At 36.0% G+C, this 72,089-nt stretch overlaps 1 long non-coding RNA gene across 1 annotated transcript; it reads right to left on the reverse strand.

Moving 5' to 3' along the window:
• Positions 1-29,888: 29,888 nt before the first annotated feature.
• On the reverse strand, positions 29,889-32,082 carry LOC128647705 (uncharacterized). Its single transcript, XR_008400386.1, has 2 exons — positions 31,228-32,082; positions 29,889-30,171 (listed from the first exon to the last, which is right to left on the reverse strand). It is a non-coding gene; the product is annotated as an uncharacterized LOC128647705 (long non-coding RNA).
• Positions 32,083-72,089: the final 40,007 nt, after the last annotated feature.

The raw sequence follows: 72,089 nt of genomic DNA on the forward strand, positions 1-72,089 counted from the left end.
AGATTGCTTCTGTTTGTATAAAGGGCCTTTTTATATGCAGTGTGGGGGGGTCTGCTCTCAGCCCCTTTCAGTGGATGTCCCAGTCTAACCTCATCAACAATGCTAAATTGGGAGCTTCTAAGTAAGTTTTTTAAAGGTTTTATACTGGATTTTTATATCAATATCTATGCATATTACTCTTTAAAGTAGTGTCTATTGCATGCAGTTAAATGAAAATTGGTGCACACTGTCCCTTTAACGGGTAATATACTGAATCCTCAGCACACACACATGTTTCTGCAGCTCATGGAGCAAATGGCATTTCTCAAATATAACATTGCAAAGCTAGCTTACCTTGTCCTTAGCTTTGATATCAATTAATGTTGAAATGTTTTCCATTCCTGCTCCTGCCTACTCCATGGTGGTCATCATCTATTAATGTCAAATCCTCAGGGAACTGCTGGCTGCTGGTGTCCAAGGGGCTATAGGTAAAATGTTTGCCCTCCTACTCCACTGCTTGGAGGTGTATTTTTGAGGTTTATGTACTGTCAGACCTACCTACCTAGTTCAGTAACGGTCCTCAAATCTCAATGCCAAATTCTCAGGTAACTGTTGACCTCTGTGTCCATAGGGGCTCTAGAAATGTGTTTGCCATTCTCCCCTGCCTGGAGGTGTATTTTTGAGGTTTATGTACTGTCAGACCTACCTACCTAGTTCAGTAACGGTCCTCAAATCTCAATGCCAAATTCTCAGGTAACTGTTGACCTCTGTCTCCATAGGGGCTCTAGAAATGTGTTTGCCATTCTCCCCTGCCTGGAGGTGTATTTTTGAGGTTTATGTACTGTCAGACCTACCTACCTAGTTCAGTAACGGTCCTCAAATCTCAATGCCAAATTCTCAGGTAACTGTTGACCTCTGTGTCCATAGGGGCTCTAGAAATGTGTTTGCCATTCTCCCCTGCCTGGAGGTGTATTTTTGAGGTTTATGTACTGTCAGACCTACCTACCTAGTTCAGTAACGGTCCTCAAATCTCAATGCCAAATTCTCAGGTAACTGTTGACCTCTGTGTCCATAGGGGGTCTAGAAATGTGTTTGCCATTCTCCCCTGCCTGGAGGTGTATTTTTGAGGTGTATGTACTGTCAGGCCTACCTACCAAGTTCAGTAAGTCTGCTACCTGCTGCTACCGCCACTCCTGCTTCTGCCCTCCCTGCTCTTTGGTGGTCATAATCCATCAATGCCAAATCCTCAGGGAGCTTCTGGCCATTGTGCCCATGGGGCTTTAGGCATGTGTTTGTCCTCCTTCCTTAGAGGTGTCTTTTTGGGGTTTATGTACTGTCAGGCCTCCCTACCTAGTTGTGTAACTCTGCTGCTGCTGCTGATCAGTAACCATGGTTACTAACCTGCTCTACCTCATCAGATGTTTATTTTGCATGTGCTTTAGTTAAGATATCTTCAAAATTTGGCCTATTGCTGTGCCCTAAGGACTAAAGTTGAAAAACACTGCCATAGATAAAAAAGAAGGTCAGCAGTGAGATATCTTATACTCCCTGGCATCTTCTGAAGAAAGAGGTTCATTTTCATAATGTGTCACTCTGAACTTACACCCGTAGCATAACTAAGTTTGTGGCAAGAATCATGCTTGTCTTTGTTCAGTGTATCATGTATATTTAAAACTGGACTATACTGTTGCTTATTGATATGTAGTTGGGGCATGCTCAATTAAATATTTTTACAGCTATAGTTGGTCAGGCCCATCCTTTGGGCAGGGCGAGAGGGGCATTGGCCAAAGCAGGGGCCCCACACTAAGGCACCTTTATTCTTAAAGACGATTTAATAAACAATACCCAGCTAAGCACTTGACATTAAGGCTGTAATTAATTAAATTGCTCATTATACTGAGCTGTCCGGTGCAGGATTTGCTGCACATCACTCACAGGTGCTGTTCCCTATTTGCACCCACTGTTTCCTCCCACCTCTTCTAAAGCTAGAGGAGCTAGAGGAGTCAGTTGCATTATAACAGAGGAAGCTGTGGGATACCCGGGGAAAGCCTTTTAGAGGGCACAGTGCGGCTGTTGTCATAGTTACCAAGAGCGGGTCTAGGCCTGAGCCCCAAGGAGGCAGAAACTCTCACTAACTCAGCCAGGAGGGGTTTCACTAAGGGACACCTGCTCCCCCAGGAGGTGCCATAGACCCAGCGACCAGGGAAGGGAGACATCACATGAAGGATGGCTACTCCAGCTATAGCAACACAGTCTGTATGACACAATCCCCTACATCCAGCTCTGCAATGATAAAGACATTTTCTTCCAATTTTTTTCTAAATGGTGGGGGGGGGGTATTGTCTGCCACCCTGGCATCATAGAGGTGTACTGTCTGCCACCCTGGCATCATAGAGGTGTACTGTCTGCCACCCTGGCATCATAGAGGTGTACTGTCTGCCACCCTGGCATCATAGGGGTGTACTGTCTGCCACCCTGGCATCATAGAGGTGTACTGTCTGCCACCCTGGAACTACGAAACTATAGGTATTTGCTTAAAATCCAATAACTATATATTGGATACCTCAATGCAAAGGTGAGAGCTTTCTTCACATTCCATGCACACCATTTCAAAAGGACAAATTCAGTTGTTAGAAATGCTGATATATACTGTGTATATATATATATATATATATATATATATATATATATATATATATATATATATATATATATATATATATATATATATATATAAATGTTGAGTCTTTTCAATATTGTCCACATAAGTAATATAGTTGAGTGATTTGTAGATTATTGTATGCTGTTGCTGAGCACATTCAGTTTATCCACACCATGAGACTTGTCTAAAGTGTAGTAAAGTGTAAACACAGTGTAAAGTGTAAACACAATCTAAAAACAACTGGTATTATCTGGACATATATAGCAGATGCTTGTACTTGTTTAGTGTTCTGTTCTTCTGCCAGGAAAGGTATTGGGAATACTTGGCATAAATACCTTTATTAAAAATTAGGCAATAGACCTGTTGAAATATTGAATGTAGGTTATCTACTTGTTTGAGTCTGGTTTATACAACTAGTAAGTAAAAACATAGTTTTGCAATACAGTAGTTGTCTTACATTATTACTTAATAATGTGATGTGTGTATAAAATAAATACATATCCATCTGCTGACATTTATTTGTGCCTAATTTTGAACCAACCTTACACATGTGTGTTCTACTTTAAACTGTAATTGGGATTTTGGTTGGCTATACAGTGGGCGGGGTAAACAGGGATCGGGCTAATGGGGATGGGCAATAAGGGGGCTGGGGGGTCCCGCAAATTTTTCTTGCTAAGGATGGCCCTGCAGTTGGTTATCTTTCACATTTTAACACATATTGCACCACTGATTTAAGTGACTTTCCTCCATGTTGATGCAGTCTTGAAACAATATCATATTCCAAGAATCAACCTGAAGAAGCCTGCACCATCTTTCTGGCACCTTCTGGTCCCCTATTCCTTAAAAAATAAATTCTATAGAAACCAAAGCAACATCCAATTTCGTGGAATATATTTTGAGAAACTTAAGTGTTAGAAGTATTTTTCACCAGTAGATGGCACTATATCACTGGAAAAATTGACACTATACCTAGCTATAGGAGTTGAGATAGAGTTGAGATATATATATAAAAAAATGAAATATTAAAGTGAAATTACGTCAGATAATACATCTGAAGATGATAAATATGTTTGTAAACATGGTTTAAATAGGCTTTGAAAAGAGATGCCCAACCGTGCAAATTTATTAAAAAGAAAAAACTGATCAAGATAGTTTATAATATTATTGCTTTGGCAACAAGCTATTTCATCCTTTTGGTAACATGTCTATGAAAATATTTACATTTAAACAGGTATACAAGGTTACAAGCAGGCTGGGACTATACAGACCATATATACTATTCTGTAACAGCTACTGCTAAGCAACACTAAAAAAAAGACAAAGGATACTTTATCCTGTAGGCTCAATGCTATGATTGACAACAAGCTCATGTGCTGGCTGCTGATTTTGGAGTTTATCTGGTTACTGAATGGTTTGAACACTTTGTGCATGCAGCATTTGTGCCAGTCATCATACACACAGAGACACACCCAGCATGTGCACGTGGACGATCTCTGTTGAAAGTAACTTCCCCGGCATTACAAAAAGTATTTAAATAGTGTGCTGTGGCTGTATAGTCTAAGTACACTTTTGACTTAAATGTGACATGTCCCTTTAAATAGAATATGTATATTTAAAAAATAATAGATTTTAGAAATATGAAAGGGATTTGTTTAGAAAAAATGTAAACAAACTAGGAGAAATATTATAAAGTACTTTGATCAAGTTTTTTTAAAATAAAAAAAAAAATCATAACTTAAAGGGACAGTCTACACCAGAATTGTTATTGTTTAAAAAGATAGATAATCCCTTAATTACCCATTCCCTAGTTTTGCATAACCAACACAGTAGTATAAATACACGTTTTACCTCTGTGATTACCTTGTATCTAAGCCTCTGCAAACTGCCCCCTTATTTCAGTTTTTTGACAGACATCCATTTTAACCAATCAGAGCTGGCTCACCTGAACTCCACGTGCTTGAGCACAGTGTTATCTATATGACACACATGAACTAACACCCTCTAGTGGTGAAAAACTGTCAAAATGCCCTGAGAGAAGAGGCGACCTTCAAGGGCTTAGAAATTGGCATATGAGCCTCCTAGGTTTAGCTTTCAACTAAGGATACCAAGAGGACAAAGCAAAATTGGTGATAAAAGTAAATTAGAAAATTGTTTAAAATTACATTCTCTATCTGAATCATGAAAGTTTATTTTGGACTAGACTGTCCCTTTATGTCAATAAAAGCATGAATTGTGCATACAATATTCATTAACATATTGTTTTTCACATTATGAGGAAACCTTGGTTTCACTGTAGGTATCTTATATGTCAACACTAGAATGCAGTGAAAGTTAGATTTCAATATGGCAGCACTCATAACTATCTGGAAGTGGGTTATAACCTCAATGCTAGTCTTATAATTTAGTGTTTAATGTACAAATAAAGGGACAGTAAACACCTTGTAATTGCAAGATATTTTTGTTTTGGTGTTAAATAATAAAATATCATCCAAGTCTTAACATTTTTTTAAAACAAATTAAAATTGTGGTTGCTGCAATTGTTTTTCAATAACCAAACTCCACCTACCATTTGCCTTATTTAGAGGAGAAGCCTAGGCATAGATACAAGGTAATCACAGAGGTAAAAAGTATATTAATATAACCGTGTTGGGTTTGCAAAACTGGGGAATGGGTAATAAAGGGATCATCTATTTTTTTTAAACAACATTTTTCAAGTAGACTGTGTCTTTAACCTTATTTCCCATAATCACTAGTATTAAAGGGACATAATTGTCAAAACTGAGATGTGCATAAGTGCATTTCAATTTTGAATAAAAGTATTTTTTAAAATTACCTGTATTAGTAAAAAAAAAATAATTGAAAGCTATTGCTTGCTCAGGGGCATGCACCCTCATTTAAACACTGCCAGTTTAGAGAGCAAGCAGAGGTATGCATCATATAAGAGATGATTTAATTTGCTTCATGCAAGCGACCAATGACTATCTGAGCTGGTGTGGTGTTTGAATGCTGGCGCTCAGAGCATGCGCAGTATATGTCCTGCTAAAAAAGTAGTAGCTGTTATTACTAGAAGACAGGGTGTGTCATTGTAACAAAGGATACCAAGAGAATGAAGCAAATAAGATGATATAAGTAAATTGGAAAGTTGTTTAAAATTATATTTTTTATCTTAATCATGAAAGAAAATTTTTGGGTTTCGTGACTTTAAATTACAAAAATGAGGGGCAACATAAATGATGACAGTATACTGGAAAGCTGTTTTACTATGCACTATTAAGCATTTTATATAGAAGTCTTTACTGTCCCTTTAACTGAGATCAGAACATTAGTAGGATCTGAGTATTCCCATATAAACATTAAGGAATTACTTCTATTTGTAATATGTTTTAAATTTACTTTTTCTAAATCATAGTTTCAGAAAACAAATATTTCTTGCATAGCTCCTTCCCAATTGAATCAGTTCCTTAAAAACATGTTTTTTATTTTTTGTTTTTTTTCTTCAATGGTTACTTTACTAAACTTAGCTGCAAGATATTTTTCACTACTGACAGCTCAGTCTCTGTTACAAAGCTTCTCTTAACCATGACAAATTATATTTGGTAACCCTGTAATGGTGATCAACTATCTGCCACAAAGCCAACTGAAATTACCAGTGTAATTTTACTTGATTTAGACAGTGCATGTTAAAGCTGAAATATGGTCCCAGAGGTTCAAACTTCATCTTAGAGTTGGGATGGTATATTGATTTAATACATCTACCACATCATCTTTTTCTGTGCTTTTTTTCCACCATTAAAATCAGAGCTTTTGTTTTAAGAATGTATCTGGGCTAAGAATTGTAGGGTACTCTGAAATAAATTAAAACGAATATGACATCATTGATACTCATTGTAAGCAGATGTATGACACACACACAAAAAAGTCAGTCTTAATTTAAAGCAACACAACCTCCCCAATCATATTCAAATATTAAATTAAACAAAAAGCAAGTGTGAATAATCTCCTGTACCCCTGGCTTCCTTTCTAAGTCATTCTTATTAATGTTCCCTCTTATTGTCTTTTGAGCATTGTGCACAACAATTTTTACTTATAAAAATAAATGTGATAGTGAATGTAAAACAAGACAAGAATAATTAAGTTATCAATAAGAGATAAAAAAAAATCTATAATATATTTGAATAGAAAGGATATGTCCAGTGAGTGATATGATCAGATCCAATGGTCTTGAAAAAATCCTTAAAGTTAAAAAAGAGAACAATATATAGTGTGATGTACAAAATGGTAAAGAAAATGTGTTAGACGGTATCCTACTCACATGAGATGGAGCTATAATAAACTCATTCACTGCGCACACCTGCTTTTATATTGGCAGGCAAACAGTCTCCCAAGGGCTTCAGGAAGAACAATTTATTAAAATATACATATAAAATACAGTAAAACATCCAATGTTCCAGCATACATATGTGTAATCAGAGTCCTTCCTAGGAACAGTCAATATTAACTGCAAGCGATTTACCCCTAATGCAGATGGATGCGGATCCCGGGCAGCGTACACACCACTCTTGATCTCCGCTTCCAATACCTACAGGGTCTACACTCTTTTTCTGATGTAGTTGGGTATTAATGGATGAGTCCCTGAAGGGAGATAAAATCCAACGTACATTTCACCGTTAACCAACAGCTTTTTCAAGGAAGATAGTGCGCAGATGAAACCAGAAAAAATTTAAACCTGTGCAGTCACAGGAACCAGAAGTGATGATCATTGTAGACTCCATGATTGTTGTGGGCAATATCATTGTGGTTCCAAATGGAATAAACTAAAGAATCTCTGACTGACATTTTTGTTAAGGACATGAACTTCATATTAGACTTCATTCTAATAGTATATACAAAACATATAAATCAATATAACACACATGATTTCAAAAACAAATTAATTATGAATAATTATAATTAATTTCAGTTTAAATTTGATACAATATACAAAAATACCCTTGATATAAAATACACATGATAAGGAATACAAATTGACACAATAAAAGGTTTTTTTTTTTTTTTTTTTAAATGATGTATCTCAAAATCTTTATTGAGTCCATTGGGGATGAGGGAATTCATGTTATAAATCCATTTTATTTCCATACATCCCAAAATATTCTGGGTATCTCCTTCTCTCCAATGGGCATCAACCTTCCTGATGCCTAGAAATTCTAATTCAGATACCTTTTTGTTGTGTTTTATCAAAAAATGGGCAGATAGAGAGTGTTTTAAAAAACCCTTTTTGATATTATATATATATGTTCACTCAGACTGGTTTTTAAAAGTCTGGAAGTGCGACCTATATATATTAGGTCACATTAACAACGCAATAGATATATTACATTCTTACTATTACATGTAATGAATTGTTTAATATTGTATTTTTTTTTCCATCACTAGAGTAAAAAGTATCTACTAATCTATCGCTTTTTTTCATCTGTCCTGACATCTTCTGAACCCCATTTTATATTGAAATATTTTTTATTATAATTTTCCAATATTATATTATTACAAACAATTTTAATATAGTTATAATACATAATAAAATGTAAATAGTTCTGTGTTGTAACAAAAAAACAGACTATATTGCTGTACTATCTTCTACAATTTTTAGAGCATAAACATACAGTTACGAATCAGGGAAACTATACCTGCAAGGAAAAACTTAATTTCAAGAGGAATTCCTTTGGTATACAGAATCCAAAGGATGAAAGAAAAACAGTCAAAGTGAAGGGTAGAAAGATAAGAAAGTAAAAGAGGTAGAGGTATAGCTAAAGAAAAGAGGAAGAGGAGTGGTCACCGTGGCCTACTTGTTAATAAAAGAAACACCTAGTATATTTGACCTATCTAATACTTATTATTGCATTATTATTATTTTGCATTCTTTGTTTATCCTCCCATATTATCCAATCCTCCCAAACTTCTAAATAATCAGATCTCTTATCCAATATTGTGGATTCTGTGGAAGCAATAATTTCCATTTGGTGATAATATTTAATTTTATTCATAATTATATTAAAGTGGGGCACCAATTTTTTTTTAGTATTTTGCTATTGTAGTTTTAACTGCAGTATATATTAACCCTACTAACTTCATTGATCTCCTGGAAAGCCCTTCGATCGGAAAATGTAATAAAGCTTGTTCCATGCTTAACATTATGTGTTTGTCAAAAACCTCACCAAGAAGCTCATTAGTTTGTATCCAAAGCTTTTGTACTTCAGGACAGGTCCACCACATGTGGATATATGCCCCTGTTTCTTTACAACCACGGTAAAACACATTTGTTATGTTGGATTACTCCATTTAAGCCTACTAGGGTGTAAGTTCCATATATATAACACCTTAATGTAGTTCTCTTTTTAGTTTGCACTAATAGAGCAGGATAGCCCCTTCTTAATAGTGTCAGTCCATTCCTCTATGTCATTTGAGAATTGTCCCTCAGATTCCCATTTCTGAATAAAGTTAAGCTTAGTAGAAGTTTGTTTTGTGCATAAAATATTGCATATATTTGAGATTGTTCCTTTGGATCTATGAGAGGTAATGCATAATTTTTCAAAGTACGTGAGTTCAGTCTGTGTTTTTTTTATTTTTTTTATTAATTCTTGATAGGAGTTGTAGGTAATGATATCAAGAGTTTAGAAGACTAGGTGGTATGTTATTATATTGCTCAAATGTTAAAATGTCAGCTCCAGTACACACATCTGCGATGCGATAAAGGCCCTTATTTGCCCAAATATTTCTTGTAGTAGTCTCAATCTTAGCAACTGGTGATACTAATTATGTAATCAGTGATTTATGATTAATTAGTTTAAATTTTGGTTGTAAATCATCCCATAGTTTTATAGCATGTGTAATTGCAATATAATTTAACCATTCTATTGGTCTATCATTTTTTGGAGTACAGAATATCTGGTAAATAGGGTTTAAATTGATTAATTTGCTTTCAAGTTGTACCCATGCTACATCATTGTTAATATGGTTCCAAAGAGTAGTTTGTGCTAATCTTGCTGCGTTAAAATAGTTTTGTAGGTCTCGAACACCAATCCCACCTTCATTCTTATTTCTCAGCATTGTATTCTTGTTGATCCTTGCTTTCTTATATAACCAAATAAACTCCAGGAGATTTTTCTGCATATCTCGAATATCTTTTGAGTGTATTGAAATTGGTAGAGATCTAAATAAGTACAATAGTTTTGGTAGTATTACCATTTTGCTAACCACTATTTTCTCATAAAATTAAATTTTGTAAGAGGCCCATTTTTTCATTTCTTTTTTTAAATGCGTATATAAGGGAGAATAATTAAGTTTATATAATTTATCAAGTTTGTTTGGTATTAATACTCCCAAGTATTTGATCGCTTTGGACGCCCATTTGAAGTAAAAATTGATTTCTAAAAGTTTCTTTGTATGCTCTGGTAAATTTACCTCAATTGCCTCACATTTGTCATTGTTTATTTTGTAACCTGAAAGCTTGCTAAATTTCGAGAGTAAAGCATATAAATGAGGCAAGGACAACATCGGTTTAGAAATTGTTAGGATAATATCATCTGTGAATAAAGAAAGTTTGTGCGTAGTTTTCCCAGTATGAATACCCGCTATGTCGTTATGGTTTCTAATACTAGCTGCTAAGGGCTCTACGCAAATTGCAAATAATAAGGGTGAGAGTGGACACCCTTGCCTTGTCTCTTTGTGAATATTTATTGTTTTGGATTGGTATACTGCAACTTTAAGGAATGCTGATGGTGTTGTATTGTCTGTATTGCTTTCAAAAAATTGCCTAATATGCCAAAGTGATTCAAAGTCAAGAACTTATAGTCCCATAGTACTCTATCAAATGCCTTCTCTGCATCCAAAGATAGAAACAGAGAAGGCACTTTTTTTCTGGTTACAAAATTTATCTAGTGTATTACTCTTCTAATGTTGTCTGGGGCTTCTCTACTTTGGATGAAACCTACTAGAACATTTGAGATTATTTTTGGCAATAATGGGTTTAATCTTGTTGCTAATATTTTGTAAAGAGCTTGAGGTCTTGATTTTCAATGAAATTGGTCTATAATTTTTGCAGTTGAATTTATCTTTGCCTGGCTTTGGTACTATCCTAATTAGAGCAGAGAGTAGATCTGATGGTATTTTTCCCCCTGTAGCATAAAGTTAAAAGATTTGCGGAATCAGTTCTAGAGCAAGTTTTTTTTATAGAACCCACCTGAATAGCCATCAGGCCCAGGTGCCTTATTACTTTTTAGTTGTTTAATGGCAATTGCTATCTCTTGTGGTGTAATAGGAGTATTTAGATATAAGGAGTCTTCTTTACCTAATTCAGGGAGGCTGCAGTTGTCTAAAAAAGACTCAATCTGCTTGGGTCTATTCCCGTTACAATCTTGTTTCAGATTATAAAGATTTTGATAAAAATCCGTAAATGTGTTGGCTATTTTAGAGGGATTATTAACAATTTCACCGACTGGGGTTTGTAATTGTGGGATCAAATTAGTTCTAGTAATGTTTCTGATTTTTCTAGCCAACATACGATCTGGCTTATTCACGTAAACAAAATATTGTGCATCTAAAATTCTGAGGGATGCTAACACTTCATCATTTAGTAACTTATCTAGTTCTTCCTTTTTAGATTTTAGTGTGTTAGCTATATTCTATGATCTGGTCTTGATATGTTGTCTATGAAGGTTTTCTATTTAAATTTTTTTGAGTTATTAAGCTACTTTTAACTTTATTAATAGATGCTTTTTCCTTAATTAATATACCTCTGAGGTAAGCTTTAAGTGCTCCTCATACATATAATGGATTATCTGTTGAAGCCTTATTATCTTTCATAAAGTCTCTAATGTGTTTTGTGAGTTTTTGGCAAATTAAATCATTTCACAACAGCGATGGGTCAAGTGACCAAGATCTGGTTCGTGAGCGGTCAAAGAAACCTCTTAAAGAAACCTCAACCATGGAGTGATCAGACCATGTTGTTTGTGTTATCGCAGTATTTCTCATAAGAGGGCACAATATCTGACTAATAAAAATATAATCAATCCTGGAGAAGGATCTATGAGCTGCAGAATGATACATAAAATCTTTGGTTTTTCTATTACAAATCCACCAACTATATATTAGATTATGGTCTAAAATAGTCACTCAGTATTTTTCCCCCGGGTATAGTTGGAGAGGGTAGTCTTTCTAAGTTATCATTAACTGTTAAATTAAAGTCTCCTGCTAATATTATTTTGTATTTTTTCCAGGAGGTTAACAATTTGCTAATTTTAGATATGAATCTATCTTGGTTTTCATTTGGGGCATATACATTTCCTAAGACTACGGAATTGCCTTGTATTTTTCCTCTAAGTATAATAAATCTGCCTTCAGGATCTCTGATTACTTCTTATTCCTGGAAATTAAGAGCTGAATGTAGTATAATGCAGAACCCTCTTTTTTTTTTGACTAATAGCATGGTACTGGACTGTAAAAACATTATCCCAAAATTTTGGAGTATGGGCAGATGTGAAATGTGTTTCTTGTAGCACAATAATATGGACATTACTGGCTTTATATTCTACAATGGGGTTTTTTCTCTTAACATGTGAATGTAACCCTATAATATTGTGTGATATTTTAAAAAACATATTTGTGTTTAAGTGAAAGCTTATATTGTGAGCATAATGTAGTTATCCATAGCTGGAGTTCTCTTACAGACCGTAGAGCATTCAGCATCACTTTTGCAGAGCATCTTAAATAAGTAAAAACTCCCCACCTCAGAAGGACTAGTGAAGTAGAGACCACGAGTGACCAGAAGTAGAAAAAGAGAGTCTAGAAATAGAGAAAACATATTAAAAAACAAAACAACAATATGAAACAAGAGCATCTGTAAATTATACTCAAACATTCTATAATTTTTTATACTAATCAATTGGTGCGAACATAGTGTTTTTTGTTGTTTTTTTTAAACTTCTTTCCTTGATCCTGTAGCTAAAATCTGGTCTATTTTTAACTTAGACATCTGTAACATTTTTCTGATCTAGGAAAGTTCTGATTTCTTAACAATAACAGTTCAAACAAAAGCTCCTAAAGCTATTCTTCCCAAGCTCAATTTGCAGAATCGGTGTCCCTTTTAAGCTTATATTATTATCTACTACTAAATATGTTTCCCATTGTATAATAAAAGTATCATAACATCCAAGTGGCCAAAATGTTGTGAACTATACTAATATTTGCCATCAATCTAAAAGTTGGATCTCTATTATGTAATTCTTTTATTTTTTTTTTAATTTATTTATTATTATTTTTTTCTATTACCCCCTTTTCTTCCTTCTTTTGTCTAACATAATGAACCCTTAAATATCCTATGCTCTAACTAGCACAATAGTCCTATATGCTAAGGAATTAAGGACAAGAACTCTTTGGGGCATATTTATCAAAGTGCAAGCGGACATGATACGAAGTAGCGTATCATGTCCGCCGCACATCAATAAATGCTGACAGCATACACTGTCGGCATTTATCATTGCACCAGCAGTTCTTGTGAACTGCTGGTGGAATGCCACCCCCTGCAGATTCGCGGGCAATCAGCCGCTAGCAGGGGGTGTCAATCAGAGCAGGCGGACAAGTTATGGAGCAGCAGTCTTTAGAAACAAGGGGCATCAAGCTCCATACGGAGCTTGATAAATATGCTCCTTTGTCACATCTCGGATGGCTTATAACTATATATAACAATAAACTAAGCAATTTGTGCTAAACTCCCCAAATCATTTGAGTATATTATTTAACCACATTGTGGAACAAATCTAATCAAACTAATCCTAATGCTCCAAAAAATTGTATTATGTGAACATCAAAGAAAAAATCATTACCTGTTCAATGCAATCAGTCCTTAGGTAATTTAAACTAGAGTATAAATCATTCAACAATCTCTATAGATATTATATATAATCACCTAGATTACGAGTTTTGTCGGTAAAGACCCGCGGTGCTAACGAGCCTTTTTTTCCAGCGCACCTTTAAGCCAACGCTGGTATTACGAGTTGTCTGAATGGCTGCGTTAGCCTCAGAAAAGGGAGCGTGGAGCCAAATTTAGCTTCCCTTCAACTCTCAATACCAGCGTTGCCTACGGTAGCGGTAAGCTGGAAAAACGTGCTTGTGCATTAAATTTAATATTAAATTTATTAACCCTTATCCTGCCCCCCCTACACCACCGCCACTGTAATAAAATTATTAACCCCTAAACCTAAGTCTAACACTAACCCTAACACCCCCCTAACTTAAATATTAATTAAATAAATCTAAATAATATTTCTATTATTAACTTAGGCCTAGATTTAGAGTTCGGCGGTAGCCGTCAAAACCAGCGTTAGAGGCTCCTAACGCTGGTTTTGGCCGCCCGCTGGTATTTGGAGTCAGTGATTAAAGGGTCTAACGCTCACTTTTCAGCCGCGACTTTTCCATACCGCAGATCCCCCTACGCCATTTGCGTAGCCTATCTTTTCAATGGGATCTTTCTAACGCTGGTATTTAGAGTCGTTTCTGCAGTGAGCGTTAGAGCTCTAACGACAAGATTCCAGCCGCCTGAAAATAGCAGGAGTTAAGAGCTTTCTGGCTAACGCCGGTTTATAAAGCTCTTAACTACTGTACCCTAAAGTACACTAACACCCATAAACTACCTATGTACCCCTAAACCGAGGTCCCCCCACATCGCCGCAACTCGATTAAAAATTTTAACCCCTAATCTTCCGACCGCCACCTACGTTATACTTATGTACCCCTAATCTGCTGCCCCTAACCCCGCCGACCCCTATATTACATTTATTAACCCCTAATCTGCCCCCCACAACATCGCCGCCAGCTACTTAAAATAATTAACCCCTAATCTTCCGACCGCAAAGCGCCGCCACCTACGTTATCCCTATGTACCCCTAATCTGCTACCCCTAACCCGCCTCACTAACCCTATCATAAATAGTATTAACCCCTAATCTGCCCTCCCTAACATCGCCGACACCTAACTTCAATTATTAACCCCTAATCTTCCGATCGGAGCTCACCGCTATTCTAATAAATGTATTAACCCCTAAAGCTAAGTCTAACCCTAACACTAACACCCCCCTAACTTAAATATAATTTTAATCTAACGAAATAAATTAACTCTTATTAAATAAATTAATCCTATTTAAAGCTAAATACTTACCTGTAAAATAAATCCTAATATAGCTACAATATAAATTATAATTATATTATAGCTATTTTAGGATTAATATTTATTTTACAGGCAACTTGGTATTTATTTTAACCAGGTACAATAGCTATTAAATAGTTAAGAACTATTTAATAGCTACCTAGTTAAAATAATAACAAAATTACCTGTAAAATAAATCCTAACCTAAGATATAATTAAACCTAACACTACCCTATCAATAAAATAATTAAATAAACTACCTACAATTACCTACAATTAACCTAACACTACACTATCAATAAATTAAATAAACACAATTGCTACAAATACCTACAATTAAATAAACTAGCTAAAGTACAAAAAATAAAAAAGAACTAAGTTACAGAAAATAAAAAAATATTTACAAACATAAGAAAAATATTACAACAATTTTAAACTAATTACACCTACTCTAAGCCCCCTAATAAAATAACAAAGCCCCCCAAAATAATAAATTCCCTACCCTATTCTAAATTTAAAAAGTTACAAGCTCTTTTACCTTACCAGCCCTGAACAGGGCCCTTTGCGGGGCATGCCCCAAGAAGTTCAGCTCTTTTGCCTGTAAAAGAAAACATACAATACCCCCCCCCCAACATTACAACCCACCACCCACATACCCCTAATCTAACCCAAACCCCCCTTAAATAAACCTAACACTAAGCCCCTGATGATCTTCCTACCTTGTCTTCACCATGCCAGGTTCACCGATCCGTCCTGGCTCCAAGATCTTCATCCAACCCAAGCGGGGGCTAGACATCCACTGAAGAAGTCCAGAAGAGGGTCCAAAGTCTTCCTCCTATCCGGCAAGAAGAGGACATCCGGACCGGCAAACATCTTCTCCAAGCGGCATCTTCGATCTTCTTCCATCCGGTGCGGAGCGGGTCCATCTTGAAGCAGGCGACGCGGATCCATCCTCTTCTTCCGATGTCTCCCGACGAATGACGGTTCCTTTAAGGGACGTCATCCAAGATGGCGTCCCTCGAATTCCGATTGGCTGATAGGATTCTATCAGCCAATCGGAATTAAGGTAGGAATTTTCTGATTGGCTGATGGAATCAGCCAATCAGAATCTAGTTCAATCCGATTGGCCGATCCAATCAGCCAATCAGATTGAGCTCGCATTCTATTGGCTGATCGGAACAGCCAATAGAATGCGAGCTCAATCTGATTGGCTGATTGGATCAGCCAATCGGATTGAACTTGATTCTGATTGGCTGATTCCATCAGCCAATCAGAAAATTCCTACCTTAATTCCGATTGGCTGATAGAATCCTATCAGCCAATCGGAATTCGAGGGACGCCATCTTGGATGACGTCCCTTAAAGGAACCGTCATTCGTCGGGAGACATCGGAAGAAGAGGATGGATCCGCGTCGCCTGCTTCAAGATGGACCCGCTCCGCACCGGATGGAAGAAGATCGAAGATGCCGCTTGGAGAAGATGTTTGCCGGTCCGGATGTCCTCTTCTTGCCGGATAGGAGGAAGACTTTGGACCCTCTTCTGGACTTCTTCAGTGGATGTCTAGCCCCCGCTTGGGTTGGATGAAGATCTTGGAGCCAGGACGGATCGGTGAACCTGGCATGGTGAAGACAAGGTAGGAAGATCATCAGGGGCTTAGTGTTAGGTTTATTTAAGGGGGGTTTGGGTTAGATTAGGGGTATGTGGGTGGTGGGTTGTAATGTTGGGGGGGGGGGGTATTGTATGTTTTCTTTTACAGGCAAAAGAGCTGAACTTCTTGGGGCATGCCCCGCAAAGGGCCCTGTTCAGGGCTGGTAAGGTAAAAGAGCTTGTAACTTTTTAAATTTAGAATAGGGTAGGGAATTTATTATTTTGGGGGGCTTTGTTATTTTATTAGGGGGCTTAGAGTAGGTGTAATTAGTTTAAAATTGTTGTAATATTTTTCTTATGTTTGTAAATATTTTTTTATTTTCTGTAACTTAGTTCTTTTTTATTTTTTGTACTTTAGCTAGTTTATTTAATTGTATTTATTTGTAGCAATTGTGTTTATTTAATTTATTGATAGTGTAGTGTTAGGTTAATTGTAGGTAATTGTAGGTAGTTTATTTAATTATTTTATTGATAGGGTAGTGTTAGGTTTAATTATATCTTAGGTTAGGATTTATTTTACAGGTAATTTTGTTATTATTTTAACTAGGTAGCTATTAAATAGTTCTTAACTATTTAATAGCTATTGTACCTGGTTAAAATAAATACCAAGTTGCCTGTAAAATAAATATTAATCCTAAAATAGCTATAATATAATTATAATTTATATTGTAGCTATATTAGGGTTTATTTTATAGGTAAGTATTTAGCTTTAAATAGGAATCATTTATTTAATAAGAGTTAATTTATTTCGTTATATGTAAATTATATTTAAGTTAGGGGGGTGTTAGTGTTAGGGTTAGACTTAGCTTTAGGGGTTAATACATTTATTAGAATAGCGGTGAGCTCCGATCGGAAGATTAGGGGTTAATAATTGAAGGTAGGTGTCGGCGATGTTAGGGAGGGCAGATTAGGGGTTAATACTATTTATGATAGGGTTAGTGAGACGGATTAGGGGTTAATAACTTTATTATAGTAGCGCTCAGGTCCGCTCGGCAGATTAGGGGTTAATAAGTGTAGGCAGGTGTCGGCGACGTTGTGGGGGGCAGATTAGGGGTTAATAAATATAACATAGGGGTCGGCGATGTTAGGGCAGCAGATTAGGGGTACATAGGGATAACGTAGGTTGCGGCGGTTTACGGAGCGGAAGATTAGGGGTTAAAACTGTAATGCAGGGGTCAGCGATAGCGGGGGCGGAAGATTAGGGGTTAATAAGTGTAAGTTTAGGGGTGTTTAGACTCGGGGTACATGTTAGAGTGTTAGGTGCAGACGTAGGAGGTGTTTCCCCATAGGAAACAATGGGGCTGCGTTAGGAGCTGAACGCTGCTTTTTTGCAGGTGTTAGGTTTTTTTTAAGCTCAAACAGTCCCATTGTTTCCTATGGGAGAATCGTGCACGAGCACGTTTTTGAGGCTGGCCGCGTCCGTAAGCAACTCTGGTATCGAGAGTTGCATTTGCGGTAAAAATGCCCTACGCTCCTTTTTTGGAGGCTAACGCAGCATTTGTTTTAACTCTCAATACCAGAGTTAAATTTATGGTGCGGCCAGAAAAAAGCCCGCGGAGCGTTAACAGCCCTTTTACCGCCGAACTCTAAATCTAGGCCTAAATTAATCCTATTTAAAACTAAATACTTACCTTTAAAATAAACCCTAATATAGCTACAATATAAATAATAATTATATTGTAGCTATCTTAGGATTTATTTTTATTTTACAGGCAACTTTGTATTTATTTTAACTAGGTACAATAGCTATTAAATAGTTATTAACTATTTAATAGCTACCTAGCTAAAATAAAGAGAAATTAACCTGTAAAATAAAAACTAACCTAAGTTACAATTACACCTAACACTACACTATACTTAAATAAATTATTCCTATTTAAACTAAATACTTACCTGTAAAATAAACCCTAAGATAGCTACAATATAATTAATAATTACATTGTAGCTATTTTAGGATTTATATTTATTTTACAGGTAACTTTGTATTTATTTTAGCTAGTTAGAATAGTTATTAAATAGTTATTAACTATTTAATAACTACCTAGCTAAAAGAAATACAAAATTACCTGTAAAATAAATCCTAACCTAAGTTACAATTAAACCTAACACTACACTATCATTAAATTAATTAAATAAATTAACTACAAATAACTACAATTAAATACAATTACATAAACTAACTAAAGTACAAAAAATAAAAAAAGCTAAGTTACAAAAAATAAAAAAAATAAGTTACAAACATTTAAAAAATATTACAACAATTTTAAGCTACTTACACCTAATCTAAGCCCCCTAATAAAATAACAAAGCCCCCCAAAATAAAAAAATGCCCTACCCTATTCTAAATTAAAAAAGTTCAAAGCTCTTTTACCTTACCACTCCTTAAAAGGGCCTTTTGCGGGGCATGCCCCAAAGAAAACTGCTCTTTTGCCTGTAAAAGAAAAATACAACCCCCCAACATTAAAACCCACCACCCACATACCCCTAATCTAACCCAAACCCCCCTTAAAAAAACCTAACACTACCCCCCTGAAGATCATCCTACCTTGAGTTGTCTTCAGCCAGCTGACCCACCGATGGAACCGAAGAGGAGATCCGGAGCGGCAGAAGTGATCCTCCAAGGGGCGCTGGAGAAGTCTTCCATCCGATGAAGTCATCATCCAGGCGGCGCTGAAGAAGTCTTCCATCCGGGCGATGTCATCTTCCAAGCGGCGCTGAAGAAGTCTTCCATCCGGGCGATGTCATCTTCCAAGCGGGGTCTTCAATCTTCTTCTTCAGGATCCATCTTCATTCCGCCGATGCGGAACATCCTTGTTCCCTGACGGACTACCGAAGAATGAAGGCTCCTTTAAGGGACGTCATCCAGATGGCGTCCCTTCAATTCCGATTGGCTGATAGGATTCTATCAGCCAATCGGAATTAAGGTAGGAAAAATCTTATTGGCTGATTGAATCAGCCAATCAGATTGAAGTTCAATCCGATTGGCTGATCCAATCAGCCAATCAGATTGAGCTTGCATTCTATTGGCTGTTCCGATCAGCCAATAGAATGCGAGCTCAATCTGATTGGCTGATTCAATCAGCCAATCAGATTTTTCCTACCTTAATTCTGATTGGCTGATAGAATCCTATCAGCCAATCGGAAATTGAAGGGACGCCATCTTGGATGACGTCCCTTAAAGGAGCCTTCATTCATCGGTAGTCCATCGGGGAAGAAGGATGTTCCGCGTCGGCGGAATGAAGATGGATCCTGAAGAAGAAGATTGAAGACCCCGCTTGGAAGATGACATCGCCCGGAAGGAAGACTTCTTCAGCGCCGCTTGGAAGATGACATCGCCTGGATGGAAGACTTCTTCAGTGCCGCCTGGATGATGACTTCATCGGACGGAAGATTTCTTCAGCGCCCCTTGGAGGATCACTTCTGCCGCTCTGGATCTCCTCTTCGGTTCCATCGGTGGGTCGGCTGGCTGAAGACAACTCAAGGTAGGATGATCTTCAGGGGGGAAAGTGTTAGGTTTTTTTAAGGGGGGTTTGGGTTAGATTAGGGGTATGTGGGTGGTGGGTTTTAATGTTGGGGGGGTTGTATTTTTCTTTTTCAGGCAAAAGAGCAGAATTCTTTGGGGCATGCCCCGCAAAAGTCCCTTTTAAGGGCTGGTAAGGTAAAAGAGCTTTGAACTTTTTTTATTTAGAATAGAGTAGGACATTTTTTATTTTGGGGGGCTTTGTTATTTTATTAGGGGGCTTAGATTAGGTGTAAGTAGCTTAAAATTGTTGTAATATTTTTTAAATGTTTGTAACTTAGCTTTTTTTATTTTTTGTACTTTAGTTAGTTTATGTAATTGTATTTAATTGTAGTTATTTGTAGTTAATTTATTTAATTAATTTAATGATAGTGTAGTGTTAGGTTTAATTGTAACTTAGGTTAGGATTTATTTTACAGGTAATTTTGTATTTCTTTTAGCTAGGTAGTTATTAAATAATTAATAACTATTTAATAACTATTCTAACTAGCTAAAATAAATACAAAGTTACCAGTAAAATAAATATAAATACTAAAATAGCTACAATGTAATTATTAATTACATTATAGCTATCTTAGGGTTTATTTTAAGGTAAGTATTTAGTTTTAAATAGGAATAATTCATTTAATGATAGTGTAGTGTTAGGTGTAATTGTAACTTAGGTTAGTTTTTATTTTACAGGTAAATTTCTCTTTATTTTAGCTAGGTAGCTATTAAATAGTTAATAACTATTTAATAGCTATTGTACCTAGTTAAAATAAATTGAAATTTGCCTGTAAAATAAAAATAAATCCTAAGATAGCTACAATATAATTATTATTTATATTGTAGCTATATTAGGGTTTATTTTAAAGGTAAGTATTTAGTTTTAAATAGGATTAATTTAGTTAATAATAGAAATATTATTTAGATTTATTTAATTAATATTTAAGTTAGGGGGGTGTTAGGGTTAGTGTTAGACTTAGGTTTGTAGGGGTTAATAATTTTATTACAGTGGCGGCGGTGTAGGGGGGGCAGGATAGGGGTTAATAAATTTATTATAGGTGGCGACGGTGTAGGGGGGGCAGGATAGGGGTTAATAAGTTTAATATAGGTTGCAGTGGGGTCCGGAAGCGGCGGTTTAGGGGTTAAACTATTTATTTAGTTGCGGCGAGGTCCGGGATCGGCAGGATAGGGGTTGATAACTTTATTATAGAGGGCGCCGTTATAGGGGGGGCAGGATAGAGGTTACTAGGTATAATGTAGGTGGCGGCGGTGTCCGCGAGCGGCGGTTTAGGGGTTAATACATTTATAAGAGTTGCGGCGGGGTCTAGGAGCGGCGGTTTAGGGGTTAATAACTTTTTTTAGTTGCCGGGGGCGCCGGTATAGGGGGTAGAACAGTGTAGTTTAGTGTGGGTGCTTAGTGACAGGCTAGCAATAAAGCTGTAAAAAAGCCGAAGAGCAGCGAGATCGGATGAGTGATAACTCTCACAGTCCGCTGCTCATCGCCCGTACTTAGTGCGCGGCTTTTTGACAGCTTTTTTTATAACTTAGGCGAAATTTTGCAGGTCCGTGGCGGCGATGTGAGGCGAGCTTAGGCGGGCGTATTGGGCCGGCGAAGTCAGGTAAAGTAGACACGTTGATAACTACCCCTCTATGTGTTATTGGCAATAAAAAGGGTTAGATATATGTGCTGTGTGTTTGTAGCAATGGCTATATGGGTGTTTAATCATTGATCTGTGTGTTATATGATGATGTCTGCTTTGTTCATGTAACTGGAAATACTCAACTAACATGGCAATAATAGGGTTAAATCAACTACTATGTGTTATTGGCAATAAAAGGGGTTAAATATATGCACTGTGTGTTTGTAGCAATGGCAATATGGGTGTTCCTTGATCTGTGTGTTACATGATGATGTCTAGTCTGCTTTGTTCATTTTACTGGCAATTCTCAACTGGCATGGCAATAATAGGGTTAAATCAACTACTATGTGTTTTTAGCAATAAAAAGGGTTAAATATATGTGCTGTGTGTTTGTAGCAATGGGTGTATAATCCTTGATCTGTGTGTTACATGATGATGTCTGCTTTGTTTATGTTACTGGCAATATTGGTATTAAATCCCTCTTCAGTGTGTGTTACCGCCAATATTAAATCACTTAACTGCATAAAAGAGGGCCTGATCCCCAAGAGGCCCTGATATGTGTATGTGTATATATATATATATATATATATATATATATATATATATATATATATATATATATATATATATATATATATATATATATATATATATATATATATATATATATATATATATATATATATATATATATATATATTTTATCTATATGGAAGAAGTACAAAAGACCAAAAAATACCAGCAATAATGCTTATATTGACAATGGCAGAGGGGTTAAGGAGACAAAACATTTTTTTTGACAAACAGAATACCAATAAGACAGGGGTTTGAACCCCAGGTGTAAGAATTATCTACATATAAAAGTTAAAATATCATGATGGAAACCATTGAGGGTATAAGTTTATGTAAGGATAAATCAACAATGTGATCACATCTATGAAAGAGGCTAAACAAACATCACAATGAACTATAACACATTATCAAGCCAATTCAGGGTTAAAAAACGGACCATATATAAGAGGTAACCTAAGAGCCAATCAGGGACTCTTGACAAAGGCTCTCAGAGCTGAAACACATAGAGGTATACCCTGATTGGCATCCTTTCGCATTCCCCGGTTCAGCTAGACAGGCTGACTTGGTGGATACCGGCAACGGCTATAACATGAGGAAAAAAGAAGAAAATAGGATTGCTACTAATGGCTACTGAAACCCTAGACTGTAGCCTACATCCTCTTCTATTTCCACACAGAGATTTGTTCAACAATTAGGTGAACAAATGTCCGTGTGATCACGCAACTTTTCAGGCTGACACAAAGGACATTGAAGGATCTACACTTACAAATTCGGGCCACATCATTTGTTTACTTGAAGAACTTATTTCTATTTGGAGAACACTATAGATTTACTATACCCTCTTGGGACTTATGATATGTGACTGGTATTTGGATCTTGCAAACATTAGTGCTCCACATCACTGGCATTTTACATCATCCGGATTTAGAGTATTGTTTTATTAATATTCATCTAGATTACAAGTTTTGCGCTATAGAGGGTGCGAAATGAATGCAACAAGAGTTGCGTTATTTCAACCTCCATAGCGCTGCCATTACAAGTTTTTAAAAAGCCGCCTTGTGCGTGCTATATGGTTGCGATGAGCTCCATACCGCACAAAATCCAAGCGCTGCTTTGATGTGCTCGTGCACGCTTTCCCCATAGACATCAATGGGGAGAGAGTGTTAGGTTTTTGTTAGAGTTAGGTTTTTTATTTTGGGGGGTTGGTTGGGTGGTGGGTTTTACTGTTGGGGGGAATTTGTCTTTTTTGTCAGGTAAAAGAGCTGATTTCTTTAGGGCTATTGGTAGTTTTTTTGTAGGCTACGGGTTTTTTTATTTTCGGGGGGGGGGTTATTTTTTTAGGGCTATTTTGGATAATTTAGTGTTTGTTATTTGTTGTACTTTAGTGTTTTTTATTTTTTGCAATTTAGTATTTTTTATTTTTTGTAATTGTAGATTAAATTTTTTTTTAGAAGTGTTAGGTTTTTTTAATGTTTAATTTAGTTGATTTAATTTGTAATTATTTTAATTTTAGTATAATAGTAATGTTAGTTTAATATATAGTTTAAACTTAGGTTTTTTAATTACCCAGGTAAGTTTTTATTTATTTTAAGATAGGGATCTTGTAAGTTTAATTTAAAGTTAGGGGGCTGTTAGGTTTAGGGGTTAATAGTTTAATTTATTTTTTTGCGATGTGGGGGGCTGGTGGTTTAGGGATTAATAGGTTTATTTAGTTACGGTCATGTGAGAGGCCAGAGGTTTAGGGGTTAATAACTTTATTTAGTGGCGGCGATGTCAGGGAGAGGCGGAATAGGGGTTAATATCTTTATTATAGTGTGGGCGATGTTGGGGTGCGGGGGAATAGGGGTTGATAACTTTATTATAGTGGTGATGATGTTGGAGAGTGGTGGAATAGGGGTTAATAAATTGTATTAGTGGCGGCGATGTTGGGAGCGGCAGATTAGGGGTTAATAACTTTAATATAGTGTTTGCGATGCGGGAGGGCCTCAGTTTAAGGGTTAATAGGTAGTTTATGGGTGTTAATGTACTTTTAACTCTTTAGTTATGAGTTTTGTGTAACAGTTTTGTGGCGCAAAACTCATAACTACTGGTCTCAGATTGCGGAACGGATCGTGTCGGTATAGGCTGTAACGCAAGCTTTTTAGCCTCACCGCAAAACTTGTAATGGCAGCGCTATAGAAATCCTACGCAAAAACGTAATTTTTTTTTGAGTGCAGGTCTGACGTTGCGTTACAGGCTAAAATACTTGCAGTACAGCTATACCGACAAGACTCGTAATGGCTGCATTCCGGTTTTTACGCTGAAATGGACATTTTTTCAGCGTTAAAACACGAATGCAAAACTTGTAATCTAGGTGCATGTTAATAAATTATTTAGATTATTATTATTCCATACTAGTTGTTTTTACAAGATTGTATACTAAGGGCATAGTATTTACAACACATACATATCCCTACCTTGAGAGATTTCATTTGAGGTCTCACATCCTGTATTTGAATTATCATTACTGACTACATTCACTACATTAATGGTACATCGTTTACATTTATCACCAACATTTGTTTTTTTAGTGATCTGGAGATCTGGTCCTTCATCACGTCCTTGCATATTTCCTTTTCTTGGCGGTCATCTTTGTTTAGGGCAAAGTTATTATCTACTATGGTGAGTGAGGGCAGAGCCACAGAGGTGTGTGGAGAGCGATTTTGGTTATGTAACCCAAAATGTTTACATTTCATAATTCGTGTATAGACAGTACAACTTTAAAAACTTCCCAATTTAAAGGGACATGAAACAAATAATTTTTGTTTCATAATTCAGATAGATCATACACTTTTAAACAACTTTCCAATTCACTTCTGTTATGTAATTTTCTTCATTTTCTTGGTATCCTTTATTAAAAGAGCAGTATTGGACTAATGGGAGCTAGTTGAAAGCCAATGACAAGAGGCATATATATATATATATACATATATATATATATATATATATATATATATATATATATATATATATATATATATATATATACAGAAAGCAATTATCAGCTTCTGAGCCTACCTAGGTATACTTTTCAACAAAGGATACAAAGGTAACAAATTAAATTAGAAATTACTTGGGAAGTTATTTAAAATTTCATGCTCTATTTGAATCATGAAATAAATAATTTGGGTTTCATGTTTCTTTAATAATATTACCAATCTGACTTTGTTTTCTCAGTACTCTTTGTTGAAAAGCATGTAGATAAGCAAAGGACAGTGCATGTGTCTGAATAAATATATGGCAGCAATTTTGCAAGAATGCATTTAACAATATTAAGCATTTGCAAGACCACTAGGTGGCAGCAGTGTTTGCTGCCATGTAGTCCGCCAGAGAAGTGCATGCTACCTACTAAGGTATGTTCTTCAACAAAGAATGCCATGAGAATGAAGCAAATTCTTTAACAGACGTTTTTTGCCTTTTAAAGGGAGATAAAACCCACATTGCTTTTCCTTTCATCATTCAGATAGAATATTCTTTGTTAAAGGGCCACTGTAAGTAAATATTTTCTATGCCTGTTACTAACTAACTACCCCAAATACGCTTTTTATCAATAGCATTTCATTAACATATCTCTACTGTATATCAGAAATCTTGTCTGCAAATTTAATTGTTTTCCAAACCCACTCTGTGGGTTTCCTTTGCTCTGTACCAATCCGTTTACAATACCTAGGTTTCAAAATGGCGCTTTAAACACAAAGTTATTGGTTTAAGTATTTTGAACATGCAGTGCTGAAAATAGTGGGCAGGATAACGTGACATCATCGGCGAATAAAAGATATAACTTTTAGAACGTTATGAAACTTCGTTTTGGAGAAAATATAGGTCAGTAGGTTTTAATTAATGTTTATTAACTTTAATATGTTAGTTGTTTAGCTTAAAAATTATAACAGAATGTAATCCTTTAAAGAAGCAGCAATGCACTCCTGGGAGCTAGCTGAAGACATTGGGAAAGCCAAAGACAAGAGGCATATACTGTATATGTTAAGCCACCAATTAGCAGCCAGCTTCCAGTAGTGCATTGATGCTCCTGAGCCTATCTAGGCATGCTTTTCAACAAAAGGATACCAAAAGAACAAAGTATATTAAATAAAAAAAGTAAATTGCAAAGTTGTTTAAAATTACATGCTCTATAAGAATCATTAAAGTTTGATTTTCACGCCCCTTTAACTATGCGTGACTGTCATCCAGTTATGTATTGCATAATCATTATTTCTCTGTGTGCTTAAAATATAGGATCTATTATCCTGTAACTGAAACATTACCAAGATTATTTTTGTGCTCAGCAGTGTTTGCGAGGCAGATAGAGGTCTCTGTGTTATCATTTGGTTTATATCCAGATTCTATTAGATAGCTTTAAAATCTATAAGCTAACTGGGTCAGTTTGTACCTAACGCGAGCGGGTTGTGTAGCTCATACAAAAGACTATTAAGATCTGGGGCTTAAGAATGTAATACCTCTGTCATAAAGCAGAGAACATCTAGCTTCATGCTGAGGGAAATACAATTAGGTGCCACCCTGATCTACATTATAAAAACACATCAGTTGCCCAAGTATATTAAGAGATATAAGTATTTGCCTCAGTGCATATCATGTATTTGTATTGCATTTCACTGGTTTTGTGCATAAAACACATTTACATTTCCAGGCATTGATGAATGCTTTGCATAGCAACATCCTGAAGCCCTATATTGTATCTCTTTGGTACCTAAATTAAAAAAAAAAAGTTGATATATTTTAAGTAAGGATAAGAAATGTTAATGTTCCTTTTCAAACTTACAAGATTAGCTCCATTAAAATAAAGGAGCCACATCAATTTCACCAAAATATTACTTCTCTTTACACAGAACTGGGTTTACTGTGTAGGAAAATGGCATTTAAAAGAAAAAAAATTGTCATTAAAAATACCAAAACAGCATATGTGTCATGATTTTGGCCTGTGATCAATTTGAATAGAATTGTCTTATGATAAACATAGAGCCATTTTATGTGATCAGATAATGGGCTCCATTTTACTAAGCAGCAATTGCTGTTTCGGAGGCGCATCGTTTTAGGCTTCTTAAAGAGGCACTCAAGTCAAAATAAACTTTATGATTAAGAAAGACCATGCAGTTTTAAGACACTTTCCAATTTACTTCCATTATCAAATTTTGCACATTTTTATATTCATACTTTCTGTGGAACAAGATCCTACTGAGCATGTGCACAAGCTCACAGGGTATACTTATATTAGTCTGTAATTGGCTGATGTCTGTCACATGATACAGGGGGCTGGCAAATGGGAGAAAAAATAAATTTTTCTGAAAAAAATCTACTGCTTATTTGAAATTCAGAGTAACTGTTAAATCATTGTCTTTTTTATTATGCACTGGTTAATTATGCAATTCTACTCTTTTAAGACTGCTGCTCTTTAAAGGGACAGTAAAGTCATAATTCGACATTCATGATTTAGACAGAGCATACAATTTTAAACAACTTTCTAATTTGCTTCTATTATTTAATTTGCTTCCTTCTCTTCTTATCCTTTGTTAAAAGGTTTATCTAGGAAAGCTCAGGAGCAGCAAAGAACCTAGGTTCTAGCTGCTGATTGGTGTCTTCATATATATAACAATTGTCATTGGCTCACTCATGTGTTCAGTTAGAAACAAGTAGTGCATTGCTGCTTCTTCAACAAATGATACCAAGAGAATGAAGCAAATTTGATAAAAGAAGTAAACTGGAAATTTGTAAAAATAGTGTGTTCTACTTAAATCATGATAGAAAAAATGTGACTTTCATGTCCCTTTAACCATTAAAATCATCCCGATCCGACCAGGATGATTGACAGCCCCTGCCAGCGAGCAGGGAAGAGCATTGCACAAACGCTGGTGCAATGCTTGTGCAATGTTAAATGTGGACAGTGTATGCCCAATGAGTCGTTGGTGCAGATAAATTGTGATCATGCCAGTAGCGAACAGTGCTCATTGGGAGACGTTTTTCTGCAAATACTTATCAAATGATAGATTGTGAACAACCCCATAGTATCATGGAATTTGGCTAATCTGTTCTTTTTTCATTTAATCTACAATTTTCATTTATTTTATTGCAACATTCAGTGTAGCATGCGTACTTCAAAATTAAATTAGTTTTGCATGCATAGTAAATATTTCTGTATCATTATATTTACTTTACACAGCAGATTTGTTTTATATAAAGATTGTCTAATCCAAAAATTGTACATATTTTGTTAGTTTCAGGTCTATCTATAGTTACTGGAACCTGATAAGATAAGAATGACTGAAAACGCAGTTTATTTTATTTAGACATTATTAAAAAATTATCTCAGATGGCTTATCTATTCCCTTAATCTATTAAAATAGGGGTTATATAAATGTTAGAATTATCATATCTAAAATTAACATATGAGGCTACGTTAATGATTTAAGCATAAACACTGTCTAGGGAAGATCATTTGCACTGACAGCTTGATTGAAAACACATTTCAGTTATGCAGAAGGCACCTAATGATTAGTAGTTTATATTCAGTCATTAGCTTATAGAAAACTGTCATTGACATTATTGGTAAAGCTACTGACTTGTAATGTAACTTGTTTCATAATTTATATTTTTAATACACATTTATCTGAATTTATATTACTCTTTCCTCAACATGTATGTCAGGTTGCATTAGAGTTAGGGAACATGAAAAAATTACATAATTCTGGATTTAATTTTTTTGTAATGGAAATCTATGTGCGCCCTGAGTAAAAAAAAAAAAAATATTTTCAAAAAAATATTTGATTTTTTTGATAATCTCCAGAGGTTCTAGGTAACAGATTTAAGAGAAACCAGAGCTGCAGTGGTGAAAAAAGATAAAGAAGAAAAAGCGGTAGTAAACTAAATGCTACTACTGGACAAGATTATTTTAAACAAACAGAATGCAGAAAAAGGGTCATCTAAATATGTGGGAAAATAAACCCCAAAATAAGAGAAATTAATCTTTTTTTCAATATAAGCTGCTTTGAAAAAAGAATAAGAAAAAAAATACACACATAAAAGTACATAACATTTAAAGAGACAGTCTAGTCAAAATTAAACTTTCATGATTCAGATAGGGCATGTAATTTTAAACAACTTTCCAATTTACTTTTATCATCAAATTTTCTTTGTTCTCTTGGTATTCTTTGTCGAAATCTAACCCTAGGTAGGCTCATATGCTAATTTGTAATCCCTTGAAAACTGCCTCTTATTGCAGGGCATTTGACAGTTTCAGCTAGAGGGCGCTACTTCATGTGTACCGTAATGATAACATTGTGCTCACGTACATGGAGTTACCTAGGAGCCAGCACTGAGTGGCTAAAATGCATGTCTGTCAAAAGTACTAAAATAAGGGGGCAGTCTGCAGAGGCTTAGCTACAAGATAATCAGAGGTAAAAAGTAAATTAATATAGCCATGTTGGTTATGCAAAACTGGGAAATGGGTAATAAAGGGATTATCTATCTTTTTAAACAAAATAAATTCTGGAGTAGACTGTCCCTTAAATATTAATATAACGTATCAAACTGAACAAGATACTTATCTCTATAGCATCAAAGAGAAAGATTAATAATTCAGATTATTATAACCTTGGTGACTAAATAATCTTGATTTTATTAAAGACAGGAGGCGAATATTTTGCATCAAATCTTTACTTATTCCCAAACAGCAGCAAAGGAAAACTGAACAGTAAGAAAACTAACATAGTATCAATGCATAACCAATCAGAATACAGCAGCATAATAAACTGTACAGCACAACATTAGCACTTCCTCTTTTCTTTGATGGAAAAAAGCGAAATTAAAGAAAAACGATACAAATGTGCATCCAGCGGACGATGAAAGAAAGGATATCGGGGAAAAGAGCCAACAGGAACCAGTCTACAGAATGAACGAAGGAGCAAAATCCACGGAATTTCACTGAAAAGAAAGAAAAAAGGCAATGACAATTGCTCTCCAGGAGAAAGAATAACAACAACGCAAAAAACATGATAAATGAAGACATACATATTTCTTCTACTATTCCTATAATATATCATTTTTTTAAATTTTGTTTTATATATAGGGAGAGGACGAAGAACAAAAGGGGAGGGAAATATTCGCCTCCTGTCTTTAATAAAATCAAGATTATTTAGTCACCAAGGTCATAATAATCTAAATTTTATAGCATGACCGGAGGCTTCAAATTTTGCATTTTTAACGCACCAAGAGAAGAGACTCAGAAGCATTAAAGGGACACTGAACCCAATTTTTTTCTTTTGTTATTCAGATAGAGCATGCAATTTTAAGCAACTTTCTAATTTACTCCTATTATCAATTTTTCTTTGTTCTCTTGCTATCTTTATTTGAAAAAGAAGGCATCTAAGCTTTTGGTTAAGAACTATGGACAGCACTTTTTTATTGGTGGATGAATTTATCCACCAATCGGCAAGAACAACCCAGGTTGTTCACCAAAAATAGGCCGGCATCTAAACTTACATTCTTGCATTTCAAATAAAGATACCAAGAGAATGAAGAAAATTTGACAATAGGAGTAAATTAGAAAGTTGCTTAAAATTTTATGCTCTATCTATATCATGAAAGAAAAAAAATTCAGTTCAGTGTTCCTTTAAGGATAGGTTTAAAATAAAAACGAGAAAAGGTGGTCGAAGAGGACCAGTCTGCAGCTCTAAGGATGTCCTGCAGGTTACTGCCAGCCATAAAGGCCCTTGAGGCAGCAGCACCCCGGATAGAGTGAGCTCTAAAAGAAAGGACAATCCCTGCAGAGGACATAAGCCACCTAACCCACCTGGCCAAGGTAGGAGAAGAGACAGGGTGAAAGGGGGAACATAAGAAATAAGCAATTGCCCCCCCCCCCCCCCCCCCCGTTGAGTAAGATGTGAGGAAACTGTTCTAGAAAGGTAGGTTTACAAAAAAGAGCCACACACAGCTGAGGGTCCTCAGGAAAATAGGGCTAAAAAACAGGAGAGGACATACATTTAGTGCATCTGGAAACTGGAAAAGTGACGCCCTCTGGAGAGAAGGAGAGACCTTCGACATCCAACGCCCAAATATCAGAAATCCTACAGAAGGAAACAAGACAGAGAAGCATTGCCAACTTGGCCCAACAACTGCCAAAGGGATAGCTCTTCATTAGGAGGCCAACTCCTCAGGAAACAGAGCATGATGGAAATATCCCAGAGAGGAGAATAGCGAGAGGAAGGAGGAACCTTCAGCTGAATAGCTTTCAAAATTCGGCATACAAGGGGGTGTCGTTCCACTGGAACTCCGTCAATGGGGAAATGACCCGCTGAAATGGCCGATCTTACAACATTAATAGAACGATAAGCCTTCCCTTACAAAAAACGTTCTGAAAGGAAATTTACTATAAGAACTACAGGGGTCGAAAAGGGTATTATATGGGCTATCTGGGTAGCTGGCTCTGCCCTCTGACTCACTATTAGAGCTGCCCTCCCCCTCTGAAGTATAGCAGTTCCCTGAATTTAAGGTGACTGTTTATGTGGGAAGTTTACCTCTGACCCAATAGGGGTATTTTGTTTAAATTCTTCCCTGATACTCAGCAGTTCATTTCTTATAAATTATTTTAGGGTTTTTAAAATACCTGCATTATCCTGATTATTTTAATCTGTCAGTATATGGCCGGGTTATAATACAATTTATTTAATAATTATTCTTTAAAACAAACCCCCAATAAAATGCATATACAAAACAATTAAAATCAATATTTTATTCCTAAATTCTTTATATTAGTTAAAGTTATAAACACATTGAATTATATTTATAGAAAACCAGATTATGGATCAAATGATCCACACTTATGCTGTTATAATAGTCTATACAAAGATCATAAAAATATACCTTTACAAATTACCGTATTCACAATAACCTCCCAAATCAGAGTTGCATTAAAATATCACAATGAGATACCAAGGTATGGATTGTTAACTTCCAGACAAATATAATTAAGCTACTTAGCCCACAAATGATTCTATATAACTCTAATTAAAACACCAGAAATTATATATATTATTAATGCAAACAGCCAATTTATCTGAGCTAAAATAAACTCTTATTTATTTATAATAATGTAAATCCTAAAATATGTCTATATAGCTGCTATCTGACTATAGTCTTAGAATACCTTTGTCTAAAATATAAAAAATATAGAACAGTCATACATCACCACATGAACCAAATTAAATGTTCCAGCGTTTCCAAGTAGATTCAGGTCCCCTCATATGAAGAAAGGTATTGCAATATGGATCAAGAAGTTAGTCCCAGGTTTTGCTTATAGTGACTGTGTCCCCAAAAATGGCAGCAAAGTTTTCAATCAAAAGTTAGCAGACAAAAATACTCTTTTTTTTATTCCTTTGCATGAGGTTATATCATGTGATATACCCCCCTTTTCTAATTCTAATCATTGGTGATAAATTCGATAGGCCCTTAACGTAGCTGTCTTTCCATTGGCCCTCGGAGCTTGTCCCTCTCATTGGTTCATTTGGATTTGCATGTGTTCTAGTATTCAATCCATTTGGCTGTCATACAATTTTTAATCCCCTAGGGGGCAGCAGACAATCACAAATGCAGTCTCACCATCAACATTGCTAACAGTTTACTATATCATTTAATTTCTTGTATTAATAACTTCTCTGGTCAGCATATATATCCCATTTACTACAATTTTAATATAGATGGGACCATATAGCACCATTTTTTCTGATTATTTTAATATGAAACATCAGTATTTTATTTATCATATTCTAGAAGATGTCTTAAAAGTTGTATTTTTATGAGGGACTAGTAGTATCAATCAATGAAATATATATGTCTATCTGACTTATTCTGTATATCTTATTTGATATACTGGCATATATTTCATTTCCTAGTCGCATCTTATCTAGAAATCTCATCTTCACATCAGTTCTTCCTGTAATGTTCACTAGATTTCTGGAAAACAAAGAAAAATGTATTCATTTTGAAATAACTTAAGCATTTATATATACTAATGTAGTTATTCATTTAATTTATTACAAATCTGAAATGCATTTCTCAGATCCATGGAAGTATACATTTGTATACAATACTGAGGTATATTTTACTTGAAATGTAAACACAAGTTATAATTTAAAATTAATTTGAGAGTTACAATGCAAGACATGTGTCTCTGTTAGCCAGCACAGATGTGGATCCGAGGTCTAGGGGCAATTAACAGGTCTGTGCTAATTACTATATTCCTAGGCCTTAGTGAGGTTCAAAGATATTCCCATAGACATCTAGGCTCCTTCCCTGTACTGAACAGTGAGGGGGGTCTGTAAATCTATTATCCATTTTGGTCAGGAAACTCCATATATGGACATACACATCTGAGGGTTCCAAAATATTAATATTTACTTTAAAGGGGCCCACTGGCCTTATCTTATACAAAGGTCTAAACCTTTTGTTCTTTCCTGTGTAACCAAGAAGAAGTGGGGATTGGTCTGCCATGGCTACAGCCCACACAATTCATGTCAAATTAGATTTTAGCTAAAGAATGAAAAATTAGATTCCATAATACATCTGTAGTTTATTTAAGGTTACTTCACAGGTACCCTGACACATTGCTAATAGAGGGTGTTTTATTATTTTTATACTGCCTTTTTGGTTCACTTAACTCTTTCTGGCTCTCTGTGAGTTGTTTATTTAAACTTTCTATTTGGGCTAGTAATTTTTGGCTATGCTCTTGGAAGGTGGCCATGTCTTGTTTAAAGGTAACAATTTATTTTTAGCTATTCCTAAAAAAAATTGCATTTGCGAGATTAGAGAATTTCATCTTCAAGCTCCTATAATTGCAACTCCTTTTCTATAAGGTGGGTGGACATTTCGTCAATAATACATATTACAATGGGCCAGGATTTTAGTATTAGCATATCCCATTTTTTTTTAATTTTTGCATTGATTCATTTTTAATAATTCCTGGAATAACTAACTTTTTTCATTCCACATTCCATTATCAATAGCAATGTTTTTGGTCTTAATTGAAAGCATATCAATATAATCATTTAAATCACCCACAATGTTAAATCTATTTTTAATGTGGCCTATAGCGTCCATTTTAAGGACGTCGCCCGTAGTAAGGGGCAAATCATGGGGACACATTTCGATACTGAGTATAGATTCATTTGATTCACTTCTAGTAACAGACATTATTATTTTGGCTTAGTATTTGGTTAAATTAAAATGCTAATACAATTAAAAAAAATATTTATATTTTTATTTTTTATTTTTTATAATAATGTCTATTTACTACAAAATATATTATATCAATGTGATAAAGATAATGATCTCAGCAGTGCCTCCAGTCAAATGTTGGTGTACTTAATTCAGCAGTTGCCAACCAATAAAACATTGTATATACTAGGTTACAAGGTTAATATTATTTATTATTATCTCAGCAGTAACCTCCAATTATGTTGATACGTCTTGTAATTATGAATATTAAAAATTAATTATTAATCCTTTGTTCAGATTAGTTATCTTTATAGACACCTTAAATTATATTTGTATAAAAACTAGATTATGAATCAATTATACATGCTTATTATGTTACAATTTTCTATACAAAACAGATCATAAAATATATCTTTAAAAATTAACCTTACTCACAATGAATCGCTTATTAGAATACCAGAACAGCCTATAATTAGCCAACAATTCTAATTTACTGCCACTACATAAGCCTGTAAGTTTAACTGCTGAACTTATAACAATCAGAGAAATTGAATATTATTAAAACAATAACCAATCTATGTGCGGTTCTTAAAAGATTTCACAATAAATAAGACTGACTTATAAATACCAAAATACAAATTATTTTTCCTAGCAATACAATAACTTAGCATCAATATAATTATTTCTAAGCTACACAGGCCAATGGGACATAAACTTAAAGTACAAAATACCCTTTTAAATCAATACTGCTACAGCAAATACAGATATTCTAATTTATTTTTTATCCAATTCCTATTTTTATACACTTATAATCTCCTAGTTTTAATAAACCTTATGTTTCATATGTATGGGATCATTTAATATTGTTTAATCTGAGTATTTTAAGACTAAATATAAGATATTTGAAGAAACTGCATTTAAAAGTCAAATTTTCTATGAAAAGATTTAAAAAGATTACAATATTTTCAGCATGGATCCAACTATTTTCTCAGTTTACAATTTCCATCTTAATATCACATACATACCTTGTGAGTGGCAGTCTGATGTAACTTCATATAGCTATATTTACATTTGATTTTTATCCCACATTAATATAAATATTTCTGTGGATATATCTGTTGATATTATTGTAATATTTGGTGTATACGCTATATGATATGATTCAGGGCACATTATATAGGCATTCATATATTAGTATCTACTAGTCATATCTGGAACCTAGTTTATATATCAGATGTCTGAAAAACAAAAGAATGTTATTTATTTTGAAATAAATTGGACATCTTAAATTGACCATATAGCTACTAACTCAATTCAGCAGATACTTATCTAATATGTTATATTTAGGCATATCTCTCAGATCCATTTATTTATACATATTATTTGGACAGTCTGGGGCACATATTAAATATTTGAAAACTATATAGATAATTTGTCTAAATTTTAAATCTTCAAGATTTGTATGCTTCCAAAAATACATAGGTTAACATATTTTAAAATCTTAACTCTCAGGCTTTCAACTTCCCATATTACCCCCCTTAGGCATAGACAATCTTCTAGGTTCATATATACTGTATATGTTATTTGAGTATTTTAAATAGATTTGAAAATTATAACAATTCATTTCAAATGACTCTTTTAAAGTTTCAACCTTATACTTTCAACCATACATAGTTTCAAAGTAGATTTATTTGCTATTCCATGGAGACGTCACTACTGAACTTTGTGTATTTGAACTCTGTATGGGACAATTTAACTCCTAGATGATAAGAGCTACATCCCCTGAGAATGTTTGTATATTCCATTAACCTTGCAGACAGACCGTCCGCTCCTTCAGATAGGACAACTCCTTATAAAGGCTTCCTTTGAAGTGGATAATTGAGACATCCTGGCCTGTAATGTGTATCTGGTCACAGCAGGCAGTATGTGTATTGAGTGTAGAAAGGGTTTCGGGCTGAAAGTTCTGATTTTAGAATTTAACTTACATTAGTCAGAGTTTCATCTACAAATTAATTATTTTATCTTATCATTTATAGGTATGTGTGTATATATTTAGATATTATCTAATGTCACTCAGCAATAGCCTGACAAAGTAAACTGCCAGATTATGTCTTCCCAGAGGAATCTGAGGAATTTTCGGTTTTCTGGAGACACCGGGATCGTGAGGCAAGCGTTCATCAAGTCTAGATGAGCGAACCAATCTCCAATATAGAGAAGGTCTCTTATCATGTGTATACTCTCCATTTTGAAATGGTGATATACCACAAAGTGATTTAAGTCTCTCAAGTTGATGACAGGGTGAACGCCTCCTGTCTTTTTCTTAACAAGGAAAAAGTTGCTGAGAAAAACCTCCTCTGAGTTTGAAACTTCTTCTATAGCGCCCTTGAGGAGAAGGGACTGCACCTCCGAATGTATGAGGTCTGAGGCAGGTTTTGAAAGATTCAGAGGTATTGGAGGGAAGTTTTGAAAGGGAGGGCTGATGAATTCAAGGTTGAAGCCCTGCACTGTCTGAGCGATCCATGGATCTTGAGATATCATCTCCCACGCATGGGAAAAAAGAGATAGTCTGTCTGTAAAGGGAAATATGACGGAAGAATGAAGGGATGAAAGAGGGGTACTCACTTTGGATGGAGATAGGACCTGGTGGCAGAGCGGGTCTGGGGAGGGCTGGTCTGGTCCTGACTGATCAAGCTCATAAAGGGAAGAGGGCTCTTGGAGGGTAAGTGGGGTACTGCTGGAAGGCGACTGCATGACGCTGTGGTGCCATAAATTGTTGACGGCCGGGCAGACGACCCCTGAATCTGCCGGCGCTGCCATAAACCCGACTAGAGGGGTTGAAGACTCTCCTAAGGGAGGCTTGGATTTTGTCTATCGAAGTAAACTATCCAAAAATGTTTTTTCAAAAAGAAGACCCCTAGGTGAAGAACCTGCTTCATTAACTGCAAGAACTGCAAGTATAGAGTTAATCCGCAACAGGGCAGAACTTCTGCATTCACTAGATATGGCCACATTGGTATTGCCAAAAAAGCAGAATGCCCCGAAAGCCCATTCATGAATGGAGAAAGGATCCAAAGAAGAGCCAGACAAAAGGGCTTCATCAGCAAGGTGGAGGATCTGGGCCAAAGGATCTGAGATATCCAGAAGATTGTCTTGAACTCCCCTAAGAGCCTTATCTATGCCCTTCCTGGGATCCTTTCCCTTTCTAGTGAGGAAAGTAGCCAGCTTGGCATCAAATTCAGGAGTTACAGATTCCCTACCGTGGAGGGAAGAAGTCTACAACACTCTGCATGCAATTTATTGCGATCTGGCAGTATATTTATAAGAATCTTAGCTGTACTCTCCAAATAATATGTGAGTATATGGCATTGTTATAACTTAATATATATAACAATCTTTCTTTAAACTAAACCCACAATCAAATATGCATATACTAAGACAATAAAATTAATATAAAATCCTGAATTCTTTATTATTAGTTAATATCTATGAACACATTGAAATATATTTGTGGGATCCAGAATATGAATCAATATTATACGCGTTTAAAAACTATTAAAATATGCTATGCAGATTTCATACACATTTACCTTATTCACAATAGCCTTTCATTCAGAGTTGCATTTAAAATATCACAATGAGACTTAAGATAGCAGCTACTAACATTCAGCAATACTATTAACAGTGCTAAGTTAAACAATAGTACAATATACACTTCTATTAAAACATCAGAAATTGTATATATTATTTGTGCCAATAGCCAAACTCTGAATTATAACTCTATATTTGCACAGATAAAACAATTTAGCATTAAGGATATATGTTTAACAATACATAGACTATGAATATGAGCTAAAATACAAACTGCTCTTTAAATTTATTTACTACAGCAATCTTTTAATACATTACCAAGATGAACACCAATCGATATCCAGTATTTCTTAACAGGAACAATCTCACCTCAGAATACAAAAATTGGGGATATCCGCATATGGAGCATAAAAGTAGCTGTTTGCTGTATAATAACTGCAGCAGTTATTTTCCTTCAGGATTAGCCAGTTAGTCAGCAGCCTCAGCAGCCTCCCTTTTCCTTCTATGCTTGGGGTTAAATCATCTGATCTCACCCCTCCCCTTTTTTTTTGATCAGTACCCATCATTGGTGAGATTGGAAACGCCCAAACGGAAGCTTGTCTCGGATTGGCCCTTTGAAACTGAACATGGATTGGTTCATCTGGGAATGCATGTTGTCAGGAAGATGCATCCCTGCAACAACCAATCGTCTCTTGGCTGTAATACCTGCATCGCAACACCAGATTTTGTCCATTGGGGGCAGCATGACAACAACACAGCAATACATTTCACCATCCAACATTTTTAACAATTCAATATTTCTATGAAGTGGTTATTCTTCAGACCATAACTTCCTGCATCAATCACTTACAATATTAATTATAGATGGGGTAGTATCATATCATTTTTCTGATTATTTTAATATGAAACATCATGTGTCTTTAACATTATATTATATTAAAGTAATTTATATTGCTAACTATTCAAGATTGATATCTATATTCATATTCTTAAAAACACAGAGGCTAAGACATTTTATGCTTTCAATATATATATATATATATATATATATATATATATATATATATATATACATACACACACACATTCATTTCTATGCAGTGTTCAAATTATACAAAAATCCAGCAGATTATACATTGTTATATATTTATTCATCCAAATATCTCAATAAATCAGTTGCGCTTATAATTCTCATTAGATTTCTGGAAAACAGAGAGAGAAAAAAATGTTTTTATCTCCAAAGTCCCTGGTTCAGTGTTATCCTTCCCCAGACGTAGTGTCTGCATTACGTATATTTAAGTGTCAGAGTTACATAGCAGGGGTCATTTGCATTTGAATGTAAGTGGTCACATTACCACAAAATATATCACTTAAACCAGACTTTTAGGCTATTCTGTGAGGATCAGGAGATTTTATCACACATTTTCCGGCAGTAACCATATGGCCTCTTGAAATGGCTGTTTAAAGTTAAGTAAACCAAATGTTTTATTGTTCTCACTTGGATGTTTAAAATAACTTTGCATACTGAATGGGGGGAGAACTGAACATGAGTTAAGTCAATTTTTCTGAATGAATTAATCACTTGTTACTGACTAGCCAAATATATGATTTATATATATATATATATATATATATATATATATATATATATATATATATATTAATCTTTACATATACCTTGGCAGATCTTCACGATCAAGTGGTTTGCAGAGGGATTTTTAAAAAAAACACAGGAATGGTGAGGAGCTAAGGACCAGTCAGAAGACCTAGGATGTTTAATTTGTTTGGGACTAAAAATGGCGTTCCCGGCATAGTCCACCAACTCATCCTCTTTCTCAAAATGAGATGACTGCGAGCAAGAAGCCTTAGCCTGGGGAGCCGAAGGACCATGCTCTTGGTATAATTGGTCCTACACTTCTCAATTCAAGTCTGGAAAAGATTCTAGATAGTAGTCATCTAAATCAAAATTTTAAGAGTCTGAGCTCTGAAGCCACACTTGCACACCCTGGGGGGAGAGGGTTCTTTTACCCCATTTAGCCTCCGGGGAGAAGGTTCTGGCACCCCTATGTGAAATGCCTGGGGGAGGGGCCTGAGACTTATGGGCTGGAGCTTTGCCTTTATGAGGGGCTGGGTGAGATTGGGATTTCCAATGGCGTTTACATGAAACTGGAGGTTCAGAATCTGAGGATGAAGATTTCTCTAAATGAGAAGGCCGAGATTGAATGGGTTCTGCCACCCCCTCAGGAGAGGGGGAGGGAAGCTTATGTTTGAGCGCTAGGGCTATGGCAGAATTAATGTATGCAAATATCTCATCCTTAGATTGGGAATTGGATGGGGAAGGGTCATTGACAGGGTCGGCAGACTCCATAGTAAGCAAAAGTTGGTAAAATAATTACTCAGTCTAAAGGAGGAAAACAAAAGAAAATATTTTATTTAAACAAAGTAAAAGATAAATTGGACATAAAATAAAATAAATAATATATATAAATATCACTGGGCTGAACTAGGAATTGAACCTCAGACTCTCAGATCCTAGGTAGAAAGGATATCCACTGTGCCACAAGCACTGACACAAGGAGTAATGTAGAAATATAAAAATATAATGCTTTCATGAAAAAAAAAAATTAAACAAAATAAAAAGTATATAGGAACTGTATGATTTTTTTTTTAAAAAAAAAAAAACAATCTCCCCACAGGGAATAAATACCTATGCAAAAAGGCCTAGCTGTAGGCCACAGGCGCCAAACAATATTTGTTACTGCCACATTAAAAGGCCTAGATGAAGGCCTAAGGCACCAAAAAACTATAAGCTATCGCCACACTACCGATCCGGTATCGCTCCGAGCAGCGGCACACACATCCGACCGAATAGAGAATCGCTGGTCAGATGCGTTTCCGTGATCTTTCAGATCGGCACTGGACCAGGAGCAGAGGCTGCAAAGAAGTCACGTGATGACCGCAATGTGGTCCTGTGACAAACTGCAATATGGCTAGAGGAGAGACCGCTCTGAAGATGCGGAGGTAAAGCAAGAGGGCACTGAAAAGTAGAACAAAGTGCCTAGAACAAAATAAGGGAATACAATTAACTGACTACCAATGACATATTAGTCTACAAAATAGGAGATAAAATACAAATAAGAAAATAAAAATCTATGAAACAAAGAAATAATCTTACATTACATAGAAAAACAATACTATTATAGAAAGAAAAAAATGGAGAAACAATACATGACCTGGTATCTTGGAAGCAGCAAAGTAAAGAGAAAGTGCTAATATTGTGCTGTACAGTTTATTATGCTGCTGTATTCTGATTGGTTATGCATTGTTACTATGTTATTTTTCTTTCTGTTCAGTTTTCTTTGCTGCTATTTTCGAATCAGTAAATATTTGATGCAAAATATTCGCCTCCTGTCTTGCTATAAAATTGGTGGATACCAGTCATTGTTATGTCCATTATAAACACTCTGAGTTGTCCCTGTTCGGCAGTAAAAAACATGGCTACTATTTTCTTGACAATGCTTTCAATGTCATGTCTATTATGAGCTGTCTTTAAGTTTCTTTCCCATTATGGTTATTACTGTATTATTGTATGCTTTTTAAGGGCTGCATATGGTAAATAAATTATAATGTAGTCTTTGTACATATTGCATCTTTTAATTTTTGTTTTAAAGGAACATGAAACCAAATATTTTTCATTCATGATTCAGACAGAGAAAACAATTTTAACAACATTTCAATTTACTTCTATTATCTAATTTTCTTTATTCTCTCGATATCCTTTGTTGAAGAAGCATCAGTGCACTACTGGGAGCTAGCCAAACACATCTGGTGAGCCAATAACATTAGGCATATATTTGCAGCCACCAATCAGCAGCTCCTGAGTCTAGCTAGGTATCCTTTTCAACAAAGGATATCAAGAGAACAAAACAAATTAGATAATAGAAGTAAATTGGAAAGTTGCTTAAAATCACATGCTCTATCTGAATCATGAAAGAAGAAAAAAATGGTTTCATGTCCCTTTAACTGTATATTGGAGATTTGTTCTAGTTTGAAGAAAAATACAGAAGCCGATGATACAGATATTTGATTGAGACACTTTATTTTTACTAAATAACTATAACTTTCACATATCTGTATTATATCTCTGTATAGTGAAGTGGGTATATAGGTACTCTAGCCTATATAAGTGCTTTGACATATATCTAAGCACTTACAACCTCTCTAATCCAATGATGCTATTTTCTTTTAGAAGCTGATTTACTACTGTGAAAATTAATACTAGGGGAGGGATACACTCAACAGTTCTGGGTCAAGTTTCTTAAAAATGATGTCCTCAAGGAAATGCTGCTGTCAAAAATTCTGATGTTCTCTATAATTTATAAAATGCTAATACGTTCATTACATGTATTTTTCTTTTATATTTCTAAAATGATGGAAACACAGCCATTCATGAGCTTGATGTTGATCATCTGAATCTTTCAGGCACCAATTACAGGGAAACTATAATATAATATCCTTGTACTTGTCATATTACAGTTAACAAGACTTTACAGGATTATTGAAGAAAAATACAGTATATCAATGGAAGGAGAGTGGAGCATATTGAACGCTACCATTGTTTGAAAGGTATTTTATGGCATTCTGCATTTCTATTGCAACTTGTAAAAGGGCATTTGATTAATTCAAAGTATTTTCTCTTAAAGGGAAATAAAAGAAAAAAATGCTATACTGCAAGATAATATTTTTTTATATATATTAAACACCCTGCTTAATAGTTCAAGGGCTTGGAAATGTTCAATTTTGAATGATTTCCAAAACCGAAATCTAATCCCTTGTCATAAAGTAACATAGTAACATAGTAGATGAGGTTGAAAAAAGGCAGTTCAAAATATACAAACTATACAAATCTTAATAAACTCCAATTAAGATTAAATTAATCCCAATACAAAAATTTAACACAATTAATCATATCCCTGAATTCTCTTTCTAGTCAGAAATGTATCTAAGGTATATGCATTTACTACCTCCTTAGGTAAGGAGTTCCACAATTTGATTTCTCTTAAAGTGAAAAAAAAATGTTATGTTGCTGAAGATTAGTTCTCCTTTCCTCAAGCCTTAATTTGTGACCTCTTCACAAACAATTTTCTTGGAATAAACAAAGCTTCTGCCATCTCTGTATATGGGCCTTGAATATATTTATATAAAGTAATCATATCCTCCCTTAAGTGCCATTTTTTTTAGAGTAAACAGACCAAGTTTGGCTAACCTCTCCTCCTCCTTAAATTCCCCATTCCCCTTATTAGTTTTGTGGCCCTTCTCTGAAATTTTACTAAGTCTGCAATATTTTTTTTTTTTTTAGATTGGTCCCCAAAACTGCACTCCATACTCAAGGTGAGGTCTTACCAGTGATTTATATAATGACAAACTTTTGCTTTCCTCCCTTGCATCAATGCCTCTTTTAATACATGCTAGTATCGTATTAACCTTAGAAAACCGCTGCCCTGCATTGTGCATTCATATTTAGTTTGTTATCTGTAAGTACTCCCAAATCCCTTTCCTCCTCAGTTTTGCTAAGTCTAGTTCTATTTAAATAATAGGTTGCCTGCTTATTTTTACTTCCAAAATGTAGAACATTGCATGCCTTTTTCCAGTAATAAATCTAAATTTACCTGCCCATTCTTCTATTTTTTGTAGATCCACTTGTAAGGCAAATTTCATCTTTCACTGACCTTACACAACTTTGTATCATTTGTAAAATATAGAGATGTTGCTATTAAATCCCTGCTCCAAGTCATTAATAAAAATATTAAAAAGAGCAGGACCCAGAACTGATCCCTGGGAGACTCCATTGATGACCTTTTTCCAATCTGAGTATGATCCATTTACTACTACTCATTGCTCCCTGTCTTTTATCCATTTATTTATCCATGAGCTAACATTTTCAGCTATTCCAAGCTGCTCCTGTATCTGTTAACCTAGCCAGTTAACAGGATATTCTGGTCAAAATTAAAGTGATGCTAAACTTTCCACTTTTTATAATCAGATACTGATTAGTGTTAGTGATATTTTAGATGGACTTTAATTAATCACCGCTAATGAAGATGAGCTATAACTTAATTTTTAATCTAGCCGTGCCATTCTAATACCCTGCGCTTCCACCGCCCACTTCAAAAGTAATATTTTTTGTGAGCTAATAGTTTGTACTCCAATCAGCACTCTAGCTATAAAAATAGTGGCATATGTATAAAGCACTGATTGGAGAACAGTTCAAACCATTAGCTCACAAAACATATTACTTTTGAAGTGGGCAGCAGGAGCAAGTGGTATTAGAATGGAGCAGCTAGATTAAAATCGCATCTTCATTAGAAGCGATCAATTAGGGAGTTTGGTGTTTTTGTGAAGAAGAGACTTCCATTTGGGGTGGAGCCTAAACAAGCGTGCTCCCTTTGTGCGGTGACTGAGCACCGCTGGAAAATCTGCCCAAGCCTTTTCACCATCTAACCCGGGGTTCGTAACGGGTGTTTTGTGTGGTGGTGCACGCAGCTATATCACCAGGCCGCTGGCTGGAAGTCGACCCGTTTTTTTGTTCGGGACTGGAGGTCTGTATGGAGCGCCTGACAATTGTATAGAGGCGGAGGCATTATATCCGGGGATATTACTCCCTACCTGCTGGGCGGACTAGGAGTGCCGGTGTCACCGGTATTGCCGTGCGAGGAGAGGTTTTCTGCCTGGAGGAGGAGACCCTGTGCACCGAGGACAGCTTCCGTGAACACGTGACAGGAAGCCGGTGTAACGCTGCTGCTGGTGAGTTGGAGACGCCGCCTCAAGGAGGGACCCGTGACGGCCTGGTTAATTCCGTCAAGCTAAAGGGTCAGGCTCTTGCATGCCGCCATTGGAGGTGAAGTGTCCTATCTGAGGCAAAGGACTCCTATACTGCTTCATCACTGGGTCTGCTGAGAACAGTTCCAGCTGCAAGTATAAGCTTTTTTGTTTCCTCATCATTTTACTCCCTCTCCTCCTTGTGATTACTGCTGACATTTAAGGGGAGTGATCCGGAAAGTTTAAATATGAGGTGCTTGGACTATTTGGTTATTATTGGAGAGGGGATATAGTGAGATCTATCCCTGCAGAGGAAATATACTACACCCATCTCTAATAATTGGGATTTGGCTGGAGACAAAATTCTCCCCTAAGTTATCTGTTAGGATGTGATATTTTCATTGTTAGCAGAAGGACTCTTTTGCCAGGAAGAAAGAAAGGAGAGCTGTCGGATAACACTTCTAATTTACCTGGTCGTATTGTAAAAAGCAATAAGAACTAAGGACTCTAGAGGCTTTTTTTTTTGAGCCAGCATACTGTTTATATATATCTATGTTAAATGCTTTTTCTCTCAGTTTGTCTCTATCAAAAGAGGGAGACTTTGTAACTTACTACTAACGCTAGTTGGGCACTAAGTCTGGAATTTAAGAACTGGCACCCTTAAAGGGTTTACATGATGGTATATATGTACTACCTATATAAATAATATCAAGTACCTATACCTGTCCGGTCTGCCTCGGAACTAACAGTGACCTGTTAATTACTTTTCAGTTGAACCCTAAATAATTATTTAACTGGAACACGCTTTCTCTCTACCCCTGTATTCAGGGAGTAAGAATGTAGCTGACTTATAGCTTTGTATTTCCAGTTATTATTTTTCAAACTTATACATCTATTGACCCTACAAGGGATCTTTGATTATAAAATGTTAGATGTAGCCCTGGTTGCGGTTATTTAAAACAGTTAATATTCACCCTGCTATAGAGATTTTGTTGAGTTTTGGGATACAGCAGTGCAATTTTGTTTGAGAACAATTTAAAAGAGGGAATCATTCTCTATTTAGAAAATTCTTTAATTTGACAGGCCTATTTCACTTATTTTCTTCTACCCAAGGTAAAGGGTACACTTCACTTATTTGTATGCACATTCACATATGTATATATACATATAATATATAAGGGAAAAAAAATATACACATTTTTTTTTCTTTTTTCCTCCTAACAAGGCCTCGCTTTGACGCGGCCCCAGGTATTTTGTTCACGCTTTTTACACTTAGGCACCATTTGATTCACATTTAATTAATGGAAAAATTCGTCACTCAGGCGAAAAAAAATTCCCCTGTAATGCCTGCCAAACTGAAGGATAAAAAATCTAAATCAAGCGACATCAGCCTTGATTCTACATTAAGTCATTTACCTCTTCCCTCCTTTGATATGCAGGCTTTGACAGCACAACTGTCTGCTGTATTTTCACCACATTTTGAAATGATTAAAAAAGAAATTTCTAGTATGGCCTCTGAATTATCAACTCTCTCCGCCGAAGTCAGGAAGTTTTCTGCCCGAATCGGTGAAGCAGAAGATAGAATTTCGGATCTGGAAGACCGTGTAAATGCACAAGAAGTGACCATCTGGAAACAAGACACTGCAATTCAAAATATGCAATTGCGCCTGGAGGATATGGAAGATCGCTCCAGGCGCAATAACATACGTATTGTGGGCCTTCCGGAAACCGCAGAATATGAAGACTTAATGAAATTTACCTCCCTAGGGCTTCCCCAAGCGTTAGGAATGTCAGCAGAATATTTGCCCGTGATAATAGAAAGAGCACATAGAGTAGGGCCTAAGAGAGCTCAATCTGATAAGGTAGTTAAGAGCAGAATGTGTATATTCAAGGTACTTAAATTTCAAGATAAAATCGAATTATTGAAACTTTTCAGAAAGAATGGCCCTATTATGCTAGGTAATAACAATATCTTGCTCTTTCAGGATTTCTCTATTAGGTCTCCAATGCGGAAGTGGTTGAATGCGGTATGTGGGTGGGTTTGCCCTTTTTTTTTTTTTTTTTTTTTCGTTGTTTTGTTTTGTTTCAGTGCCTTTCTTCTCTCCTCTTATTTAGGAATTTTAGGAGATTACTTTTATATGATCCAGATTATGGATAGATGGGTAGAAAGAGAGGGAGGATTGACAGAGCGAATTTTTAATTTCAAGGCATGTTTCTCCTCTAAATTACCGGAGTAAATATATTATCGTGGAATCTTGGAGGAATAACCTCCCATATGAAGAGAAAACTTATAGTCAAAACCCTTGCAAAAAAAAGGCCAGATATTGTATATATTCAAGAAACCCATCTTAATGACTCAGAAGTAGCTAAACTTAAAATTAAATGGGTGGGTGAAGTAGTAGCCTCCTCAAGCACAAATAGGAAATGTGGAGTGGCAATCCTACTCCATAAAGAGTTAGATTATAAAATTATGTACATTGATAAAGATCCAGAGGCCAGATATATCATACTCCAAATTCAGATTAACCAGATTGTATATGTGCTTTGTAATGTGTATGGCCCAAACAAAAATAGCAGAGATTTTTGGGAAAAGATAAAACTTAAGATTTTTCCCTTTATAGGTGAGAATCTTATCCTAGCAGGCGATTTTAATATGACACTAGTACCAGAATTAGATAGGTTCTGTAATATAGATGCAAAAGAATATAAAAAAACTGCCAAATATTTTAGAACTTTTTGTTCTCAGCTTAAAATGGTAGATGTCTGGAGAATCAAAAATCCTGATTCCCTGACCTTCACGTGCGAATCTAGAGCACACAGAACCTTCTCCAGGATTGATCTCTTCTAAATATCTGAATCCCTGTTGATTGTACAAGTTGTTACTGGAATCGATGACATATTGATATCCGACCATGCAATAATATATCTTACTCTTCCCCCCTTAACTAATCATATAGATAAAAGTCAATCGCTTTTTTTTTCCACAATATCTTTTGAACAACCCCAGATTTGCTAATTGGCTCAAGCAAAGATGGAGGGATTACTGTACATACAACATTTCTTATTTTAACAGAATTGAGATCTTTTGGGAAGCTGCCAAGGCGGTCCTAAGAGGCAATATAAAGAGCTATTTAATAAGTAGCAAAAAGAAATCGCGGGCCCTAGAAATTCAATTATCTAATAGAGTTAGAAACGCCTACGGAAGATTTGCTGAGGATCGCTCCTCGGTCAACTGGAATAAGTATCAGGAGGCTAGAAGAGAGAGAGATGTTTTCATAGAACAGAGATCCCAAAATGAAGAAATCAAAATTAACGTTCAATTTAGAGGCCTTTATGGTGACTCTACGAAACATCTAGCAAAATTAATTAAAAATAGAAAGAGGAAGAATTATATCCCGTTATTAAAGAAAACGATATCTCATATACGGACTCAAGGGAGATTAGTAGAGTGCTGTTTTCATTTTACCAAAAGTTATACTCTAGTCAGGTTAGCAATATTTATAATCAAGACAGATTCTGGTCTAAAATAAAGCTCCCGCAAATTCAAGAAGATGATCTATCGTCTCTCAATGCCCCAATTAGAGCAGAGGAAATTAGGGAAATGATAGATAAGATGCGATTAAATAAGGCTCCCGGCCCAGATTGTCTCCTGGCAGAATTCTATAGAATACTTGCGCCGGAAATCATTCCTACTCTGGAAAAGCTGTTTAATAGTTATTACTGCTCGGATAGTCTCATCTCTTCTTATTTTTCTGCTGCAAATATTACGCTAATTCTCAAGAAAGGTAAAAAGCCAGAAGATCCAGCCTCTTACAGGCCTATATCTGTGTTGAACACAGATTATAAAATTCTGATGGCGATCTTAGCAGATAGACTCTCTCTACTTTTGGGTAATATTATCCACACAGATCAAGTGGGCTTTATGAAATCTAGGACCTCTATAAAAAATATCCGCAGGATAGTGACTTGTCTTGACTATTTTTACTATTTAAAAGAAAAGGAAAAAAATAATTTTGTTGAGGATTTCGCGATCCTCTCGTTATATGCCGAAAAGGCATTTGATGCCATTGCATGGGATCATCTATTAAAAGTATTGGAGGAATTTGGCTTCAAGAATCAATTCCGCCAATTTATTTCGAAAAATATATAGAAATCCTATTTCATTTCTTATTGTAAATGGTCTTCTCTCGCAAAAGATTATCTTGGGACGGGGAACAAGACAGGGGTGCCCGTTGTCGCCCCTCTTGTTTAACCTGGCCCTAGAACCCTTAGCTATTCGTTTACGAAGTGTATTAGAGGGAATCAATATGGGTTCCTATTCTCTCAGGATCCTTTTATATGCTGACGATTTAGTATTATTTTTAAAGAATTCATCCTTTTCAATACCCACAGCATTGCAATGTCTAGATGAGTTCAGTTCTTTTGCGGGCTATAAAATCAATTTTAACAAAAGTGAACTTATGTGGATTATTAAATTGAGAAATAGTTTGCAAGAACATCCATTTAAAGAGGTCAAAGCAATTACATATCTAGGCATAATATTACACAAAAATCCGAGAAATTGGTATCGACTTTTTTACCACTTTTTCAGAAGGTCAAATCGGATCTGGATCTATGGAAGGTATTTCAACTATCTATTACAGCTTGCATCAATTTAATTAAGACAATCATTTTCCCTCGATTACTTTATCCCCTTCAGAATTTTCCTCTGTTTATTCTTAGTAAGGACTTGAGTAAACTGTATTCCTGTTTCTCCAAATTTATTTGGAATAACAGGAAACCGCGTATTTCTTTATAGAGATTCATGCAAAAATTTGAAGTGGGCGGTCTTGCTTTCCCCAATCTTAAATTATATAATTGGGTTTGTTTAAGTAAAACAGCAGTGGATTGGATTGTAGAAAAGGAGTTGGTTTCATCCTTAGAGATTGAGAACTATATGGTCTCTCCTCTTTCTTTAAAAGCAATCTTGCATTGCCCTTTACATTCTTTTCCAAATAATTTATCTGTGCTTATCTCCATCAGAAACGTAGTGGCAGCCTGGCAGAAGTGTTGTACATTACTCAAAGTGGATTTTACATTTTCGGCATTTTTGCAGATTATTGGAAACCCACAATTTTCGCCAGGTATTAAGCAATCAGTGTTCAGAGAAAAAGATCTTAAATATGTCTGTCAGATCCTTTCACAAGATGGGCAAATAATCTTTTTTGAAATATTGGCCCAACATTTCCATCTAGCTAGATCCAATTTCTTTGCGTATCTACAGGCGCGCCATCTTATTAATACTCGAAAATGGGATAGGAGTGGATTTAGTGCATGGTCGGATCTCCATTTATGTTTTCAAAAATTTTCGACAGGTAATTCCTCCATATCTCTCATGTATGATATTATGCTCTCCAAACAAACATTAATCCTTTTAGATAAGTTGATCTTAATTTGGACCCCCTTCTTTCCTGCAATAGACTCTGGGAAAATTAAACAAAGTATGATTAACCTAAAGAAATATGAAATTCCTCGGAGTTGGAGAGAATCCAATTTAAAGCTTATTAATAATTATTATTTATCCCCCTTAAGAGTTGCGAAATTGTATCCGACAAATAAGGGGGTTTGTCCCCGTTGCAAGAAACCCAAAGCGGATACTTTACATATGTTTTGGTATTGCCCAAAGATTATTCAATTATGGCGTAAGTTAGAATACTGGTTTAACGTACTTTATAAGACAACTATCATATTTTCACCCAAGGAGATAATATGGCTAGAAGTCCCTAGTAACAAGGGCTTTCAAACAAACATTTTAAATACCATTATTTTAGCTGTTAGACAGCAGATTGTTAAACATTGGAAATCTATTGCAGCCCCGGGATTATCTCAAATGTTGCAACAGATCCAAAGTCAAATTATATATGAATCATTTCATTTAAAAGCTGCATCGGAAAAAAGAATAAAATCCTTTTTAGTTGGATGGCTACCAATTATCAAATCATATCCTGCAGCTATACAAAAAGCCATCCTGGCTCCATTTCTTTCCTCAAACTCTTTTATGGATCTAGTGGCATTGGATCTCTTCCCACATTCATGGATAACTGGCTATAGAGAAGGCTAAGGAGGGATAAAGATAAACAGTGATAAGAAAAGGAGAGAAGAAAGGGAAAGTACAGAAATAAGAAAGAGAAGGTAAGACAAGATTAGAAAGGGGAAGTGATCAAAAGACGGAAGGAAAGAATCAGACACTGAGAGAATACGGCAGGACTGCTTCTCCCTCTCTTTTTTTATTCTTTTTTTTTTTTCCTTTCCCCTTGGTGTGTGTCTGTTGGATTGAATGGGTTACTTTTCTTTTATGTGTTAAAATTCCAACATCTTGTATAAACAGATTATATGAGTATCTTGTTTTTTTTTTCCATGTAAAATTATGTATAAAATAAGAAATCGGCTGCTTAAATTATATTCTATCCTTGTTTCTTTACACCTGACCCTGCGTGGTATACAAAGGTGAAAATTTATTTGTTTGTGCTTGCTGTTGGATATAAATAAATTATTTAAAAAAAAAAAAAGAAGCGATCAATTAAAGTCCATCTAAAATATCACTAACATCCGGGGCACGATCCGATATACGGCGTAGTTTGCGGCGCAAGCGAGGGAACCCGCGTCGCCTGCAATTTCAGCTCGCAACTCGAGCTATCCAATATACAGCGCCGTCAGTTGCTAACGTGCGGTAAGTCGGATAAACCAGCGATGTCCAGAAATCTGCGCAAGTACAAATTTCTGGCGTTGCCAGTGACTTACGCCACGTTAGAAACTGCCGGCGCCTACAAAACCTGACTAAAGTATGAAATCACCCGCACTGTCTAACACGCCTCCTAAACATAGCCCGACACGTCTAACCCTCTATCCGCTATCCCCCCTCACTATCCTAACAATAAAAAATGTATTAACCCCTAAACCGCCACTCCCAAACCCCGCCGCAAGTAGTAAGAAGTGAATACAGCGCCGACAAGAGGCCAAGGGATAAATATACTCACAGAGAGATAAAAGAAGATTATTTAATGAACCATGTTAAAAAGCATCAGTAATAAAAGACTATATATAAAAAATGTAAAAAGCACATATAAATAAAATTACAAATACAGGAATATCTTACAGAAGCGGCTCAAAGGGCCAAAGCTGATAATTACAATAAAAACAGAGGTAATAACAGGTGATCAGTGTGAGTGGTACACCAGAATAAGAGTTTATACTAATAAAACAGAATTAGCCTAAGTACAACTGTAGCAAGTGCATCAAGCAAAAAACTAATAAACAATAATACAAACAATAGTGTTCAAAATTAGTGTTACAAAAATAGTGTTCCAAAAAATAGAAAAATGCACTGCAGTGCAAAAAAAGGGGGGTAGCAAAATAATTGTATAGATACAATCAAATAGTGAGTGAGTGCAAATGGATATAAAAATGCTAGCTACTTAATCCAGTGAGGTTAAGATATAATTAAATAAAATACACAATATGCAATAACATAAAAAATAAAATACACAATATGCAATAACATAAAAAATAAAATATAAAATATAATCCAAAAAAGTATTCAAAAAGTTGATCAACAAATGTTAGTGAAGAACAAAAATAAGACAATCAAAACAAAAAAATGGAAAAAAAATGGGTGATGAAAAGCAAGGTGAAAGTGAGGAAATTGATTCCTTCCAATGTTAGTTACTTTAACAGATCCAAATTCCTGAGTGTGGTTGCTGAAGTAGCTGATTGGATCCTAGCACCTGTCAGCTGCTCCTATGGTATCCTAAAAAGTGTCCCTGTAAAAAAAGAAATTCACAACATAGTGTATCCAATATGAGAATGAAGTAAAGATTAAAGTAATGCTTACCAATATGTCAACGCGTTTCTGCCCTCAAAAAAGGGCCTTTCTCAAGACTAGAATATTGGTAATGGCAGCTGGCCTTATATACAGTTTAGAAGTAGCCTATATGGTAGTTTAATTGATTAATTGTATTGTTTGGGCGCCAAATCCCTCCACTTCCTGTGTAACATCTAAAAGATTCCCCCATAAAGTGTAGTATCACTTCCTGTGTAACATCTAAAAGATTCCCCTCCACTTCCTGTGTAACATCTAAAAGATTCCCCCATAAAGTGTAGCATCACTTCCTGTGTAACATCTAAAATATTCCCCTCCACTTCCTGTGTAACATCTAAAAGATTCCCCCATAAAGTGTAGTATCACTTCCTGTGTAACATCTAAAAGATTCCCCTCCACTTCCTGTGTAACATCTAAAAGATTCCCCCATAAAGTGTAGCATCACTTCCTGTGTAACATCTAAAAGATTCCCCCATATGGCAAACCGGAAGTATATAAATTTTCCCGGATTCATTTTATACATATCTAAATATATAGGTCATTCAAAAGGCATGTATATGGCCTTAGATTTATCCAGTTGTTTCTTTCTCGATTGCCGGTATCTTTGTTTTGGCTTACCAGTTTCAAGCCCAATATCGGAGCTACCCGGTAGTGGCGTAACCGTTGACGTCACTTCCGGTCCGGCGATATTACATAGACAAGCCGCTAGCAACATTAGCATGCTGTACAATGCTAATATATGCGGCTGTCAGTTACGCCTCCCATCTAGTATATTAAATCCTTAGAGAGCCCTGGGGATAAAGATGTCAGAACAATGCCCACCAATGTGTCAATAAAGGGGATAAGTGTCAAGGCACTATTGGCCCCCAAACGTTATAACGATAGATAAAGGCTATGTAATCACAAACATTGAGATTTACAAAAAACTAACACATTTTATGTCAGTGGGACAAAGGAAACAATAAAAACAATAACGGCAAGTATTTTTGGAAATTAAATAACGGTTTTGTTATCTATTTCTCTTAAGTCCAAAGGGGTCAGATAATATTTTCTTTCTATAGCCATATTTTATATATCCATCATTATACTAGTAGATGGATTGAATGATCTCAAATATTATAATATGTGTTAACATATTGTCAAAGTGTGTTTAAGATACACTGGTAGTGGATTAAGTGATCTTAAATATTATAATATGTGTTAACATATTGTTAAAATATTTTGAGATATGTTTGACATTTCATAAAGAGAAGAGAAGTTGTATATACTTTTATGGATCCTTCAATGTCATTGAGCCATGCTCAGATGGTAAGATCTCGCATATTTATAAGAAATAAAGTTATTTTAATTTATTTTATAAAAGATCAGAATCATAGTGAGAGGAGGAAGAAATTAACCTGTGATGAATTATTTACAGAGGGCAAACTGCTTAGTTATTAAAAAAGTCCTAGAATGTATTTATATATATATATATATATATATATATATATATATATATATATATATATATATATATATATATATATCTCGTTTGCTCCAAAATTTGAGCATAGAGAATACAAAGTCCCAATAGAAACAATTTGGACTTAGTTGTCCATCTATCTGATATGTAAAATTAGTTATATGTATATAAAGATATAGATAAAACCAGGACATGGTATCTCATATTTAGCGAGAAATAAAAGGGATATGTACCTGATTCTGGTCGCATAAATATATTAGATTACAACGCCATCATAGTAATTGAATAAGGAAACTAGTGATAGCTGGACAAGTCCAGTGTATAAATTTCTATGTCAGAGAAATAAACATTCAAGTGTATGCTCATGAATGTAATTAAGGGTATATATATAAAAGGGTATATAAATAGGAAACAGTCTACATTTGCTGTTTAATAGTTGAGAACTAGAACAATAGAGGAAAATAGAGGAAAAAGCCTTCTTCTTATGTTAATAGGATAACTGTATAGATGTCCACACTAATTGCTTTGAAGATTGAATCTGCAAAACCTACTTTTAAATCATTCTAACCCACAATTATATAGTATTGTGTAGCTTAGATTTTAATGGTGATCAGAAGATCAAACAGAAGATGGTAAACAAATATGTGGTAGGGTGAAGGGTAACCTTAAGCAGACAAAAATTGATACGCAATTAATGAGTAAAAATGGATGAACTTCTATATATTTGGGTGGAGGGCTACAATGCCTATATAATGAGACTTTGGATTGGATATATACGATACCAGACCTTCTATAAATTTAGGTCTTTATAAAGGCTAAATTGTGTAATAACCCAGAAGCTTTAAAACAGCGGGTTTATAGAATTCTAAATGATTCTGATCACCATTAAAATCTAAGCTACACAATACTATACAATTGTGGGTTAGAATGATTTAAAAGTAGGTTTTGCAGATTCAATCTTCAAAGCAATTAGTGTGGACATCTATACAGTTATCCTATTAACATAAGAAGAAGGCTTTTTCCTCTATTTTCCTCTATTTTCCTCTATTGTTCTAGTTCTCAACTATTAAACAGCAAATGTAGACTGTTTCCTATTTATATACCCTTTTATATATATACCCTTAATTACATTCATGAGCATACACTTGAATGTTTCTTTCTATGACATAGAAATTTATACACTGGACTTGTCCAGCTATCACTAGTTTCCTTATTCAATTACTATGATGGCGTTGTAATCTAATATATTTATGCGACCAGAATCAGGTACATATCCCTTTTATTTCTCGCTAAATATGAGATACCATGTCCTGGTTTTATCTATATCTTTATATACATATAACTAATTTTACATATCAGATAGATGGACAACTAAGTCCAAATTGTTTCTATTGGGACTTTGTATTCTCTATGCTCAAATTTTGGAGCAAACGAGATATATATATATATATATATATATATATATATATATATATATATATATATATATATATATATATATATATATATATATATATATATATATATAAAAATACATTCTAGGACTTTTTTAATAACTAAGCAGTTTGCCCTCTGTAAATAATTCATCACAGGTTAATTTCTTCCTCCTCTCACTATGATTCTGATCTTTTATAAAATAAATTAAAATAACTTTATTTCTTATAAATATGAGAGATCTTACCATCTGAGCATGGCTCAATGACATTGAAGGATCCATAAAAGTATATACAACTTCTCTTCTCTTTATGAAATGTCAAACATATCTCAAAATATTTTAACAATATGTTAACACATATTATAATATTTAAGATCACTTAATCCACTACCAGTGTATCTTAAACACACTTTGACAATATGTTAACACATATTATAATATTTGAGATCATTCAATCCATCTACTAGTATAATGATGGATATATAAAATATGGCTATAGAAAGAAAATATTATCTGACCCCTTTGGACTTAAGAGAAATAGATAACAAAACCGTTATTTAATTTCCAAAAATACTTGCCGTTATTGTTTTTATTGTTTCCTTTGTCCCACTGACATAAAATGTGTTAGTTTTTTGTAAATCTCAATGTTTGTGATTACATAGCCTTTATCTATCGTTATAACGTTTGGGGGCCAATAGTGCCTTGACACTTATCCCCTTTATTGACACATTGGTGGGCATTGTTCTGACATCTTTATCCCCAGGGCTCTCTAAGGATTTAATATACTAGATGGGAGGCGTAACTGACAGCCGCATATATTAGCATTGTACAGCATGCTAATGTTGCTAGCGGCTTGTCTATGTAATATCGCCGGACCGGAAGTGACGTCAACGGTTACGTCACTACCGGGTAGCTCCGATATTGGGCTTGAAACTGGTAAGCCAAAACAAAGATACCGGCAATCGAGAAAGAAACAACTGGATAAATCTAAGGCCATATACATGCCTTTTGAATGACCTATATATTTAGATATGTATAAAATGAATCCGGGAAAATTTATATACTTCCGGTTTGCCATATGGGGGAATCTTTTAGATGTTACACAGGAAGTGATGCTACACTTTATGGGGGAATCTTTTAGATGTTACACAGGAAGTGGAGGGGAATCTTTTAGATGTTACACAGGAAGTGATACTACACTTTATGGGGGAATCTTTTAGATGTTACACAGGAAGTGGAGGGGAATATTTTAGATGTTACACAGGAAGTGATGCTACACTTTATGGGGGAATCTTTTAGATGTTACACAGGAAGTGGAGGGGAATCTTTTAGATGTTACACAGGAAGTGATACTACACTTTATGGGGGAATCTTTTAGATGTTACACAGGAAGTGGAGGGATTTGGCGCCCAAACAATACAATTAATCAATTAAACTACCATATAGGCTACTTCTAAACTGTATATAAGGCCAGCTGCCATTACCAATATTCTAGTCTTGAGAAAGGCCCTTTTTTGAGGGCAGAAACGCGTTGACATATTGGTAAGCATTACTTTAATCTTTACTTCATTCTCATATTGGATACACTATGTTGTGAATTTCTTTTTTTACAGGGACACTTTTTAGGATACCATAGGAGCAGCTGACAGGTGCTAGGATCCAATCAGCTACTTCAGCAACCACACTCAGGAATTTGGATCTGTTAAAGTAACTAACATTGGAAGGAATCAATTTCCTCACTTTCACCTTGCTTTTCATCACCCATTTTTTCCATTTTTTTGTTTTGATTGACTTATTTTTGTTCTTCACTAACATTTGTTGATCAACTTTTTGAATACTTTTTTGGATTATATTTTATATTTTATTTTTTATGTTATTGCATATTGTGTATTTTATTTTTTATGTTATTGCATATTGTGTATTTTATTTAATTATATCTTAACCTCACTGGATTAAGTAGCTAGCATTTTTATATCCATTTGCACTCACTCACTATTTGATTGTATCTATACAATTATTTTGCTACCCCCCTTTTTTTGCACTGCAGTGCATTTTTCTATTTTTTGGAACACTATTTTTGTAACACTAATTTTGAACACTATTGTTTGTATTATTGTTTATTAGTTTTTTGCTTGATGCACTTGCTACAGTTGTACTTAGGCTAATTCTGTTTTATTAGTATAAACTCTTATTCTGGTGTACCACTCACACTGATCACCTGTTATTACCTCTGTTTTTATTGTAATTATCAGCTTTGGCCCTTTGAGCCGCTTCTGTAAGATATTCCTGTATTTGTAATTTTATTTATATGTGCTTTTTACATTTTTTATATATAGTCTTTTATTACTGATGCTTTTTAACATGGTTCATTAAATAATCTTCTTTTATCTCTCTGTGAGTATATTTATCCCTTGGCCTCTTGTTGGCGCTGTATTCACTTCTTACTACTTGTGCATATTTTTTGGAGGTTGGTTAGGATCTCTGTTTGGATACAGCTTGGGGATTACCTTAGCGCTTGTACACACACCCTTTTTCACTATTGACTTGCTTTCCAAACCCCTCCGCAACCTAATAAAGTTATTAACCCCTAAACCGCCGCCAGCTATATTAAATCTATAACCCCATAACCCCCTAAAGTGAGCCCCTAACACCGCCGCCATTTACCTTACCTACCCCCTAAATTGAGCCCCTACCCCGCCACCATCTATTTTAAAACTATTAACCCCTAATCTAATCCCCCTACCCCGCCGCCATCTATATTAAATTATTTAACCCCTAAAATACTATACTATCCCTACCACTAAACCTAAGTCTAACCCTACAAATAGCCCTGAAAAGGGCTTTTTGCGTGGCATTACCCCAAAGTAAACTGCTCTTTTGCCAGCTTTTGGCGGGGCTTTGTCACAAAGTTATCAGCTCTTTTGCCTACAATCTAAATCCCCCTACACCGCTGCCACCTATAATAAAATGTATTAACCCCTAATCTAATCCCCCTATACCGCCGCCAGCTATATTAAACACATTAACCCCTAATCTAATCCCCCTACACCGCCGCCAGCTATATTAACTATATTAACCCTAATTATATTAGGGTTAATATAGTTAATATAATTATATATATTAACTATATTAACCCTAATTATATTAGGGTTAATATAGTTAATATCGTTATTATATTATATATATATTAAGTATAATAACCCTATCTAACTCTAACACCCCTAACTAAACTCTTATTAAAATAAATCTAATATTAATATTATAAACTAAAATATTCCTATTTAAATCTAAATACTTACCTATAAAATAAACCCTAAGATAGCTAGAATATAATTAATAATTACATTGTAGCTATGTTAGGGTTTATATTTATTTTACAGGTAAATTGTTAATTATTTTGACTAGGTATAATAGCTATTAAATAGTTAATAACTATTTAATAGATACCTAGTTAAAATAATTACCCAATTACCTGTAAAATAAATCCTAACCTAAGTTACAAATACACCTACACTATCAATAAATTAAATAAACTACAAATATCTATCTAAAAATACAATTAAATAAACTAAACTAAATTACAAAAAAAACCCACTAAATTACAAAAAATAAAAAAAAGATTACAAGATTTTTAAGCTAATTACACCTATTCTAAGCCCCCTAATAAAATAATAAACCCCCAAAATAAAATAAATGCCCTACCCTATTCTAAATTAAACAAGTTCAAAGCTATTTTACCTTACCAGCCCTTAAAAGGGCTTTTTGCGGGGTATTTACCCCAAGTTAACAGCTCTTTTGCCTGTAAAAAAAAGAACACCCCCCCCAACATTACAACCCACCACCCACATACCCCTATTCTAAATCCACCCAAACCCCCCTTAAAAAAACCTAACACTACCCCCCTGAAGATCTCCCTACCTTGTCTTCACCCAACCAGGCCGAACTCCTCATCCGATCCGGGCGATGTCTTTATCCAATTGGCAAAGAAGAAGTCTTCATCCCGGTGATGTCTTTATCCAAGCGGCAAAGAAGTCTTCATCCCGGCGATGTCTTTATCCAAGCGGCAGCAAAGTCTTCTTCCATCCGGCAGCATCTTCCATCAAGCGGCATCTTCAATCTTCTTACTTCGCTCCTCCGACGCGGAGCATCCATCCCGGCCGACAACTGAACGACGAATGAGGTACCTTTAAATGATGTCATCCAAGATGGCGTCCGTCGAATTCCGATTGGCTGATAGGATTCTATCAGCCAATCGGAATTAAGGTAGAAAAATCTGATTGGCTGATTGAATCAGCCAATCAGATTCAAGTTCAATCCGATTGGCTGAACCGCTTGATGGAAGATGCTGCCGGATGGAAGAAGACTTTGCTGCTGCTTGGATAAAGACATCGCCGGGATGAAGACTTCTTCTTTGCCGCTTGGATAAAGACATCGCCCGGATAGGATGAGGAGTTCGGCCTGGTTGGGTGAAGACAAGGTAGGGAGATCTTCAGGGGGGTAGTGTTAGTTTTTTTTAAGGGGGGTTTGGTTGGATTTAGAATAGGGGTATGTGGGTGGTGGGTTGTAATGTTGGGGGGGGTGTTGTGTTCTTTTTTTTTACAGGCAAAAGAGCTGTTAACTTGGGGTAAATAACCCGCAAAAAGCCCTTTTAAGGACTGGTAAGGTAAAAGAGCTTTGATCTTGTTTAATTTAGAATAGGGTAGGGCATTTTTTTATTTTGGGGGTTTATTATTTTATTAGGGGGCTTAGAATAGGTGTAATTAGCTTAAAAATCTTGTAATCTTTTTTTTATTTATTGATAGCGTAGGTGTATTTGTAACTTAGGTTAGGATTTATTTTACAGGTAATTGGGTAATTATTTTAACTAGGTAGCTATTAAATAGTTATCAACTATTTAATAGCTATTATACCTAGTTAAAATAATTAACAATTTACCTGTAAAATAAATATAAACCCTAACATAGCTACAATGTAATTATTAATTATATTGTAGCTATCTTAGGGTTTATTTTATAGGTAAGTATTTAGATTTAAAAAGGAATATTTTAGTTTATAATATGAATTAGATTTATTTAATAAGAATTTAGTTAGGGGTGTTAGGGTAAGATAGAGTTAATATAGTTAATATAAATACTATAGTAACTATATTAACCCTAATATAATTAGGGTTAATATAGTTAATATATATATAATGTAATAACTATATTAACTATAATATACTTAGGGTTAATATAGATAATATAGCTGGCGGCGGGGTAGATAGATTAAATTAGGGGTTAATAATTTTAATATAGATGGCGGCCGTGTAAGGGGCTTACATTAGGGGTTAATACTATTAATATAGGTGGCGGCGGTGTAGGGAGGGCAGGTTATAGGGCAAAAGAGCTGTTTACTTTGGGGCAAAGCCCCGCAAAAGGCCCTTTTAAGGGCTGGTAATAGAGCTTATTACTTTAGGGATATTAGATTAGGGCTTAATAATATTAATATAGCTGGCGGCGGTATAGGGGGATTAGGGGTTAATAACTTTATTAGGGATTGCGGCGGGGGATCGCGGTTGACAGGTAGATAGACATTGCGCATGCGTTAGGTGTTAGGTTTTATTTAGCAGATCGCGGTTGACAGGTAGATAGACATTGCGCATGCGTTAGGTGTTAGGTTTATTTAGCAGGTAGTTTAGGGAGTTACGGGGCTCCAATAGTCAGCGTAAGGCTTCTTACGGCTGCTTTTTGTGGCAAGGTGAAAATGGAGTAAGATTTCTCCATTTTCGCCACGTAAGTCCTTACCCTGTATATTGGATACCAAGCTGCGCTGGTTTGGTATACCTGTCTATGGCCCAAAAAACTACGGGCGACGGCAGAAATATACAAGCATAACTTCTAAGTTACGCCGTATATGTGATACCAAACCAGCGCAAATATTGGCGTCGCCAGCTTTTGCGGGCGACGATTTTTATCGGATCGGGCCCCCAGGATCTGATTTTAAAAAGTGGAAAGTTTACCATCACTTTAAAATGCAAATTACTGCATTACAAATTTAAATAAAATCATTTTGGTAATATACTTGTATTAGCAAAAAATGCTTTTAGTAAAATCTGCGAATGTTTGAGTGTCAAATTTTACGGTGCATGGATATTAATTTTCTTCTCCCCTTCATGCACAAATTATGATCAGTAAATATACTGGTAAAGCTAAGGGGTTGTATAATGGTGCATAGCTTATGAGGGTCAGAGAAGTATTTTAGAAACTGTTTAACAAGGTGAAAAATACAGCGCTGGTTTGAAACACTGCCACCAGAATACATATGGAATGAAGTTTCAGGAGATCCATCTTGGTAGAACAATGTTAGAGTATTGCTATAATGAAGTCTTTATATTGATGGTATAAATATAGTAATGTATTTGCCTCTTAGACCCTTGAAGCCTTAAAGATTGATCCCTATTAGAAGATTGCTTGAGGGCTTGAACAGTGAAAAGAGACTTTCTGCAAAATCATATTATCCTCTTTAATGCATAGTGAAAAGTGATGTGACTTCAGATCGGTTTCACTCTGACTGTACAAATGGTTGTGGACACCCAACTGGGCATTAAAAGAAAAGCAGTAAAGAGAGTGAAGTATTTATGCATTTTGAAAAAAATATTTCTGTTTGTAAAGCGGTGTTAGATATATGAATCTCAGGTGCAGAGGTATCTGGTTCTTGTAAATTAAAAAGGGGTCAGATAAATTTGCCTTCCATGGCTGTTTCCTCTCTGAGTCATGATGGAAATAGGAAGACAACACAAATACTGTAGATTTTTTATTCAGGAACTGGTACAGATACTGGATAGCAGGCTACACCTAAAACCACAAGAAAGCAGTCTTTGACTGGCCCCACAGGAAGGCAGGCTGGGACAGGTACCCCAGGAAGGTAGGCTGTAAATGAAACCACAGGAAGGCGGGCTGTGACTCATACCACAAGAAGGCAAGCTGTGAATGGTATCAAAGAAAGGCAAGCTCTGACTGGTACAACAGGAAGACCATCTATGCAAGGTACCACAGGAAGAAAGTTTGTGACTGGTACCACATAAAAGCAGGCTTTAGGAAGTGGACCCTTGGCTGGGCTGCATGAAGACCCAGATTGGGTTTGATTATACCCTTATGCCTAGGTTAAACTGTGGGCCCACTGAGAGGCTAGGAATAGGTGCACAAGAACAAAGAAGACAAAGGCAGGTTTACGCAGGCCAAAGTAAAAAAAAAAAAACACAAATTAAAACAGGAGACCGAATATGGATATACAAAGCATAGTTGAAAAATAGTCAATAGTTCCTAAATGGTTAAACTGATATGAAGGAAGAATCAGGAGTAAAACTGCAATGCCAGATCCCAGAACAATGGCTTGAGTAGTCTTAAAAAGCCTACTAATTACTAATACACCAAACCTTAAGGATCAGCTGTGTTTATGCAGCCTCACAGAAAAGATAGTCAAAGATGTAATATAGACTCAGGCAGCTATAGCCCTCCAGTGACTCACAGCAAAACTCAGGACTGTGAGCCAGGAGACCCAGGTTCAATCCTGGACATGGGTGTGACTGGAACCACAGCATGGCAGGCAGTAGCAAAGATAGCACCCTTATCGACCATGGATATTGGGTTGCATGAAGACCCATGCTGGGTTTGAAGATACCCCAAACCTGTGTTAAGCTGTGGGCCTATGTTGAGGCTAGGAATAGGTGCACAAGGTCAAAATCATGATCAGTTTGCAAAAAGGCCAATAGGTCATAAAGGGGTGAACTGATATGAGAGCAGACCCAGCATCAGCTAAAGCCCTCAAGTGGCTCACAACAAAGACTTAGGACAGAGAGCCAGTAGACAAAGGTTCAATAATGAAAAAAGATGTGACAATTTCAATGGTATATGTTGTACTCTGTTTCATTCCAATAATCATTTATCCATTTTTAAATATAATTGTTGTTGGTGTTCATGGTATCAATATCAGCTCCCTGTGTCCCTGTAGGTGGTCTACAAATTAAAGCATTTTATTGACAAGTGTACTCATTCCAGTGGCGCTATTGAATCTTATGGCTTATTCTTTTATATATTCAACATTTGATATATTTGACTCTTGAGGTTCTTACCTTATGTTTCAATAGATTTCTTAACCTTATAGATTTGTTATATTAATTTACCAGTCTTGACCTAACTCATTACATTTGCATTATTCATTTTCTTTTTATATATAATAAATTAAATATGAAGTTTTCCTATACATACAAAAAAAGTAAAAAGTAAAGCTCAGAATATAGCAGGTAAGTGCTTTATCTTAAAATGGTTATTCACTATAATTAAATAATATATTGTAAACATATAGCAAACAGCTTTTGTTTCGCTCATACCTCAATGATTTTGCTTTACTGTAGCTACATTATGCAAAAATGTGACAAGGCTACTGTCATATATTTCAAAAAGAAGCTGAAATAATGAAGCCAACAGGGAATGGGATTATTAGAAACGTTTTTACTTACATGGGATTTGCACATTTTGTAATAATTTTCTCTTTGCAATTCTTGAATGCAAATGAGAGAAGTGAATTCTAATACAAAACGATCACACTATAAAATCATGACAGTATCTCAGTATAATATGAAGGCATACAATTATTGCTATACAAAATGAATACAATACTTTTATGTACATATTTTTTATGTATTTATTTTAGTGGAAAGTGATTGTTTTCCTAAATTAGTTTCAGTATTATTTCACTTAACACAATTCCTGTGGGGACTTTTAACAAGATTATAACATGTTACATTGAGTATTGTATATTCTGTATGTATTTGTTGAGTCTTTTGCAAAAACTATTGGGACATATGAGTAGCTCTATAGCCACACATTCTGTTATTTTTATTTTTCAGCTGCAGATTGAGTAAAGGAGGCATGCGTGGAAGAGTTGCTGCTGTGGGTAAAGTGCTGTTTAGGTGGATCTAGACATTCTGGGCTAGATTATGAGTGGCACGCTATCTGTTGCTCGCAAATGATATTGATATTGAGCTTGTTTCTGCGCAATTGAATTGAATGCTCGTCTGGTTATCGTGACCTTCAGTGCTCTGGATAACTTATGATCAAATAAAAAGTGGCACAAAATACATAATTAAAACTAATGTTTGCACTAATTTTAACACTTTATAATAAAAATGATTGAACAAAAAAATTGCATACAAAAGTTATAAGGGCTCAAAGACATGAGGTCTCAGGTGTGAGAATGTGTTTATATGTGTGTAGATGTATTTGTGTTTTACTGTATATTTACTGTACATATTTAACATTCCAATGTTCTTCACTTACAGGATAATGTCCTCTTTATTCTTAAATACATATTTCTATATATATGTTTATATCCTGCATATCTATTCCTATAGATATATAGGTATAGATATGTATTTGCCATGAACAGTATCAGATATATATAGAAATAACAGAATTTATGTTTACCTGATAAATTACTTTCTCCAACGGTGTGTCCGGTCCACGGCGTCATCCTTACTTGTGGGATATTCTCTTCCCCAACAGGAAATGGCAAAGAGCCCAGCAAAGCTGGTCACATGATCCCTCCTAGGCTCCGCCTACCCCAGTCATTCGACCGACGTTAAGGAGGAATATTTGCATAGGAGAAACCATATGATACCGTGGTGACTGTAGTTAAAGAAAATAAATTATCAGACCTGATTAAAAAACCAGGGCGGGCCGTGGACCGGACACACCGTTGGAGAAAGTAATTTATCAGGTAAACATAAATTCTGTTTTCTCCAACATAGGTGTGTCCGGTCCACGGCGTCATCCTTACTTGTGGGAACCAATACCAAAGCTTTAGGACATGGATGATGGGAGGGAGCAAATCAGGTCACCTAGATGGAAGGCACCACGGCTTGCAAAACCTTTCTCCCAAAAATAGCCTCAGAAGAAGCAAAAGTATCAAACTTGTAAAATTTGGTAAAAGTGTGCAGTGAAGACCAAGTCGCTGCCCTACATATCTGATCAACAGAAGCCTCGTTCTTGAAGGCCCATGTGGAAGCCACAGCCCTAGTGGAATGAGCTGTGATTCTTTCGGGAGGCTGCCGTCCGGCAGTCTCGTAAGCCAATCTGATGATGCTTTTAATCCAAAAAGAGAGAGAGGTAGAAGTTGCTTTTTGACCTCTCCTTTTACCGGAATAAACAACAAACAAGGAAGATGTTTGTCTAAAATCCTTTGTAGCATCTAAATAGAATTTTAGAGCGCGAACAACATCCAAATTGTGCAACAAACGTTCCTTCTTCGAAACTGGTTTTGGACACAGAGAAGGTACGATAATCTCCTGGTTAATGTTTTTGTTAGAAACAACTTTTGGAAGAAAACCAGGTTTAGTACGTAAAACCACCTTATCTGCATGGAACACCAGATAAGGAGGAGAACACTGCAGAGCAGATAATTCTGAAACTCTTCTAGCAGAAGAAATTGCAACCAAAAACAAAACTTTCCAAGATAATAACTTAATATCAACGGAATGTAAGGGTTCAAACGGAACCCCCTGAAGAACTGAAAGAACTAAATTGAGACTCCAAGGAGGAGTCAAAGGTTTGTAAACAGGCTTGATTCTAACCAGAGCCTGAACAAAGGCTTGAACATCTGGCACAGCTGCCAGCTTTTTGTGAAGTAACACAGACAAGGCAGAAATCTGTCCCTTCAGGGAACTTGCAGATAATCTTTTTTCCAATCCTTCTTGAAGGAAGGATAGAATCTTAGGAATCTTAACCTTGTCCCAAGGGAATCCTTTAGATTCACACCAACAGATATATTTTTTCCAAATTTTGTGGTAAATCTTTCTAGTTACAGGCTTTCTGGCCTGAACAAGAGTATCGATAACAGAATCTGAGAACCCTCGCTTCGATAAGATCAAGCGTTCAATCTCCAAGCAGTCAGCTGGAGTGAGACCAGATTCGGATGTTCGAACGGACCTTGAACAAGAAGGTCTCGTCTCAAAGGTAGCTTCCATGGTGGAGCCGATGACATATTCACCAGATCTGCATACCAAGTCCTGCGTGGCCACGCAGGAGCTATCAAGATCACCGACGCCCTTTCCTGATTGATCCTGGCTACCAGCCTGGGGATGAGAGGAAACGGCGGGAATACATAAGCTAGTTTGAAGGTCCAAGGTGCTACTAGTGCATCCACTAGAGCCGCCTTGGGATCCCTGGATCTGGACCCGTAGCAAGGAACTTTGAAGTTCTGACGAGAGGCCATCAGATCCATGTCTGGAATGCCCCACAGTTGAGTGACTTGGGCAAAGATTTCCGGATGGAGTTCCCACTCCCCCGGATGCAATGTCTGACGACTCAGAAAATCCGCTTCCCAATTTTCCACTCCTGGGATGTGGATAGCAGACAGGTGGCAGGAGTGAGACTCCGCCCATAGAATGATTTTGGTCACTTCTTCCATCGCCAGGGAACTCCTTGTTCCCCCCTGATGGTTGATGTACGCAACAGTTGTCATGTTGTCTGATTGAAACCGTATGAACTTGGCCCTCGCTAGCTGAGGCCAAGCCTTGAGAGCATTGAATATCGCTCTCAGTTCCAGAATATTTATCGGTAGAAGAGATTCTTCCCGAGACCAAAGACCCTGAGCTTTCAAGGATCCCCAGACCGCGCCCCAGCCCATCAGACTGGCGTCGGTCGTGACAATGACCCACTCTGGTCTGCGGAAGGTCATCCCTTGTGACAGGTTGTCCAGGGACAGCCACCAACGGAGTGAGTCTCTGGTCCTCTGATTTACTTGTATCCTCGGAGACAAGTTTGTATAGTCCCCATTCCACTGACTGAGCATGCACAGTTGTAATGGTCTTAGATGAATGCGCGCAAAAGGAACTATGTCCATTGCCGCTACCATCAAACCTATCACTTCCATGCACTGCGCTATGGAAGGAAGAGGAACGGAATGAAGTATCCGACAAGAGTCTAGAAGTTTTGTTTTTCTGGCCTCTGTCAGAAAAATCCTCATTTCTAAGGAGTCTATTATTGTCCCTAAGAAGGGAACCCTTGTTGACGGAGATAGAGAACTCTTTTCCACGTTCACTTTCCATCCGTGAGATCTGAGAAAGGCCAGGACAATGTCCGTGTGAGCCTTTGCTTGAGAAAGGGACGACGCTTGAATCAGAATGTCGTCCAAGTAAGGTACTACAGCAATGCCCCTTGGTCTTAGCACAGCTAGAAGGGACCCTAGTACCTTTGTGAAAATCCTTGGAGCAGTGGCTAATCCGAAAGGAAGCGCCACGAACTGGTAATGCTTGTCCAGGAATGCGAACCTTAGGAACCGATGATGTTCCTTGTGGATAGGAATATGTAGATACGCATCCTTTAAATCCACCGTGGTCATGAATTGACCTTCCTGGATGGAAGGAAGAATTGTTCGAATGGTTTCCATTTTGAACGATGGAACCTTGAGAAACTTGTTTAAGATCTTGAGATCTAAGATTGGTCTGAACGTTCCCTCTTTTTTGGGAACTACGAACAGATTGGAGTAGAACCCCATCCCTTGTTCTCCTAATGGAACAGGATGAATCACTCCCATTTTTAACAGGTCTTCTACACAACGTAAGAATGCCTGTCTTTTTATGTGGTCTGAAGACAACTGAGACCTGTGGAACCTCCCCCTTGGGGGAAGCCCCTTGAATTCCAGAAGATAACCTTGGGAGACTATTTCTAGCGCCCAAGGATCCAGAACATCTCTTGCCCAAGCCCGAGCGAAGAGAGAGAGTCTGCCCCCCACCAGATCCGGTCCCGGATCGGAGGCCAACATTTCATGCTGTCTTGGTAGCAGTGGCAGGTTTCTTGGCCTGCTTTCCCTTGTTCCAGCCTTGCATTGGTCTCCAAGCTGGCTTGGCTTGAGAAGTATTACCCTCTTGCTTAGAGGACGTAGCACTTTGGGCTGGTCCGTTTCTACGAAAGGGATGAAAATTAGGTTTATTTTTGGCCTTGAAAGGCCGATCCTGAGGAAGGGCGTGGCCCTTACCCCCAGTGATATCAGAGATAATCTCTTTCAAGTCAGGGCCAAACAGCGTTTTCCCCTTGAAAGGAATGTTAAGTAGCTTGTTCTTGGAAGACGCATCAGCTGACCAAGATTTCAACCAAAGCGCTCTGCGCGCCACAATAGCAAACCCAGAATTCTTAGCCGCTAACCTAGCCAATTGCAAAGTGGCGTCTAGGGTGAAAGAATTAGCCAATTTGAGAGCATTGATTCTGTCCATAATCTCCTCATAAGGAGGAGAATCACTATCGACCGCCTTTACCAGCTCATCGAACCAGAAACACGCGGCTGTAGCGACAGGGACAATGCATGAAATTGGTTGTAGAAGGTAACCCTGCTGAACAAACATCTTTTTAAGTAAACCTTCTAATTTTTTATCCATAGGATCTTTGAAAGCACAACTATCTTCTATGGGTATAGTGGTGCGTTTGTTTAAAGTGGAAACCGCTCCCTCGACCTTGGGGACTGTCTGCCATAAGTCCTTTCTGGGGTCGACCATAAGAAACAATTTTTTAAATATGGGGGGAGGGACGAAAGGAATACCGGGCCTTTCCCATTCTTTATTTACAATGTCCGCCACCCGCTTGGGTATAGGAAAAGCTTCTGGGAGCCCCGGGACCTCTAGGAACTTGTCCATTTTACATAGTTTCTCTGGGATGACCAACTTGTCACAATCATCCAGAGTGGATAATACCTCCTTAAGCAGAATGCGGAGATGTTCCAACTTAAATTTAAACGTAATCACATCAGGTTCAGCTTGTTGAGAAATGTTCCCTGAATCAGTAATTTCTCCCTCAGACAAAACCTCCCTGGCCCCATCAGACTGGTTTAGGGGCCCTTCAGAACCATTATTATCAGCGTCGTCATGCTCTTCAGTATCTAAAACAGAGCAGTCGCGCTTACGCTGATAAGTGTGCATTTTGGCTAAAATGTTTTTGACAGAATTATCCATTACAGCCGTTAATTGTTGCATAGTAAGGAGTATTGGCGCGCTAGATGTACTAGGGGCCTCCTGAGTGGGCAAGACTCGTGTAGACGAAGGAGGGAATGATGCAGTACCATGCTTACTCCCCTCACTTGAGGAATCATCTTGGGCATCATTGTCATTGTCACATAAATCACATTTATTTAAATGAGAAGGAACTCTGGCTTCCCCACATTCAGAACACAGTCTATCTGGTAGTTCAGACATGTTAAACAGGCATAAACTTGATAACAAAGTACAAAAAACGTTTTAAGATAAAACCGTTACTGTCACTTTAAATTTTAAACTGAACACACTTTATTACTGCAATTGCGAAAAAATATGAAGGAATTGTTCAAAATTCACCAAAATTTCACCACAGTGTCTTAAAGCCTTAAAAGTATTGCACACCAAATTTGGAAGCTTTAACCCTTAAAATAACGGAACCGGAGCCGTTTTTAACTTTAACCCCTTTACAGTCCCTGGTGTCTGCTTTGCTGAGACCCAACCAAGCCCAAAGGGGAATACGATACCAAATGACGCCTTCAGAAAGTCTTTTCTATGTATCAGAGCTCCTCACACATGCGACTGCATGTCATGCCTCTCAAAAACAAGTGCGCAACACCGGCGCGAAAATGAGGCTCTGCCTATGATTTGGGAAAGCCCCTAAAGAGAAAGGTGTCTAAAAAAGTGCCTGCCGATATAATCTTATCAAAATACCCAGATTAAATGATTCCTCAAGGCTAAATATGTGTTAATAATGAATCGATTTAGCCCAGAAAAAGTCTACAGTCTTAATAAGCCCTTGTGAAGCCCTTATTTACAATCTTAATAAACATGGCTTACCGGATCCCATAGGGAAAATGACAGCTTCCAGCATTACATCGTCTTGTTAGAATGTGTCATACCTCAAGCAGCAAGAGACTGCTCACTGTTCCCCCAACTGAAGTTAATTCCTCTCAACAGTCCTGTGTGGAACAGCCATGGATTTTAGTAACGGTTGCTAAAATCATTTTCCTCATACAAACAGAAATCTTCATCTCTTTTCTGTTTCTGAGTAAATAGTACATACCAGCACTATTTTAAAATAACAAACTCTTGATTGAATAATAAAAACTACAGTTAAACACTAAAAAACTCTAAGCCATCTCCGTGGAGATGTTGCCTGTACAACGGCAAAGAGAATGACTGGGGTAGGCGGAGCCTAGGAGGGATCATGTGACCAGCTTTGCTGGGCTCTTTGCCATTTCCTGTTGGGGAAGAGAATATCCCACAAGTAAGGATGACGCCGTGGACCGGACACACCTATGTTGGAGAAATATATTTCATAATAAAATTACTTTTTTTTATCAAATTTGCTTAATTATATTGATATCCTTTATTGAAAAGCATATGTGTGTAGCCTAATGAGCAGCAATACACTACTGGGAAATAGCTGTTATGTTCAGATAGCTTCCAGTAGGGCATTGCTGCTCCTTGGACTAATGTGATATAAGAGAATGTAAATTTGATAATAAATAAATTGGAAAATTTGTTTAAAATGTAATTTTGTGTTTTATGTCGCTTAAAATATAATAAAACATAATAAAACGTAATAGACACAATGTAAAGTGAATTAAAATACCAAATGTAACAAAACTCTCATATCATAAAATGCTATATTGTATTTTTCTTTTCTCTTCTTTACATCCAAAAATGCAGGATATTTGCAGCGCTGGCAGATATTTATTTTTTACATCATCTCATCGGAGATAAGAGCTTTAGAGAATCTGGGCTTTTCTGTAGACCCCTCAGATATCCTCTTAGTTTGCCACTCGTATAACTATGTACAGCCACATGACTATTCTCTCCAGAGTATAACACAATTATTTTAAGAAATAACTGCATAGAGTTTCATACAAACTGCCATCATAAAAATCATGACCATCAAAAAGTTACAGTTCCAATTTTAAACAAGAATGTTGAAACACCATAAATTCTGACTTCAGCAGTCACATTGTGTAATATTAAGAATACTTTTAAGTTTTCCCAACTATGCATATCCAACAAATGTAATGTGATTGACAATCTTAGTAGTTTTAAAAGCTAGTCATTAACAAAAGAATAAATAAAAGACACCTTCATTCATAGCACTGTCTTATGGATAGCTCAGCTACTGGATAAGTAGTGAAAATATCACATAAAAAACAAAAAACAAAATAAAGATATGCTTATAGGATATTTACTTAAAGCGATACTAAACCCAAATGCAATTTTAAGCAACTTTCTAATTTACTTATATTGCTCTTTCTCTTGCTATCTTTATTTAAAAAAGCAGGAATGTAAAGGAGCTAGCCCATTTTTGGTTCAGAACTTGGGTTACGCTTGCTTTTTGGTGGCTAAACCTAGCCACCAATAAGCAAGTGCTATCCAGGGTGCTGAACCTAAAATGGGCCGGCTCATAAGCTTTATATTCCTGTTTTTTAACTAAAGATAG

The sequence above is a fragment of the Bombina bombina genome, chromosome 2 (genome assembly GCF_027579735.1).
Source record: "Bombina bombina isolate aBomBom1 chromosome 2, aBomBom1.pri, whole genome shotgun sequence".
Classification (NCBI taxonomy): Eukaryota; Metazoa; Chordata; class Amphibia; order Anura; family Bombinatoridae; genus Bombina; species Bombina bombina.